This window comes from Mytilus californianus, unplaced genomic scaffold, assembly GCF_021869535.1.
Source record: "Mytilus californianus isolate M0D057914Y unplaced genomic scaffold, xbMytCali1.0.p SCAF_7, whole genome shotgun sequence".
Classification (NCBI taxonomy): domain Eukaryota; kingdom Metazoa; phylum Mollusca; class Bivalvia; order Mytilida; family Mytilidae; genus Mytilus; species Mytilus californianus.
The window spans coordinates 40,004,458-40,065,405 of record NW_026262723.1 but is presented as its reverse complement, the minus strand read 5'-3'; the positions used below and the strand labels follow the sequence as shown (position 1 = coordinate 40,065,405).

The window sequence follows — 60,948 nt, the reverse complement described above, 5'->3', positions numbered from 1 at the left end:
AAGAGTTTTTCGTTTCTGAAAGATTCAGGCCATGATTGATCATGATTCGTTAGTTCACCTTTTGCGAGTCTTGCTTACTTTTTTTGCAGGGCTTGTAATTTGTTGCACAAAGATTTATTTTTCTCTTTTGTAGGCCTACTACAAATTTATAACCTGCATTTTGGTAAACATAATCATTTTCATTCTGTTATGGAGAAGACTTTTTATTATCAGTTCTGAACAGAGACATATATATATATGCTATATATTATACACATATATGTCTCTGTTCTGAACAAGCCCCTTAGATGATATAATTTTAAACGAAAATAAGCATGGTTTTAACATGCATTAAATATTCTAGTGAATTTTGTTTACATTCATAAATCCTTTTAAATTTTAATTGATAATCAAAGTATTTTAAACAAACTCTGACGATCCCATGCGGTTTTGTTGAAAATCACTAATTTTATGATTTGTTTATGTCGTGGCGCGTTTGTGGTAGACGTGATTTGATTGGACGATAACACATGGCGCTATCGAAGCACACGTGGATTGGTCGAGGGCTTACCCTGACCGTCGGATGACTTCTTGCAAATTGTTTGTCAATAAAAATTTTACTATTTTGATATTTGAATCATTATTTCACATGCAATCGAGAGGTAAGTAATACAAATTTTAATAAAAATAATTAGCAGAACTGACACTCTTGAAACTTGCACAAATAACAGGGGATATGTCATCCGCAGTCTATTCCGTGTCCCATTAAACATGTATACATTCCGTGTAAGTAGGCCGAGTAAAACATTTTGTTAGTTTTCAATTTTCAAAGAAGGTGATATTTTCCCTTTTGTTCATCTAATTTACTCATTAAGTGGCTAAATAAAACAGTATTCATTATGCAGTTATGGTGATTTACTGTAATTTGATAAAAGAAAGCTGTGTAATTTTTATTTTACCCAAAAATAAGGGGGGGGGGGGGGGGGGGGGGGTGTGAGTATCTAGGGTAAAATGACTGGAAACATACTTTATCTTTTTAGGCGGTACAACTCCTGATGTGTTAGGATTGTTCCTATCAATAGGAAGTCAAAATAACTCTTTTTCTTAATTTAGTATTGTGTTACATACTTATATGTGAAGTGTTTGAAAAATACTTTATAGTAGAGATGCATTAGAAATAAGAAATAATTCTTAAAATTATGTGTACAATTGTATTATTATATACTACATGTAAAACTTTGAAATGTTGTTTTGTATATTATCATATGATTTGTAATGGAGAACAGAACACTAATGTACTATTAGTTATCTGAATAAAGAATCTGTAATCTGAATCTGTATATTTTGAATTTTACAATATTATTTTTGCCAATTTTTTTTTTAATTCAAATGTATTTTTTAAAATATTTGGGGTTGATACAGGGGAGCATTTCCAAAATCACTCTTATTTTGTATTTTTTCCCCAATTCCCACATTGTCCTTTTCCCCAGATCCCACTTTTGTTTACCCCCTATATATCCAACATCCCAACTTTTTTACCCCCATTATCCCTACTTTTACTATTGAAAAAGGGGGGCCTGACAAGCCAACAAAAAAAAGTTTGCATATATATAACAAAGCTGAGTTTGGAATAAAATAGTCCTATAGATAATATCAGCCTTCGTAGGTCCATATCGTTTGCTTTTAACGTTTTTTATCGGATATTTTTTTTTACTATCAATGTTGAACCACGTAAAACTGCAGAATGTATGCAGTTTCCATTGTTATTTTCTTTGTGGAACTTTGTGCACAGCCAAAAAAAACAAAACAATTTAAGAGAAGCTTATATATAGCTATGACATAATCACACCAAAAATAAAATTGTTTCTTGGGTGCGCACATACTTTCCAATCCAATATATACTGAAAAGTTGATGTAAAACAAGGAAAATCAAGAAATTTTACAAAATATACACATTTCCTCATGGCTTGATGCCACTGTAACTCGTTTAACTTGAAATTTGTTTTTATTTTCTGAACACCTTTTATCTAAGTGTAGTTAGGACAAATTAAAGAATATGTATGGTAACTTTTCAATTTGCACTAATATTTGGGCCAAATAAGGACCCTTTTGTCCCTACTCCTTTAAGAATGTTTCAAAAGTTCAAATGTTCATTTGTTCAAAAAGTCACAAATTGTCACACGGGCATGTGATCCCATAGAGTTATGTTTTCTCTTGACGAGTATGAATTCTGGTGGTGAATGAATCCCTTTGCCTACCAACGAGTGGAGGGGGGGGGGGGGAGGCCTGAGTCCTTGCGGAATCTCATCTTTCTTTTTCTTTCCTAGTATTGTGTTGTACAAGGTTATTAAATGTCCACAGGATACATGTACTAGGTTCCGTAGTTCGGACAAGGTTATTATTTGCCCGCAGGAGAGTCATGTATCAGTTACACTGGAATAATATTCACTTAAGTTTGTCAACGTTCACTTCTGTAATTGTTTTAATAACCATACGACAAATTGTCCAAAGGTAACATATATATTATGATTGTCAAAATAATTGTAACACCACAAGTATAGTCTGTTAATGCATTACACATTTGTCTTTTATGCAATTAGATAATGTTCTAGCCCACATTGTGTTACACATATATCATGTATATACAAATGTATATGTAGCCCCATTAAGGGGGGGTTGCAGCTCCTTAATCACCCTCTGCATCCCAAAATGTGTCATCCCCCTCACGCTTTACTAAGAGATAAGCCTAAATGTATTTTGTTTGTCTGTATTTTTGTTATTTGTTTTTATGGTTTTTGAAGGCCTCATGGAAGATTAGTTAACATGTTATTGTTAAATGAGTTACCTTCGTTAAATAAAGAATTTTATTTTCTTATTATTATTTATAAGCTATTATTGACCTTTATATGATTATTATAGTCTAGATCAGCTGCTGGATTCTAATATTGAAATAACAGCATATTCTTTGGCAGTCTATTTTTTTATTTAGTTATAGAAAATGATATATGTATACAATATCTGAAGGTGCTATACTTATTTGAGTTATGAAAGTATTTGAATGACATTGTTTTCCCTTCTTTTTGTAAGGAAACTATTGCTAAAAAGCAATGCCAGCCAGAGTTCCAGATGATGCCCCTCATATTGGGGAGGAAGAGAATACAAGCTATGCCACCTTCGTTCCTGACATCTCTCAACAGGAAATCACAACAGATGATGTTGTTATTAGTGGTATTTCTTGTCGACTACCAGAATCGAACAACATTGAAGAATTCAGACAACATTTGATAAACAAAGAGGACATGGTGACAGATGATGAAAGAAGATGGCCAAAAGGTTTTTAAAATTGTTTAGTGAAAGTTTGAACTTTATGTTGATCCCACTTGTTTATTTTGTTCTAGAATAAGTGCTGTCCCTTGTTCAGGTTTATAAAATGTCAAAGAGAGGACAGTTAGTGAAATTGTGAAAATGGAATTTCTACCTGAAATTTGCAGCATCTGATTTTAAATGGAAATTGGTTAACCTTAACAGTATAAAGTAGCAATAAGTAATGCTACACAGAAGAGTTACAGGGATGGGGTAACATTAGGATTAGGATACCCCTTTAGATCACAAGCTAGCTAGATAATGTAAAAAATTCGCCTCGGGTCATACATGATAAAATCTGACAGGAACAAAAGTTCATAGAATGTCGAGATCTTCTTGAATTATTCTCTCCGGGCACTCCAACTTCCTCCACCGATAAAAATGACCGCCACAAAATAGCACAGTAGTGCTGAAAGTTGGGTTATAAACACCAATCAATCAATCAGTCTATCTTTTTTAAAATTTTCAATATAAAGCACTTATGAATAAAATATTATAGCCTAAATAAACCATTTTGCAGTAATCAATTAATTTTGATACCAACCAAAAAACGAACCTTTATTATTTCCCCTATTGTAATAGTAATTAAACTCTTATCTGTGGGTGCACAATTATAATTAAGATATTACATACAAGAACAATGTCAACATTTATTGTTACTACTTTTAGGATTGTATGGTTTACCTCCAAGAAATGGGAAGTTAAAAGATATCACCAAGTTTGATGCAGCCTTCTTTGGTGTCCATCCAAAACAGGCCAACAGTATGGACCCCCAGCTGAGATTATTGCTTGAAGTTACTTATGAATCCATAATAGATGCAGGTACTCATCAATTTTGTCATTCACTTTTCTAGTACAAGATTAATTTACTAGATTTTGCTATAGCCTTTGTTAAAGGATATCGAATCAATGGTAGAATGTCATTTTCATTTTGATGTGCAAACATATGAATTAATTTTTGGTTTTTTTTGGGCATGATGTTAAACAATACTACTGTATTAAACATTTACAGTCTTCACGAAAAACTTTTAATTCTACAGGCCCAGAGCTCAATTTTTGGAAAATTTTAGTTAGATTCTGTTGGCCTGTACAGATGATTTTTGACAGGCCAGACAGCAATTTTACAAGCCTGGGCTGCTCCGGGGCCTGTGGTTGAGCATGAAGACTGCATTTATATAATAATTAAGTATGTTTAAACAGCAATATGAAAAGTCTGTGAAATCAACACATTGAGGATCAATAGTTAATGATATATACATTGCAATACATGTCAAGTGTTTGCCATAGAAGGCAGAAGGTTCATGTACTGAATTGATGATCTACCATTCAGAGTCTGTACAAAGTCTATATATAAAGGATATTTGTTCATTTGTTGTATTTCTTACATTTTAAAGAGAATTTTCTATTTTTCATTCCAGGTGTTAACCCAGATTCCATTAGAGGGTCTAAAACAGGTGTTTTTATAGGTTGTAGTGCTTCAGAGGCACATGATGCTTGGTCATGTGACCCAGAGAAAACTGTTGGTTACAGTATGACAGGATGTACAAGATCAATGTTTGCTAACAGGTTGTCTTTCTTTTTTGACTTCAAAGGTTCGTTGAATGTTCATGTGTTACACATGTAAGGGTATATTCATTCTGATGTAGAACATGTAGAATTACAAAAAAAAAAACATAAAAGAACATATAGTGTGGATTCATTTATTTTTGTGGGTACCAATTTTTGCAGATAATGGAAAAATTGTATTTTCGTTGATATTTGATTTTTTTGGTTTTACAAAAGTCTGCATTCAAACCTGTAAAAATTTTTTCTTTGTTTTAAGGATTGAATGCTTCTTTTTGTACATTTATTGGGCTGTAAAAGCGTTGACCGAAGTACAACGCTTTTACAACCCTATAAAATTACTAAAAGAAGCTTTCAATACTTATAATTTTTTTGCTAGGATCATGAAAACATGATTTCTATCAAGTTTTTCTTTTATTTACCTGTGCACTTTATTGTGGAAGCTTGTGTCGTCATGAATGTTACATTTCATTTTGAAATGAAGGTTAATTTCAGAATGACACGAGATTGCTGTTAGCCAATCAAAATAACGTATTATAATGAAACATACATGTAATGTAATTATGAATATTTAAATTTGTGGTTCACCTTTACCCACGAAATCCATGAAAATTGGAATCCCACGAAAAATAATGTATCCACAGTACTGGTAATATAAGGGAGCTACCATTTGATTTTTATGAGGGGGGCTAGGATGAAAAATTTTGTCCTGCATTTTTTTTTAGTTGTAATCTCTGTCCTGCCTTTTTATTTTTCACTCTATTCGGTCCTGCCTTTTTATTTTTCACTCTATTCGGTCCTGCCTTTTTTTTATTAGTTTATCCTGACTTTTTTTACATAAATTGTCATCCTGATTTTTTTTTTACTCAAATTTCATCCTAGCCCCCCCCATAAAAATCAAATGGTAGCTCCCTAAATCAGTACAGGAAAGGCACTTTTAAAAACAAACACTTAAATAATGATAACAAAGAGAGTAAAAAGAACACAAATACAAGCAAAACAATAGTTAACAATGCCTTATCAGAGACTGCTTGCAGTTACTGAAAGCAAGCTCAAAGTTGCTTTATCTGCTGATATGAAATCATGTGCCCAAGTATACTCTAAATTCACATATACATTTAATGTGTACATTGAATTAAAAAGAATTAAACTTTGGTTTTATCAAATTGAATTTAAAGTCATATATAGCATGATATCGAGGAAAATTTAAGTGTTGCCACGAATAATGCAGAGGGAAGAACTAAAATTTTCAACTCAAATTTGCAGATTAAACATTGCTGGGCTAAATTTGAGACAAAGTGTATATAAATTATGGTGTTAGCCCTGTATAACCACAGGTTATCTGATGGTGAACATCTGTTGTAATTATGCAACATGACAGTTTTAACTTGAGTCTTTTTTACAACTTGGGAGGATGCAACATATTGAATTAGTTTTCATAAAATATTTCAGGTCCCAGTTTTGCCATAGACACTGCCTGTTCCTCCAGCTTGTTAGCCATGGACCAAGCATTACACAGCATTAGACAAGGTCACTGTGATTCAGCCATTGTGGGTGGTTGTAATTTGTGTCTAAAACCAACTACATCACTACAATTCCAGAAACTTGGAATGCTGTCAAAAGAAGGAACTTGTAAATCTTTTGATGCTTCAGGTATGTATTCAGGAATGAAAAACATTGTAGAAACGATGTACAGTATACTTTTTAGCTCACCTGGCCCACAGGGCCAAGTGAGCTTTTCTCATCACTTGGTATCTGTCTTCGTCCGTCATCGTTAACTTTTACAAAATTCTTCTCATCTGAAACCACTGAAACAAATATATCCAAACTTGGCCATATTCATCATTGGGGTATCTAGTATATAAAATGTGTCCGATGACCCCCACCTGTCAACCAAGATGGCCGACATTGCTGAAAATAGAACATAGGGGTAAAATGCATGCAAGTTTTGTCTATTATTTTGAAAACCGTAATAAATAGAGAAAATCTGATTGGAGCAGAAATGTTAGGAATGTTGAGCTGTCAGACAACTTCTTCTAGGAGTTATTGCCCTTAAATGACAAATTTTAGTATATTTTTTTCATTTTGGCCTATTATCTTGAAAACTATAATATATACATGTAGAGAGAAACTTTAAATTGCAGGAGTCTGATCATATTTACGAAATACATGGAATCTCTCGATCCATGGGTATAAATGTTCAACTGTTTCGATTGCCTTCTTTTTTGTTAAGTATACAAAATATGTATGTGCAATATATGTACATTGTCTGAAAATATATAATTTTTTCATCACCTTTAGAAAGAGTACTAAAAGTGAGGCTCCCTGAGCATTTATCCTGTTTTGTAGCGAGTTCAAATAAAATTTATATGAATTGGTCATGTTGGATATAAAAAAATGAAAATGTTTTTTTTTATTATTTGTAGGTGATGGATACTGCAGAAGTGAAGGTGTTGTAGCTATTTATTTACAGAAACAAAATGTTGCTAAGAGAATATATTCAACAATTGTAAATTCTAAGACAAACTCTGATGGCAGCAAAGAACAAGGTATCCATTATTACTAAGTATTTTTCATGTTTTTAGGGAGCTACCATTTGATTTTTATTGGGGGAGGGGGGGGGGGGGGGGAGGGGCTAGGATGAAATTTGAAAAAAATAGGCAGGACAGGAGTTTTGAGTAAAAAAAAAGGCAGGATGAGACACTTTGCAAAAAAAAAAAGGCAGGATGACAATTTTTGTAAAAAAAAGTCGGGATAAACTAAGAAAAATAAAAGGCAGGACCTAATAGAGTGAAAAATAAAAATGCAGGACAAAATTTTTCATCCTAGCCCCCCATAAAAATCAAATGGCAGTTCCCTTAGACAGAAAAGTATGAGTATTACTTGATAAATGGTTATTTCATAAAGAAAAATTGCTTCTAAAGATTTTGGTGAGATAAGACATTTTAAAATTTCTGCACAAAAAAAAAGGGTAAAAACCCTTTTTTCCATTTGTTCCATTAGTTGATATAGGCAAGCGTTTGATTTTATGGGCTTCCCCTTTTTACATTTGCCTTGGCATTCAGCATTTCTGTTAATACTTTTTAATATCTGATAAGATTTGCTAAATTTGTCCTTAGTCACAATGCAAGTGGGAAAACACATTTTGGTTGAGGAATCAAGAAATATATCAATTGTTAAAAGATGTACTGTGGCCTTTGTATTTTAACTAGAATCATACTTTGGTAGGCATATTTTTTCAGCCCTTATTGTCTGTTGCACACAAAAAAGCCATAAGCAGCACTCTTCACAAATGAATACAAGGACATAGTTCTTTTATTAATAGCCCATAGGCAGTTATAATGTGTCAACCTTTTTAATAAGTGAATTTAGCTTAAAGCATGATAGAAAAACACAAAAAGTCTTGACTTTGCATAAATATGAAACTAAGATTCTTATTTCCAGGAATTACCTTTCCTTCTGGTTCTGTACAAAAACAGTTATTAAATGAAGTTTACAGTGAAGCCTGTATTGATCCAACCTCTGTAGAGTATGTAGAGGCTCATGGAACTGGTACCAAAGCTGGTGACCCACAAGAGCTTAATGCTATCTGTGATGTGTTTTGTAAAGACAGATCAACACCGCTTTTGATTGGTTCGATCAAATCTAATATGGGCCATCCAGAGCCAGCCTCAGGTGTGTAAAAATATTTATTGATACTAGATCCAGAGTTTGACTATTGAACTTCTTGCTATAAATTCCAATAATGAAAGTGCATAGAACATGTAGAATGAAGAAACACATTTAAATTTAACACTGAAAATTATGAGAGAAAGAAGACAAGACTTGTGTAATGTTTTGAAATTGTAGCGTTTTTAGGGGGAAAGTTACTCAGAAAGAATAAAAACAAATGTTACAGAATAGTTTTTTTCTCACTTTAATATGTCAAATTAAATGTCTCCATTTTTCGAGAAACTAGTTTAAAGAAATACTATTTCTAGCGAGCATGTATTCTTGGAATTCAACTACCACTTAAAATAATAATGCATTATAGGTTTGGCAGCAGTAACAAAACTTATAATTGGTATGGAAGACAAACAAATGCCAGCAAATCTACACTATGAAACACCAAACACTGAAATCCCAGGTCTTACTGATGGCAGATTGGAAGTTGTAACAGAAAGAACACCTCTAAATGGTGGCTTGGTAGCTGTCAATTCTTTTGGATTTGGAGGTTCAAATGTTCATGCAGTATTAAAACCCAATATTGACAGTGACTCTCATGCCTGTGACCTATCTAAAAGACTTTTTCTGTATTCTTCAAGAACTAAACAGGGTTTAGAGAAAGTTCTGTCATCAGCCGAGGATCAAAGCAAGGATATTCATTTTCATTCTCTACTAAATGGATCAAGGAACTGCAATCATTTGTACAGAGGTTTTAGCATCCTTAATGCAGAAAACAAAATTCAGGAAATTCAGGTATGGTGATAGTGACCAGAATCTTTAAAATTAAGGTCTAGATGCCGGGGGGTTCTTGAATTCTGTATTCTTGAATTTTTTAAGCCACTTTTCTCTATTCTTCATATTTTAGCACCTTATTATTCACTTTTCTTTATTTTTTTTGGCCTGTTTTCTCTATTTTTTTTTAAAGATATTTCTTGTCCTTTGTTCTGCACTTTTTACCCATTTTTCTCTATGATGTAAACCCCATCCATGATAAATTTTAATGATATTGTTAGATTTAAAGACCTTTTTCTTTACAGTCAGTACCGCAAGATGAAAAACGTCCAGTTTGGTTTGTTTTTGCCGGAATGGGAACACAATGGTGTGGTATGGGTAAAATGATGATGGTTATTCCTAAATTTAAGAAGTCTATATTGAAGTCTGATGGAGTGCTACGAGTATATGGTGTAGAACTTTACAAATTATTGACAGAAGGAACAGACGATGATTTTAATGATACAATCAATTCTTTTGTTGGGATTGCTGCAATACAGGTATCAAATTAATGTGCTATTAAGTCAACTTTTCCCATGTATAATTGGCTTTGCAAAATTTTCCCAAATAGGAATAGATATTTAATTGGTGCTGATACATGTAGTTCCTGTATCTTATTTTGACTGTTCTCAAATGAAAATAATGTAATGGAAAACTGTAATACATGTAGCTCCTGTATCTTATTTTGACTGTTCTCAAATGATAATAATGTAATGGAAAGCTATAATACATGTAGTTCCTGTTTCTTATTTTGACTGTTCTCAAATGAAAATGATACAATGGAAAATAAAGGATGATTTGGTCATAAAGACTACTGGTAATGTAAATTTGACTCTTTAGAGTGTAGGAGTTTTCAATTTATTTTAAAGGATGACAGCACATAAATATGGCTACTTTGATTTCTTCTGTAAGACCCTTGCTCTGTTTCTTTGCTGTTTTGTTTATGATGAAAATGCACAGCTGTTGTGATTAGGGATTCAAAATCAAAGACGAGTGTAGAGAGAATTCTATACTAAAAAAAATTAAACAAAAAGTTTCTTTGGATGATAGTTGACTTGAAATACAGCAGAAATTTTTGCCCTAATAGAAATAATATATGCTGTTGTTTTGCAGTGTTAATTGTTATTATCTATCTCTTTGTCCACTTTTCAGTTTCTTTTCAACCAATATATTTAATGAAAAACTTTTTTGGTCTCGAGTTAACATTAAATGTTTTCCATTGAATATTAATCAACTAACAATAAATCAGTTCCATTAAAAATATTTTATTTTTTCAGGTGGCATTAGTTGATGTTATCTTGGCCATGGGTATCAACCCAGATGGTATAGTTGGTCATTCAGTAGGAGAGTTGGGATGTGCCTATGCTGATGGCTCTCTTACAGCAGAAGAAGCTGTCCTTGCAGCTTACTGGAGAGGCAGATGTATCAAAGAGGCTAAATTGCCACCAGGTGGCATGGCAGCTGTTGGTATGTTTCAGATTTTTATTTTTAGAAAAAAGATTGAGACATTTCTTTATATAATGACCATCTTTTCAAAAATAACAAACAGTTTACTTGCTATATATTTGTAAAATTTTAATAGGATATTTTTTTTTCTTTTATTGTTGCTAACAAAGGAAGAGATAAATTTTGATTCATGCATCACTTGCTATAATTACACCATATAGGAAATCCATTAACTTAAAAAAATTTCACATTACCGGGTAAGTTCTTTCTAGCTGAATTTGCAGCAACTTGATTTTGCAATTTTTTTACTCTGTTTGTGTATTTATATGACAAGATCCAAGATTGACATATTCACAATTATATATCTACTTGCAAAATTAAATCCCTCTTGAAAATTAGTAATTTTACAGTTTTTTTTATATCCTTATATAGAATTTCATTGTAGCAACTTTTGAATATTATTGTCAGTTGGAACTTGATTTTCATCAAGAAACATATATTTTTGAAATTCATTTCAAATGTTTAGTTTTGTAAATGATAATACTGCTCGTATAGGTTTGTCATGGGAAGAAGCCAGACAGCAATGTCCCCCAGGTGTCGTACCTGCCTGTCACAATTCAGAAGATACAGTAACAGTATCTGGACCTGCAGCTGCAGTATCAGAATTTGTTAAAGAACTCAAGGGGAGACAAATCTTTGCTAAGGAAGTCAATAGTTCTGGTGTAGCCTTCCATTCTTATTACATGGCACAAACAGCACCAACACTGAAGTCTGCTTTATTAAATGTAAGTCAGTGCAAAAAGGGCAAAATAGATATACAATTATGTTGGTTTATTTTCAAGATTTTGTTGCATCATGATGTTTTCTAACTTTTCTGTGTCAAGTTTGAAAATTTTATTTTCTTTTTCTCTCGAGTAAAAATACTATTGAATATAAACATTTTAAAATGATAATTAAGCTTTTATAAGACTTATTAAAATGGATAAGAAATAAATCTTGGTATGAAGAGTGAAGTATTTATAAAGCAAAATGTTATTTGAAGACGATGAGAAATTATTGAAAATATTACTTTTTTTTCTAATCGGTTTCACATTTTTTTTAGATACAGCTGCAGTACTGCTCTTTAAGCATGGCCTTGTTAGCATAATTTTTTGTCCAATTTGTTTTTCTTGCAGAAGATCATTTTGATTATCGCTGTAACTTTCAGTTAACACCAATATTTATCTAAAAATATGACCCATTTTATCTTTCAGATAATTGTCCCTAAACAAAGAAGCAGGAAGTGGATAAGTTCCTCTATCCCAGAATCCAACTGGCACTCAGATCTAGCCAAATATTCGTCTGCTGAGTATCATGTCAACAACTTAGTTAGCCCTGTTCTGTTCCAGGAGGCCCTGAAACATGTACCTCACAATGCTGTTGTTATAGAGATAGCACCTCATTGTTTACTTCAGGCCATTTTGAAGAGATCTCTAGGACCGAAGTGTACATTTGTTGGACTCATGAAAAGAGGTCATCAGGATAATGTGGAATTCTTCCTGACAAGTCTTGGAAAGTATGTAAATTTTTAAATCCTTCTTTCAGATAAAAGAAATTTTGAATATGACATTCATTTAGTGCATGAGGTACGTAATCTCTACAGTATGCTACATACACATAAATAAACAAAACAAAATTTATTTTACAAAATGATGGGCTCATTTTAAGTGAATACTATAAGAATAGTTTTGGTAAAGCTGTGAAATTTCAATTCTTAGATCTTTGGTGAGAAACTTTGCTTTGAGGGTCAGGATGCAGATCAGCAGTAACTTCACCATTCTTTCATTACCATATATTGCTTTATTGTTTATTTCTGTCCTATGCTTTGAAGTTAACATGTCAGCCACACATTAATGTATCCAAATGAAATATTCAAGGTTGTACATTAGTAATCAATAAAGAATAAGATATTTTTCAAGCTAATCAGAATACAAATGTTTAAAAGGACAGGTAGTCTTACAAAAGTTCAACGCAGGATTTGTATCTCTTGAAAGATCTCTAAACAATTTCACATATAAAGTTTGGATTTTTACTTTTCAGATGCTTCCTAAATGGAGTGAACATGGACCCATTAAAGCTCTGTAATTCAGTTCATTTTCCTGTACCAAAAGGAACCCCAATGATTTCTCCTTTAGTAGGATGGGATCATGAAGTATCATGGGATGTACCCGCAGCTGAAGATTTTCCAACAGGGTCATCAGGGTCACATGGTGGTGCCACCTATGAAATTGACATTTCATTGAATTCTCCTGATAATTATCTGATTGGTCACACCATTGAGGGGCGTGTCTTATTCCCTGCCACTGGTTACTTAGTATTAGCTTGGAGATCACTTGCTAAGATGAAAGGTTACGTGTATGATGAGATGCCTGTCAAGTTTGAGAATGTCAACATATACAGAGCTACCATATTGCCATCTGAAGGTAGACTTATATAATGGTTATTTCCTAGGTCTTTTTTTTATGGGATCATACCTCTTATATCCTGTATTTTCTAATACTGTGGATTCATTATTATTTGTGGGACACCAATTTTCATGGATTTTATTGGTATAGGTGCATGTCCACAAAATCGTTTAATGAAATACAAATGATCTATGTGCTTGTATGCAAACTTTTCAAAACCACAAAATCAACTATTCATGAAAGCTTGTATGCAAACTTTTCAAAACCACAAAATCAACTATTCATGAAATTACATTTTTTCTCATTCCATGAAAAGTTTCATCGCATGATGATTTTTAAAACAGCTCTTGAAGAAATTAAAATAGAATTGGCCAGTTGCAAGAAAAAGATTGTAAATTATGAACTTTTATACACTGTTTTTAAAAGTAATTTATTTATTTTCTTATTTTACTAGGTAAAGTTAAGTTTAAAGTGAATGTAATGGAATCATCCGGATCTTTTGAGATCACAGAGAGTGATATGTTAATATGTAGTGGAGTTATATCTGTGTTATCTGCCCCTGTTGACACGGTTGACCGGAGCCATGAAGAAGAATTACCTCTGACATCATCTGATGTGTATAAGGAGTTGAGACTCAGGGGATACGATTATGGACCAGACTTCAGAGGCATTCTACGAACAAATATTGAAGGTATTAGATATTAGACTTTTGATGTGAAGCATGATTTGATTTTAAATGACACTGAAAGGAAAAAAACACTTCAAAAACAAGTTGTTAAAGTTAATAAATGGTATTACTTAAAAGAAAACAGTAGTTAGTTATAATTTCATGGAAAAAAAAAGAAAAATACATAATTTAGATAATGCTGCATTATTGCCTGTTTGGGTTGTAGTTTGCCCCCTTTCATTGCCAAAAAACTAAAAATAGTATGTTTTTCACAATTTATATAAATTTTTAGTATAGAATCATCAAAAAACTGTTTTGCCTTGCTCCGCTCAGTGGTATATATTCAATTACCAATAATTATGACCCTCATTTTCAAAAATCCTGTATCCGCCTCTGATTGCTTAATATTAAGAGTTTTAAAAGCCTTTAGAGTTATGTAATATATCTTAATTACTATAATTACAGGCGACACAGGTGAATTGTTGTGGAATGGTAACTGGGTGTCGTACATAGACACAATGCTACAGATGTCAATATTGGGTGTGTCTGATGGTTGTCTCAGGCTACCCACCAGGATAACTGCCATGTCGGTTGACCCCACCATCCAGGAGAACCATGTGTATCAAACAAATGATGGCCACAGTGGTAGGTCCTTTTTGTTTTAATTTAGAAAATTTTTTGTTTCTAATACTTAATTTGGTCATCAACGATGGTCTGGATGGGGTTTACAGAATAGGGAATAATGGGACAAAACATAAAGAATAGATAAAAATAGGCCAAGAAAAAAAAAGAATAGAAAATAATGGGCAAAAACCTAGTTTGCTTTGTATAATTGTTCTATGAGGCCCAAAATTCTCAGTTCAAAATGTATATTAATGCTGACGATATTCTGTCATGGCTATTCCAAAAAAAAAAAAACAATATGGGGTGGGGGTTAGAAGGCACTTCATTTTATGGCCATCGCCCATACAATTTCATTTTACTTTGTCACCTGCCCCCATCCATACAAAAATAAAATGTATATGTTACCTTAAATACTGTTATTGTAAAAATGGATTAGTCAGTGATACATATTGTATACTGCATTATTTTCTATATTTAACCCCTTGATACCCTTGTTGGGTAGTAGTGTAGTATGTAAAATCCTGACTGAAAAATAAAATAATTCAAGTGCCATCCAACCCCCCCAATTTTTTTTTTCTGGAATAGCCCTCAGATATTTACCTTCTCAAGACAAGACATATCCTTTTATAATGTGTATTTTCTTTCCTCAATTAGTTTTTCTACAAGTGAAACAAATTAATATAACTTTAATGAAAAAATATACATATTTTTCAGTGACATTTGTAAAAATTGACAAAGAACTTAACACTTGCACCTCTGGTGGAGTTGAAATTCTTGGTCTCCATGCAACAGTGGCGCCACGTCGGCATCAACAAGCTGAACCAGTGCTGGAGGAATATTGTTTTGTGCCTTATACATGCAATAACCTTATAGACAATGATCTCCAAAACTATCTAAATAGCTGTTCTGCTTATGCCATCAATAGGCTTATGGTTAGATGCAATAACAAATTGAATCAATCAAAAATTGACCCAGTCAGTATTTTCTTGGAACAGCTGGAGAATGGAAATTTCTTATCTGAAAAGTTCTCTGAATTTGAACAATTAGATGGCGATTTATATTTGAAATTAAGAAGCATATTTGAGGAACTCGATGATAGTGGAATAGAGAATGGACATTTAGATTCCCAAGAAGATGTGAGTTCCTTAATGTCTCGTCCTGAAATACTCAAACCTTGTTTAGACATTGTCATTGAAAATAGTTTGTCTCACTCATTCAGTATTCTAGAAGTTGGTGCCAGCAGAAGATCAATGTATGATAACATTGTCCCATTGGTTAATTCTCAACCAATGATAAACGTAGCTTATTCGGTAGCTGATAAAAAGGGCAGTGGAATAGAGGACTCCAAGCATGAATTAGATCATGTTGAATGGGATATTACTTCAGATCCTCCATCGGACTTGAAAAAAGTTGACATTTTAGTTGCCAGGAATGTTCTTCATAAAGAAAGCAATATTGCAAAAACATTATCAAATCTGTCATCTGCGATAACAGGAAATGGCTTCATTCTGATAGAAGAAACAACAAATAATTTTCCTATAGCATTTTCATCAGACAGACTTTGGCAAGATGTACTGCAGATTGATGATGAACGTAGTTGTTACTGTTACTGTTCTGAGCAGCAATGGTGTAAGATATTTAAAGAAGCTGGATACGAAATCATTTTAAAACGTTCTTGTCATTTGTCCACATTGTTCTTAATCCGTCCAAGTAGAAATGCTATCAGAGATGTGGTAAAAGAAGTACTTGTTGATGATTTGAACGGCTCCTGGTTTAATTCCATGAAACAGGAAGTGATGAATGTGAAAGACAAGAATCTTTGGCTGTTGGTGAACTCTGAACCTATGAATGGGATTATGGGAATGTTTAATTGTCTGAAGCAGGAACCTGGTGGAGAAAAGTTGAGGTAACTAGAATTTTACTACTTGTATTTGTAAATATTGAAAAGTTTTTAAAAAGAGGAAGCAGTATTATTCTTATCTAAAAATGCTGCATTTCATCCTTTACCTTTAGTGTTTCATCAAAGCCAGGGTTAGTAATTTTCTTTGTATTTCAGTGGACATTTGTCCATTCAGATATTTGAATCATACATTATGAAAATTATTTGATTCTGTTTAATTTATTGTGTTATTTCAAAAAATTTTTAAAAAGTTAAAACACTATATAAAAAACTCCAGAGAAATTTGCATTCTTTAAGCTTATAATAACTTGATTTTCCTTCTTTAAGGAAACTTGATATATCACTCAAAATATTTATCTTTGGTTTTTTATAAAGTAAAATTTGTCTAGCTAAACTGCATGTTTACTTCAGCATGTTCAGCAAGAAATCTCATTTATTTTTTGTAGTATTTCATATTTATGTACATTTTAGGTGTATTTTCAACTGTGATAAGGCTATGCTGGATGTTTCAGTAGAAAATGAAACCTTTAAACAACTGATACAGAAAGACCTGATGGTAAATGTTTATAAAAATGGACAATGGGGATCTTTCAGACATCTCCCAATTACAAAAGGTAAGTTTTATGTTAAAAACTTGTGAGTTAATTCTATGTTTCAACAATTGTTTCTTAGGTTTAACTTTTGGTTCTAGTGCTCTTGTAAAGTGTGAACAAGTTTTCAAATTTTTCTGGATGTTATTGGGCAGAAAAAGGGACAACCTCGAAAAATTTCAGATTTTCTTTGGATGCTATTGGGTAGAAAGAGGGACAACCTAAATATTATTATACTTCAAGTCTTCTAAATGTTAAAATTTAAACTAGAACATGCTTTGAAGCTTTTTTTGTAGAGACTTGATTTATTGTCCATGATTCTAGTATTAAACTGTTCATTTGACTTATCTGCCAAAATTTTGGGCCCTGGTGGTAGGTGATGGGGGCATTAGGTTTTACCCTTGTCAGTACGTACGTCCCTAAATTGGTTTCCATTCGCTCACTTTAATTTGCCTCAACCAAATATTGTGAAACTTATACACAATGCTTATTTATACCACCAAACACAGATAAAGTTCGATTTGGGTGGGATTACTTTCACCATTCTCAAGTTATGTCCCTTTATTAATGGAAAAATTGCAGAATTTGCTGTATATTTGCTAGCAGGGGTATCTATGTCCTATGGACATATTCTTGTATTAACTTTACATTTTTTAATTTGTATTTTGTAGGAATATTAAACAATAAAAAGCCATGTCAACATGCATACATCAATGTGCAGACAAAAGGTGATCTATCTAGTCTGACCTGGATTGAATCCCCACTCAAGTATTACAGAGGAGATGAAACCAAACATCTTTGTCATGTCCACTATGCAGCATTGAATTTCAGAGATGTCATGTTAGCTACAGGCAGACTGCCAGCTGATGCTATCCCAGGGGACCTTGCAGCACAAGATTGCATATTGGGAATGGAAGTATCTGGATTAGATGAAAAGGGGAATAGAGTTATGGGACTTGTCCCAGCTAAGGTATTTTGTTTTAGAAATTTAAAATATAAACTGTTGTTCGAACAAATATTTGTGTTAAACATGTGTTATGATGTAGTAACTTGATACTGTAAATTCAGAAATTATTGTGAGGTTTTTTATTAATGCGACTGGATGAGTATTGCAGTAATAAGAACTCACTTTCTGAATCTGATATATATATATATATGGAATATGTCAATATAATGGAATTCTATGCGACTGTCATACAAGTGAGAGGTTTAGCTAGCTATAAAACCAGGTTTAATCCACTGTTTTCTATATAAGAAGGTGCCTGTACCAAGTCAGGAATATAACAGTTATTTTCTATTTGTTTGATGTAATTTAGCTTTTGATTTTTATTTTTGTCGAGCCTGCGACTTTTGAGATCCTAGATTCCGTCGTCATCGTTGGCTGTGGCAGCGTCGGAGTCCACAAATATTCATTTTGTGGTTAAGGTTTCGGAACTTTCTTAAACTATCCTGGATTTCTACCAAACTTGGACAGAAGCTTGTTTATGATCATAAGATAGTATCCAGAAGTAAATTTTGTAAAAAAAAAATCCTGTTTATCCGTATTTTACTTATAAATGGACTTAGTTTTTCTTCCAGTTAACATTACATTCACTCTGTGGTTAAAGTTCTTAAAATTTTAATAACTTTTTTAAAATATCCTGGATTTCTACCAAACTTGGACAGAAGCTTGTTTATGATCATAAGATAGTATCCAGAAGTAAATTTTGTAAAAAAAAAAATCCTGCTTATCCGTATTTTACTTATAAATGGACTTAGTTTTCCTTCCAGTTAACACTACATTCACTCTGTGGTTAAAGTTTTTAAAACATTTATTAGATTCATAAACCATTTCAAACGTTTTATTTCATTAACTGTAAATCTATTATGTGCATTCCCCTATCACACTGAAAACATAGACAACAGCAAAAGTAGGCGAGACACTGGGTTCCGCAGAACCCTTATGAATTTTTGATAAAGGACTTTCAGTTTTGAATTTTCCTTGGAGTTCAGTACTTTTTATATCTCTACGCCAGCTTTTCCTGAAATCGCAATAATAAATATCACATTTTTGTCCATTCTTCAAAAATCGCATTAACAAATGCATGCAATAATTTCTGAATTTACAGTATTATATTTTGTTGTTGAATATAAGTGTCGTGAGATTTATTATGGTTTAATGAAAGATGAAATTCAGTCGGGAAATTGCTGTTTAATTTATAGATATCTTTATATATTTACATTATTACCATGCAACTTAAAAATGGAATAGCTGTTTTCGTTAGATGATTAAAATTTGTCAACTTATATACATAAATCCTCTAGCATCACTAAAGAGACATTAATTGTAGAAATGTGCATCTGGTGCTGTAAAATTTGTACCGTAATTTTTTTTAAGTAAACTGCTTGAAGCCAAAATCTCTCTTATGTACAGTTAAGTAGAGAATCAGGATATCAATTACTGGTAAATACAGATCACAATAAAATGCTTCGCTGGGCGCAGCTTGATACGACCGCAGAGGTCGAACCCTGAACAGTTGGGGCAGGTATGGACACAACATTCAAGCTTGATACAGCTCTGAATTTGGATTGTGATTAAATATTTGACACAGCATAGGTTTCTGACACAGAAAGAATGTGGTCTAAGAACTTCAATTTTTTTAATTTACCTATTATGGTCCAATGTCCAAAATCAAAATACATGTTTAGATTCAGCATATCAAAGTACCCCAAGAATTCAATTTTTGTTGAAATCAAACTAAGTTTAATTTTGGACCCCAACTTGGACAAACTTGAAAACTGGTCCCATAATCAAAAATCTAAACACATGTTTAGATTCAGCATATCAAAGTACCCCAAGAATTCAATTTTTGTTAAAATCAAACTAAGTTTAATTTTGGACCCTTTGGACCTTAATGTAGACCAATTTAAAAATGGGACCCAAAATTAAAAATCTAAAATCACGGTTAGATTTGGCATATCAAAGAACCCCAATAATTCAATTTTTGATGAAATCAAACAAAGTTTAATTTTGGACCCTTTTGAACTCAATATGAACCAATTTGATAGCGGGCCCACAAATAAAAAATCTAAATACATGGTAAGATTCAGCATATCAAAGAACCCCATATGTTCAATTTTTGTTGAAATCAAACAAAGTTTAATTTTGGACCCCAATTTGGACCAACTTGAAAACTGGGCCAAAAATCTAAAATCTAAATACATGTTTAGATTCAGCATATCAAAGAACCCCAAGAATTCAATTTTTGTTAAAATCAAACTAAGTTTAATTTTGGACCCTTTTGACCTCAATGTGGACAAAGTTGATAACGGGGCCCAAAAATCAAAAATCTAAATACATGGTTAGATTCAGCATATCAAAGAACCCCATATATTCAATTTTTGTTGAAATCAAACAAAGTTTAATTTTGGACCCCAATTTGGACCAACTTGAAAACTGGGCCACAAATAAAAAATCTAAATACATGGTTAGATTCAGCATATCAAAGAACCCCATATATTCAATTTTTGTTGAAATCAAACAAAGTTTAATTTTGGACCCCAATTTGGACCAACTTGAAAACTGGGCCACAAATAAAAAATCTAAATACATGGTTAGATTCAGCATATCAAAGAACCCCATATATTCAATTTTTGTTGAAATCAAACAAAGTTTAATTTTGGACCCCAATTTGGACCAACTTGAAAACTGGGCCCATTATCAAAAATCTAAACACATGTTTAGATTCAGCATATCAAAGAACCCCAAGAATTCAATTTTTGTTAAAATCAAACTAAGTTTAATTTTGGACCCTTTTGACCTCAATGTGGACAAAGTTGATAACGGGGCCCTAAAATCAAAAATCTAAATACATGGTTAGATTCAGCATATCAAAGAACCCCATATATTCAATTTTTGTTGAAATCAAACAAAGTTTAATTTTGGACCCTTTTGACCTCAATATGAACCAATTTGATAGCGGGGTCCACAAATAAAAAATCTAAATACATGGTTAGATTCAGCATATCAAAGAACCGCATATATTCAATTTTTGTTGAAATCAAACAAAGTTTAATTTTGGACCCCTACTTGGACCAACTTGAAAACTGGGCCCATTATCAAAAATCTAAACACATGTTTAGATTCAGCATATCAAAGAACCCCAAGAATTCAATTTTTGTTAAAATCAAACTAAGTTTAATTTTGGACCCTTTTGACCTCAATGTGGACAAAGTTGATAACTGGGCCCAAAAATCAAAAATCTAAATACATGGTTAGATTCAGCATATCAAAGAACCCCATATATTCAATTTTTGTTGAAATCAAACAAAGTTTAATTTTGGACCCTTTTGACCTCAATATGAACCAATTTGATAGCAGGGTCCACAAATAAAAAATCTAAATACATGGTTAGATTCAGCATATCAAAGAACCCCATATATTCAATTTTTGTTGAAATCAAACAAAGTTTAATTTTGGACCCCAATTTGGACCAACTTGAAAACTGGGCCACAAATTAAAAATCTAAATACATGGTTAGATTCAGCATATCAAAGAACCCCATATATTCAATTTTTGTTGAAATCAAACAAAGTTTAATTTTGGACCCCAATTTGGACCAACTTGAAAACTGGGCCACAAATAAAAAATCTAAATACATGGTTAGATTCAGCATATCAAAGAACCCCATATATTCAATTTTTGTTGAAATCAAACAAAGTTTAATTTTGGACCCCAATTTGGACCAACTTGAAAACTGGGCCAAAAATCAAAAATCTAAATACATGTTTAGATTCAGCATATCAAAGAACCCCATATATTCAATTTTTGTTAAAATCAAACAAAGTTTAATTTTGGACCCTTTGGACCTTAATGTAGACCAATTTGAAAACTGGACCCAAAATTAAAAATCTAAATACACGGTTAGATTTGGCATAACAAATAAATAAATGTGGTCAAAGATTTTACAAATATAATGCGCCATACTGTCCAATTAAAGATTACGTCTTGAAATTTTTCAATATTTGAAATTTGAAAAAAAAATAATATTTGAAGAATAATTCTTTTTAATTTCTGAAATCTGAAATGAGAAAAAATTGACCCCCCACAATTTCTTTAAACCCCCCCCCCCCCCTTTTTTTTCCCCAAAAAATTCTTTCCCTCAAGATATGGTCATAATCTCAATTCAAATTTCCAATGGAGTTTGCAACCATAATTACCCATTTAAATTTACCATAGTGCTAACTTAATCTATTTTATAATAGAATTTAAAATATAGTGTCAAATCTTTCATATGGATTTTGTTGTAAAAAAAAAAGATGCAACATTTGCAGATATTTTTACTGGTCTTCCTTTATAAATATGCATTTCTTTAAACAAAATTTAAAAGCAGTGTAAGGGAAGTAACCAAAACGTTGTATTTGGATTACCTCCCTTACACTGTTTTAAATTATCTTAATTGTTCATTAACCATTACTTTATACATAATTTAAAAGCAGTGTAAGGGAGATAATTTCAATGATGTATTTGATTTATCTCCCTTACACTGCTTTAAATTATGTTTTGTACTAAAGTATTTGTCCATTAACCAGAACAACCTTGTTTTTCCCCCTTTTTTGCCCCTAATTCTTAAACGGTTTGAGCCATAACCCCCCAAAGCAAATCCTAACCATCCCTTTGTGATATGGAAACTTGTAGTATAATTTCAGAGATATCCATACACCTTTCCACAGTTACTGTCTGGAAACTAGATAATGCTTATTTTTGGCCCCTTTTTGGCCCCTAATTCCTTAACTGTTGGTACCATAACCCCCAAAATCAATCCCCACCTTCCTTTTGTGGTATTGAACCTTATGGTAAAGTTTCATAGAGATCCATTCACTTAAACTAAAGTTAGAGTGCGAAAACTAATGCGTATTCGGACGACGACGCCGACGCCAACGTCATACCAATATACGACCACAAAAATTTTTTTGCGGTCGTATAAAAACCTTACAATTGGAGAAGATAGCTTTTTGATCACAGCAAATTTTACTTCCGAAAACTCCATATTTTTACAATAATTTTTAAGCTTATTGTTATTTTATTTTAGGGTCTTGCAACAACTATAGATGTAAGTAAGAAGTTTCTGTGGTCTATACCAGATACCTGGTCTTTAGACGATGCAGCCACAGTACCTGTAGTCTATACAACAGCATATTATGCCTTGGTTGTAAGGGGCAGGATAAAACCTGGAAATCGAGTTCTTATCCACTCTGGGAGTGGAGGAGTTGGACAAGCTGCAATATCTATAGCCTTGCACCATGGCTGTGAAGTATTTACAAGTGTTGGATCAACAGAAAAGAAGGCATATCTGCAACAACGATTTCCTCAGCTTTCCGATAAGCATTTCACTAATTCAAGGTCAACAGACTTTGCATCACATATAATGAAAGTGACAAAGGGAAAAGGTATGTCTTTTGGTTTCCCCAAATCCCCATTTCTTTTGCATTATAAAAGTGGCATTCCCTGGAAAAATTTGAATTTGTATTGGATTAACATTTTTAAAAGAAGTAGGACTTTATTGAAGGATGTACTTTTGTCTTATTTGATATAAGCTTCAGAAATTGTTCACAGTAAAAGACTATTTTCGTATTACCGACTTTTGGACTTCAGAGTATATGATTTTTTGACAGGTTACCTACTCTATGGTAGAAAATTCTGCAGGATCAAATGAAAAATGTACAAACTGCAGATAATGTTCTGCATCAAGTGATTGCAAAAAAGCAAAAATAACCCTCAGAGAAAATTTTCATGATAACAGTATATGTGAAGCGTTTTCTAATCCAGTGCTCATCCTCCTCTGTTTACTGAATACTTGTAGTCAGATTATCATAAATGATTATTATTCACAGTACATCTTGTTTTATTCTGAAATAGGTAAATTTGAAATAATTCCCAAGACTACTGAGTATTCTTTTTTTTTGCTTTTAGGGGTTGATGTGATCCTGAATTCATTGTCAGAAGAGAAGCTGCAGGCAAGCATAAGAATTCTAGCTCAGCACGGAAGATTCTTAGAAATTGGAAAATTTGATCTATCCAATAATACTCCTTTGGGTATGTATTTTGTAATTCCAGAGATGAATGTGATTTGATTTAAACAGACACAGGGATGAGTTTTAAGAACAAGTGATGGTCATCATAAATTGAATACACCTTATTACTATTTATTCGCCATTTCTGCACATAACAGTTCCTGTAAAATTTTGGATGTCTCAAGAGAAATTATCTGATGCGAAAAGAAGAAAACTGATTGTTGTATGACGTCAGTAGATCAAGTGTTGCAGATTCCAAAAAAGTGATAATGTCTCTCTATTTCTGAATAGATTCAAATAATGATAAAAAAAAAAATATTTGACTCCACTCCTTTAACCAGGTTTAATCCACCATTTTCTACTTAAGGAAATGCCTGTACCAAGTCAGGAATTGGACAGTTGCTTTCCATTCATTTGATGTGTTTGAGCTTTTGATGTTGCCATTTGTTAGAGGTCTCTCCTTCTTGAATGTTCCTTGTGTCAATGTATTTTTGTTCCACCTAACAGAAGTTCCACTGGAAACTTTGTTATAAACAATGTCATAATATCTGTTCCTCATGGAACAAATATTCTATACCATTTATTCCGTTAGGAACATATACTGTAATATTTATTCCAGTGGAAATAATATTCCAGAATCTTTATTCCATTTGGAACTAATATTATGAAGGAACTTCTATTACGTGACACTTGGAGTTTGGTATTTTTGTTATTTTACTTTTTAATCAGATTTTGTTTTGAAATTCTGCAAATGTGTTTGCTGATGCTATATTTTAAAAAAATTTACTGGGCTGAAAAAAAAATCATGAAATGATAATCTACTATAATTTTTCTTATAGGAATGTCTGTTTTCTTGAAGAATATCAGTTTCCATGGTATTTTGTTGGATGCCTTGTTTGAAGATGATAATCAGGATTGGTTAGAGGTGTCTCAGTTATTGACCAAAGGGATACAATCAGGAGCAGTCAGACCTCTTAAGTCAACAGTGTTCAGCAACAGTCAGGTGGAAGAAGCATTCAGATTCATGGCACAAGGAAAACATATAGGAAAAGTTCTTCTAAAGGTATAAAGATATAGATTCAATTATTTTTGTTGGTACCAATTGTTTTCGTTGATTGAGGAAAATTGTTTTTTTAATGGATACTCCTTTTTCATGGTTTTAACAATATTGTTCATAAAAACCTTTATTGTACTTTTTTGAGTTCATACTTGAATTCATGGTTCACCTATATCCCCAAAAATTTATGATTACCTCGTGAATTTTAATGAATCCACAGTATGTCTGTTAACTCATAGAAGAAAAAAAGCAGTAAATTTAAGCTTTGTACTTCTTTCTTGCATTTATTTATGTGATGTGATAAGAAAATGAAAGACTGTTTGACTGCTTTTTAAAACTGTTTTTTGTTAATTAATTGAAATAGCTCACCGTGATATAGCCTTTATGTGCTGATGCTGCATAAAGCAATCACCAATCATTCAATCAATATGATGTGATAATGAAATTGCAGACCCAGACTTGAGGTTACAATTTTCTGTCACAAAATCCTACATGATCCATTGTCAAGCACTGACCCTCCTTACAGCACAAACAAAATCTTTATTCCCGTTAATCCTCAACCTGACCTTAATATGATTCTTTTATTTTTGATAGGTTCAAGATATTTCTACAAATACCACCTATCCTGTGATTCCTGCTCTACCTAGGACTTACTGTGACCAGAATAAGTCCTACATAATAACAGGAGGACTTGGAGGATTCGGTCTAGAATTAGGTCAATGGTTGATTGATAGAGGGGCCAGGAATCTGATCCTCACATCAAGATCAGGAATTAAGACAGGATACCAGGCTAGGAAACTTGAAAAATGGAGACGAAAAGGGATCAATGTTATGATCTCATCACTTGATATTGTGGATAAACAAGCTGCTACTAAACTTATTGAGGAATCAACTAATTTGGGGCCTGTAGGAGGAGTCTTCCATTTAGCTATGGTAAGTAGAGTTCTGATTTATTGTCCCAAGCGTAACGTGTTGCAGGGGACATGGAAATACTGGGCATCTGTCCCTCCGGTCTTGTTAGCGCTCTCACAGGTACAATTCTTGCCAGATTTTTATAAAACTTATACTATAGGTTAATATTAGCAATATCTCGGACAAGTTCTATAATGGTGGCCGATCGACTTTTTTTAAAAGAGTTATGCCCTTGGAAATAATAAATTTATGGAAAATGGCCTCTTTAGCGCTCTCACAGGTAAAATTCTTGCCAGATTTTTATAAAACTTATACTATAGGTTTATATTAGCAATATCTCAGACAAGTTCTATAATGGTGGACGATTGACTTTTTTTGAAAGAGTTTGCCCCTTGGAAATATTAAATTTATGGAAAATGGCCTCGTTAGTGCTCTCACAGGTACAATTCTTGCCAGATTTTTATAAAACTTATACTATAAGTTAATATCAGCAATATCTCTGACAAGTTTTATAATGGTGGACGATCGACTTTTTTAAAAAGAGTCATATGGAAAATGGCCTCGTTAGCACTCTCACGGGTACAATTCTTGCCAGATTTTTATAAAACTTATACTATAGGTTAATATCAGCAATATCTCGGACTAGTTCTATAATGGTGGACGATCGACTATTTTAAAAAGAGTTATGCCCCTTGAAAATATAAAATATGTGCAACTCGGGGGACATTGGAACTCTGTTCTTTAATTTATATATGAATTTCTTTGAAATGATCAACTACCTATTCAGTAGCTTATAGGGGAAACTTAATAAATAAAAAGATTTTTTCCTGTCTTTTTCATTTGTGATAGAAAGAACAAAAAAAACCTATTTTTTTTTATAATTACATATATTACATATAGAAGAATATTTTTGCTTCTTTTCACCTTGCTTCCTATTTTTCAAATTTTATTGAATTGTGTAATAAATAAATGAATGAACTTTTAATCAAAAGTATACAGAAGGTATTTGTTTTTAAAATTTGCAGGTGTTGCAAGATGGATTCTTGGAAAATTTGACAAAAGATAACTTTGATGCAGTTTGCAAACCAAAAGTGTCTGGAACAATCAATTTAGATAAAGCTACTAGACAACTATGCAACAACAGTTTGGATTGGTTTGTTGTTTTCTCATCTGTGAGCTGTGGGCGTGGCAATGCTGGCCAATCAAATTATGGATATGCAAATTCTGTTATGGAAAGGATTTGTGAAGATAGAAAAGAAAATGGATTTCCAGGTAAAATAGTGTGTTATTTAAACCTAATGCCATGATGCAAGTTTGGCATCTTACTTGCAAGTAAAGTTAAAACAACAAGACAGGCTTTACATCTATTATGGTGGCACAAAATATTGTTTTTGACCCAACAATAGAACTTTTCTTGATGCTATACATTGTAGATTCAGAGGGAAGAGTTTCTGGTGAGAGCTATTTCAGCAAAAAAGTAGAGGCTGGGAAAAGGTCTTAGACAACACCTTTTTTAGCTCACCTGGCCCAAAGAGCCAAGTGAGCTTTTCTCATCACTTGGCGTCCGTCGTCCCGTGTCGTCGTCCGGCGTTGGCGTTAACTTTTTACATTTTTGAACTTCTTCTAGAGAACCACTGAATGAATGAAACCAAACATGGCATGAATGTTCCTTATGAGGTGCTGACCAAGTGTTGTTACTTTGTAGCGGATCCATCATCCAAGATGGCCGCCAGCGGGGGACTTAGTTTAACATAGGACCCTATGGGAAAAACATACAAATGTCTTCTTTTAGAGAACCACTGAATGGAATGAAACCAAACATGGCATGAATGTTTCTTATGAGGTGCTGACCGAGTGTTGTTACTTTGAAGCCGATCCATAATCCAAGATGGCCGCCAGCGGGGGACTTAGTTTAACATGGGACCCTATGGGAAATACATACAAATGTCTTCTTTTAGAGAACCACTGAATGGAATGTAACCAAACATGGTATGAATGTTCCTTATGAGGTGCTGACCGAGTGTTGTTACTTTGAAGCCGATCCATAATCCAAGATGGCCGCCAGCAGGGGACTTAGTTTAACATGGGACCCTATGGGAAATACATACAAATGTCTTCTTTTAGAGAACCACTGAATGGAATGAAACCAAACATGGCATGAATGTTCCTTATGAGGTGCTGACCAAGTGTTGTTACTTTGAAGCTGATCCATCATCCAAGATGGCAGCCAGCGGGGGACTTAGTTTAACATAGGACCCTATGGGAAATACATACAAATGTCTTCTTTTAGAGAACCACTGAATGCAATGAAACCAAACATGGCATGAATGTTCCTTATGAGGTGCTGACCAAGTGTTTTTACTATGAAGCCGATCCATAATCTAAGATGGCCGCCAGCGGAGGACTTAGTTTAACATAGGACCCTATGAGAAATACGTACAAATGTTTTCTTTTAGAGAACCATTGAATGGAATGAAACCAAACATGGCATGCATGTTCCTTTTGAGGTGCTGACCAAGTGTTGTTACTTTGAAGCTGATCCTTCATCCATGATGGCTGCCGGATGGGGACAATGTTTAACAAAGGACCCTATGGACAATACATACAAATGTCTTCTTTAAGAGAACCACATACTGAATGGATTGAAACCAAACATTTCATGAATGTTCCTTATGAGGTGCTGACTAAGTTTTGTTACTTTGAAGCTGATCCTTCATCCATGATGGCCGCCAATGGGGGGACTTCCTTTAACATAAGACTCTATGGGAAATACATACAAATGCTTCTTCTAGAGGTGCACTGAATGGAATGAAACCAAAACATGGCATAAATGTTTCTTATGAGGTGCTGATTAAGTGTTGCTACTTTGTTGCCGATTTACTGTTCAAGATGGCCACCAGGATTTTTTATTAAATTACAGGACCAATATTAAACCAAATTTGGCCTCACTCATTATTAGGGTATCTGTTATGATTTTAATCTATTTTTACATGATTTCCAAAACCAAAGTAGAATCAGGTGAGCGACACAGGCTCTTAAGAGCCTCTAGTTTAATTTCATTTGTAACAGAATTGCATTCACCCCTATTACTCACAGAAAAATAATTATGTTGTGTTCAACCCTCCCATGCATTTTTTGCTGCAATAGCCCCGATTTGGAACACAAACTACTTATAAAAATATAAGTTATATTAGGAACCCAAATAGTTGCAAATTGTGTTTAGGAGTATAGAAAGGTTTTTGTTTCTAAGAATATTTAGATTCGTTGGGTATCTAAAAACCCAGGTCCGTTTTTTTAAGGGTGACAGCATTTATGTAGTGTTTTCACAGTGCTACCACACTTTTTTTTATGAAACACACTAATCAGTATTTTGTAAACAATGTAGGCTTCTTGGTCAGTCTCAAATCTTTATAGCTGTAACAGTTACAGAAAGTCTTAATTAATCCAAATTTAAATCTTTTCTAGCTTTAGCTATACAGTGGGGTGCCATTGGAGATGTTGGTGTAGTTTTGGAAACCATGGGAACCAATGATACAGTAATAGGTGGTACTTTACCTCAGAGGATGAACTCATGTTTGAATGTCTTGGACCAGTTTTTGAACCAGTCACAGCCAGTTGTATCTAGTTTTGTGCCAGCAGAGAAACAACTAAGGAATGTATCATCCAGCAATGCTCAAGGCAATCTTGTAGAAGCAGTGTGTCATATATTAGGTGATTAATTTAGTTATCTACTAGAAAAAATTATTGCATTCATTTATTTTTTTAGTACAGATAATTATGCTGAATTAGTACTGCTAACAAAAAAAAATAAATGTAAATGTGAACAAAATTTATGTTAACGTTACCAATTTCAGTTTTAGGGTAATGAAATTTAGTCAAAAATGCATGCTAGACAAGTACAAAAGTAGCAAGGACCACTAAAAAGCATTTAACTAAAGTAGAACGAACAAAACAGGAGATGTTCCATTAAAAAATGAAAAAGAAACCCTTCAGCATAGACACAGACTCTAATAGTAATCATGTATTTGTATGTACTGTTTTAGGTGTTAAAGATCCATCTTCAATAAAAGCTGATACCAGTCTAGGTGATTTAGGACTGGATTCTCTGATGGGAGTAGAAGTCAAACAGACCCTTGAAAGAGACTTTGATATTTCTTTGTCTATGAGAGAAATAAGACAACTGACCATATCAAAATTAAAGGAATTGGCATCCCCAAAAAGTGCATCTGATAAAGGTGGCAAGGAACAGTCACCTGACTTGCAGAGAAATTACATCCATAGATTTAACATGGATTCCTTAATGCCAACAGAAAGTCTTGTCCTGATGAAGAAAGTGGAAGGCAACAACAAAATAATATTTTTAGTCCATCCAATTGAAGGTAAAGATGATTTAATATCTGGTTATAAAAGCTGATATTTTTAAACAGAATATTGAGAATATCCTAAAATGCAATTGCTGTACATAAAATTACAACTGCATGATTTTAAACTGTAAAATTAGAATAACAGTTGAAAGTGAAGTTTTTGAGATCATTTTGACAAAATTCAATCGGAATGAGTGGTATTATAATAACGACTTGGTATTATTACTCAATAATTTATTTATGTAAATGGAATGAAACCTAAAAAAGAAAACTTTTTTTTCAATTTGTCCTGTCAAGAATGTAGCTGCTTTCAAAGGTCTCAGTTTTTGACTTCGAAGGTGTGTTACTTTTCTTGAAGGTTTTATATAGTGACTGTTTTATAAAAGAGCAATAATTAATTTTAGAATAAAAACAGACAGAAAGTAAAAAAACCCTATAAAATTCCTTATTTTCATGCTTTAGGGGACATAACCAGTCTACAGGAAGTAGCTAGTCACATGACATGTACAGTATATGGTCTTCAATGTACAAAAGATGTCCCAGTAGAATCAGTGTCATCAAAGGCTTCTTATTATATTCAGGTAATATTACAAAGGGAATCTACTTTAAAATTCTTGTAAAGTTCAATCTTTAATATCTATAGTGCAACATGTTTGCATGGTGGTACAGTTGCCTCACAAGTGGCAAAAATAAAGAATTACAATAGGACTTATGGAAAAGTCTTAAAATATAGAGGAACTCAATTTTCTATAGTTTTTACATTTCTAAGGGACATTACTCCTGAAAAAAATAATTGATCAGTACTGATTTTTGTCTCGCCTTGACAGAGTCAAAAAGCGAGACAAAGGTATGCTGTTTCCGGCGTCAACAATGTATTAGTTTGTGATTAGGTCTAGTTCATGGTGAACCACTAGTGGTAGGTCAATGATATTTGGTATGCAGTTGTATTAGCATTGGCACATCTCATTACCATGGAGATTATTTGGCCCCACCCCCTCAGTTAAGGTCTATTGACTTTGAAACTTTTCATAGTTTACATGTATTAGTTTGCGATTAGGTCGATTTATGGGGAACCACTAGTGGTAGGTCAATGATATTTGGTATGCAGTTGTATAAGCATTGGCATATCTCATTTCCATGAAGATTATTTGGCTCCGCCCCCTTAGTCATGGTCTATAGACTTTGAAAATTTTGCTAAGTTAACATGTATTAGGTGTGATTAGGTCAGTTCAAGGGGAACCACTAGTGATAGGCCGATGTTAATTGGTGTTCAGTTTTATAAGCATTAGCACATCTCATTTCCATGGAGAATATTTGGCCCCGCCCCCTCAGTCATGGTCTATTTACTTTGAAACGTTTGCTTAGTTTACATGTATTAGTTTGTGATTAGATCAGTTTAAGATGAACTGCTAATGTTAAGTCAATGATATTTGGTATGCAAATTTATTGGCATTTGCAACTATCGTTTCCAGGGAGATTATATAGCCCCACCCCTGATCATGGTTCATTGACTTTGAAACTTTTACATAGTTTACAAGTTAATGTTTGTGTTTAGGTTTGTTTAAAGGGAACGACTTATAATAAGTCAATGGTATTTGGTATGCAGTTGTATTAGCATTGGCACATCTCATTCCATGGAGATTGTTTAGCCATGTACTTTCAGTCATGGTTCATCCACTTTGAATATTTGCATAACTTACATATTAAAGTATTGCTATTTTAATTTCAACATTTGCATTATCAAAATTACAAATAGGTGATAACAGTTTATTTAACTTGTCCCAGACATTGCTGATATAAAGTTCATAACAATCCATCAAGAAATGTAGTGCTTTGGATATTTAGAAATTTTTCTATTTGATGTAACTTTTTTTGTGATGAATCTTGAAATAATACAAGTGCCGAACACACATTGTCATATATTATAACAAATTTGAATTTGGTGACCTAAAAATTGTTACAGCAGTTAATATGATCTATGAATTTTTATCATTTTAGCAATTAAAAGGGGTACAACCCAAAGGCCCTTACTTCATTGGTGGATATTCATTTGGGGCTATGGTTGCCATGGAGATGACTCTTCAAATGGAATCAGAACACAATGTAGCACACCTGTATTTATTGGATGGGTCACACTCGTTTGTATCTACACACACTGGTGCACACAGGAGTGCCAAAACTATTGACAACCAGGAGGCGGCTGAAACTGCAGCCTTGATGGCATTCTTAGAGATGTTTTTACCGGGACAAAATACTGAGGTAAATAAAGCCTGACACACTGTATGGACAATTATCTATTGATCAGATGTAGATATCTTATTTTTTTAAGGCTTTTTGTGTCATTTGGTTACAGTCTAACACACAGCCTTTCTTTTGACTGATCACAACTAATGGTTGACTTTAATATAGAGATATAGAGAAACTATACTTTTAAATGGTTCCCATTTATATGTTCTATGACAAGATTTACTTTCCTTTTTCTAGTTCTTTTAAAAAAAAATCCTACATAATCAAAAAATTCCTACACAATTTAAATTGCTATCAGTTATTAATAAAATGTCTTGGCACATAAAACATATTTGATCATAAAAATACTTTATGTGCTCCAGTTATGAATGGTCAATTCTAAAATTAATGTAATTTATGGCAAAATAAATATGATTTTCTTGTTTCAGAGTTCTAATAGGAAACACATATGATATTGACAAGAAAACTCATCTATAAAGGCATTTACTACTATGAACAATATATTAATGACCTTTTAATGTCTATTCATTTGCTCAGTTGACCTCCCTAATATTTTGAGAATTTTAAGAATTTACAAAAAAGGAAAGATTGGCATATTCATAGTACTGAGTTAAATATTTTTATCAGAAAGTATATGTTTAATTTTCAGGTCTACCAAAACCTTCTAGCACAGCCAGACACCGACAACAGAATGCAGCTAACATCTGAAATACTGATGGCAACAACATTATTTAAGAATCAAGATGATATAAAGATGGCTGCCAGGGGATTTTTGCATAGATTGATAATGTCAGAGGTGTATAGGCTAAATGGATTGATTAAATGTGAAGTAACCTTATTAAAAGCTAGTACTAATTCTGATGATACTGCTACTGAGGATTATGGGATACAGCAGGTACGTAATTTTTTAGATCACAGAGTCAATGAGTTTACTAAATATTAGTTAGGCACGACCAGCTACGTTGAACAGAAAAAAACAAATTCTTACTACACATGTTTAGTTTTAGCTTCAATTGATCATTATGACTCCAAGAATGTGTTAGGATCTGTTATGCTAATGAGAAAAACCTAACTTCAAATCAAAGATTTAATTTTTGTATTGATTACAGCAAGGGCAGGCAAGATGCAAAGTTCCATAGAATTTTACAAATTTTACAAAAATGTCAGAAAATGATGAAATTTAAAAAATATTTGAAAACAAAACAGTCAGTTCATATGATATTTCATTAAATAAAAATGTTAAGCAAAGTATAATTGCATTGCAGAAATTTTACACATTCTTAATTCAAATACAGATATATGTACATTAACATTAAAATTATTTTAATTGCAGGTATGTGAGAAGAAAATAACCATTCATAAAGTTCCAGGAGATCATGAGACATTTGTCAGGGGAGATAATTCCAAAATAACAGCATTGCACATCAAATGAGCTGTGTATCATATTCAAAGATGTTTTTCCAGTATTGGACTATGAAATGGTGTTTGTCATGAAGTAAAAACTATATTTTTTCTGTAATTTTGATAATCAAAACTGGATTGGACTTTTAATTCAAAAATCTTTTCATTTTCAAATAGTTTTTAATGCTTCTTACCAATTTAAGTTAGTTCATAACTTGCTGACTGATAATATTTAAAATAAAAAACTTTATTTACAGATCAAATATGAATCATTGATCACCTTGAGTGATTTATCTTGAAAAAAATCTTAAGATAAATAAACAAATTACTAAATCCTATTTGTCTTTGTTTGAAAGGAAGATGTTGGATGTAAAAAAAATAAAATGGCTGCAAAATGCAGTGGAATTAGTAATTCTAGAATTATTTGTTCATACCAGATTTTCGTGAACTTTTAAGAAGTATTTATTCCTATGGATGGTGCAGTGAAATATTCATTCTAAAATCCTAAAATTATGAGAATTGACATATATATGAATTATTTACATATTGTAGAAAAAATTATTTACATATTGAAATCCACTAAATTGAACTTTATTTAATTTTGTAGTGCTATTTTTGATGCACAATATAGAAGTGCGACATATTATTATTTTATTTATTTAGTCATTCATTATTGGTGCATTATTTATGTAACATTGAAATGGGACCTCATGCCAGTATTTTCCAAATTGTGATTCATACAATTATTTTGCTGAGTTCAGATGAATGTAATGATTTTTACAGAGCATCATTTGTAATTAAACTGTTGGGTTTGTATTTGTGAACAAATTGCATGTAAAAAAAAAATTTTCATGCAGTAATTTTTTGAGCATTTAAAATAGTTGACGAAAAAAAATGTTGACATATTTATGAGTTTACAATTCTGTATACATGTAATACTTTATGCAATGACAAAGCATATTTATTTCTGGAGATATTAGATATTACTTTTGCCAAGGGTAATTTTTGAATATTTTTTTGAATATTTTGTTAATTTTATTTTGTATTTGTTAAATAAAAACTAAATTAAATTTTCTTGTCAAGTCTTCATTATGTTTGGTACATCCATGACAAGCCGATTATAAATGAAGTGGATTTCACCTTAATAAAACATCTAAATAAAGTGGATATTACCATAAATTAGAGGCGAAGGATACCAATGGGATACTCATAAGTTGAAAAGAAACTGACCAACTGGCAAAAAACTACAAAAAGACAAAGAGATCCTAGAAACACTACAGAGAAAACTAAAGACAGAGCAACACTAACCCCACCAAAAACCAGAGTTGATCTTATGTGCTGAGAAAGGGCTATTAAATCATTCATAAATAAATACTTGTACTGAATACAGAAAAGTAAATTACCCAAAGAAAAAGGAGATGTTGTATGACTGCTAATTAGACAACTATCCATTAGAAACCCAAGGATGTGGATGTAAGCAACTATAGATCACAGTATGGCCTTCAACAATGAGCAAAACCCATACATCATATGATAAGCAATAAAAGACCCTGAGAATTGCAGAATGAGAAACAGTTCAAACAAGAAAATCAATGGCCCAATTTATTTAAAAACAAAAAACAAATATGGCAGACAGCATCCAATGACAGCCACTAAATTACAGGCTTCTGGTTTGGGACAGGAAACCAAAGAATGACATATTACCCTTGAAAAATGCAAAGTGAACCACCCAAATCACCAATGCAACATTGGCTAAAAATTCAAGGGTGATTTTAACAGTATCACATTGTATGTTCTGCATGGTTTCTAGGAAAAAATACAAGGTATTGTTTAATCCTCCAGATGTGGTATTGTTGCCACTTGAACAAATATCAACAAGCATTCTGAGAGTATTGCATGGCAATACATAGTCCCCTACCGGGTAAAAATTCATTATACTGGAACAAAATGCTAACTTGTTATATAACTTGCCATGGTGTAAACAAAAAGTAAATATCATGTCAATATCTTCAAGCATGACTAAAAACAGTGTGGAAAACTGATTATATGAGTGAATTTTTCAAGTCCAAGGACCATAACTCTGCACAAAATTATTAGACCGAAAAAAAAATTTGAATTTGATCTGTAACTTGTCATGATAAAACTATATACCAATTATTAATCAATATCGTATAAGCATGATGAAAAAAACATTAGATATGATTAATAGTTCTCTAAAATTAGATATGATGTAATACAGTGTATATCTATTTTCAAATTATAATCAAATATAATTAATAGTTCCAAATATTTTTTCTTTCATTTGTCACAAACTAATTTAGATTTGTAACTTATCTATAAAATGTCAACAACTTTTATCTACACAATGTAATGTATTGAAATATATACAGATTTCTCTTCATATTTTTTTTTAATATATATAGCAGTCAGAAGATTAGTTTATACTAAATAACTAACAAACCTGCCAAAAAATTCTTCAAATAATTGAACAAAGAATGTCTTTTAAAAAATTAGTTATCTCCCTTTGTACAGAAATATGGTTTAACATAGTACTCTAATTTTAGATATGGTCCAGAGTTATGGTCCATAACTCTGGATTTAATCATCAGACCTGAACAAAATTTGTACTTGATCTATAACTTGTCATGATAAAACTATATACCAAATATCAAATCAATATCTTCAAGAACGAAGAAAAAAAGTGTGGAAATCTGATTTGCCGGACTGACAGAAGGACAGACAGACGGACAGACACACAGACGGACGAAGTGCAAACCTAAAGTCCCCTTTAACTTCGTCGGTAGGGGACTAATAAAGACCACAAAATAAAAAGATGTAAGCAATTACAGGTCACATAATGGCCTTCAACAATAACAAAACCCACACCATACAGTAATCACATGAAATTTATACAACATGTAAAAGTAAGGATACTGCAATATCCAGTCAATTAATAGAGTTCCAGGGAATGAAAAGGCGGGGGTGAGGGTTTTGCTTAGTTGATTTAGAGCTGGTGGTAAATTATGAAAGATGGAATCAATTGTTCCAGAGTCATAGTCATCAAGCACCTTGTAATTTTTTTGAGAAATTAATTATTAACAACCACTCATCAAAATACATGTAAATGCTAGCAGGGCTCAAACTAAGGAAAGAAATGGATAAACATGTGTCCAAAGTCAGTAGCCTGTAATTCAGTGGTGGTCATTTGTTGATGTATATCATATTATAAAATTATAAAACTTTATAAAAATTAAAGAACCTTTGTGAGCACGCTCGCATACCCCACACCCCCACATTGTATTGGGAAAACAAAATCTCACCAGATTCCTAAGTTCAAAGACTCATATAAACTCCTACAACAGTAAACTGATAAAAATTTCTGTCGATATGCACATCTACATAGTATGTCCTTATTATCTACAAAGTTTCATAAAATTCTGTGGTGTGGTTTCAGAGGAGTTGCGATGACAAGAACAAGACTGACAGGTCAAAAACATAATACCCTACAGAGCTTTGTTCCGTGGAAGTGGCGGATCCAGAGGGGGGTGTAGAGGGCGTACGCCCCCCCTTTGCTTGCACTTTTTTTTTTTTTTTGTAAAATGATTAATCAGACTAGACTTCGTGAAATTTGCCATTTTCCGCGTATTTAATTTTTATGCGGCAATTCTTTACTTATAAAGATATGTTTCGCTCGTATTTACTGTAATATATTATATTGATTATATCAAAATCTGTGGAGTTGACCAGTGCGTCAAAAACGTCACTCAGTCATTTTGAAATTCAAATTATAGTATCACATTGCTTAGGCTTAGGATGACAAGCATGACACCTTCAAAGCGACAAAGGATTGAGCAAGAACGTTTTATTGACTTCTATTTCACAATTCCACCGAACAGAAAGTAATACTCTTTTACACTTTAATGAAAAAAAAAATCCACAGCAATATTATTTACCTACGAAAACATGTTTAACCCAACACGCCCCAGCCTATTAATAACATAGCTGAATAATGATCCCCAGTCAATAAGCTCTAGATAGATTTGAAGTCTAAGGTACGGACCATTTGATTTGAGGGGGCAGTCTGAGATGTTTGAGATAAAAAATTCTGACCCTGATTTTTGCCTTAAACAAAAATTCTGGCCGTATCTGGATTGAAAACAATAATCTTGTCCACTTTTTTTGCTATTAGAAACAAAAATTTCCAACAGAATTATTTAGCATTAAATGAACATGATGAATAAAAAAACGGGCGTAATTTTTTTGGGGCTGGGGGTTTGCATGTAAATCCCATATCTGACCGGAATGTCAGTTTCGTCGAACTGATAAAATGAATACTTTTTCAAGGCCCGACTGCAACCTGCCTGCTGGGTGTGGCCTTTATGTCTCCATTTGTCGACCGTCATTCATATATTCGTTGTCATTTCAGACTCATCCGTAGCCTTTGGTTGATTTGAAATCCCTCACTTCCCTTGTTGGTTGAAACATTTCAACCAAACATATGGATAAAAATTGCTTGTTTGTCGGTCGTATTGTAAATTTCATTGAATAGCCCAGCGTATATCTTGTTTACAATAAGAAATCCATGACGTTATGCTAACTAAACATACAACAAACAAGAATTTTCCATGTCAATATTTTACTGACAAGTCCCACATCAAATATATTAGTACATAGCTTTGGATCCATCCAATCATTTTATAATAGACAATTAATGGGGAGAATACGGCATCAAAAATGTCCAACCCTTACACTTTAACTATAAAATATACATGCCTTACGTCAGGAACCGTTAAAAAAGTGCATTTTACACTTATTTTATGTTTTTAGCCAAAAAAAGGTCCAAAAAAATTTTCGCCTTGCTCTGCTCGGCAATCTTTACATACTTCACCCCCCCTTTCCAAAATCCTGGATCTGCCACTGTGTGGGGTATAATAAGAAGATGTAGTATGATTGCTAATTGGACAACTTCCATCAAAGCCCAAATGACGTAGATGTTAGTAACTATAGGTCACCATAAAGCCTTCAACAATGAGCAAAACTCACAATGCATAGCAAGCTATAAAAGGCCTTGACATGACAAAATGGGTAAAACTGTTCAAGTGAGGAAAACCAAGGACTTGCTTTACAGGCTCCTGACTTGGGACAGGCACACACAGACATTGGAAATCATACCTCATATTCTTTTTTTCATATGACCAAATAGTCTACCATATTGAAAATGATCAAATCAATTATGACACTAAACAGTTACTATAACCGTGAGTCTTTTCCAGTAGTACTTCGATCCTCTTGAAGTAAATAACTAGTGTAAAAATTCTATACTTTTTTTACTGAGAATGTGGAAGAAATATATTAGGACATTTCATATATGCGAAATTATACACACCAAAATGAAGATAAGCATTCAGTACGACTATTGTGATTTTTTTAGCTATCATTTTGTATTTTTTGGCTTTTGAAAATTATTTATAGTGATCAAGATTAAAAACATTTTGTTCAAATAATATTGTGCAATCAAACTTCCTTTTTACATACAAGCTTTTAAGATGGGCAACACAACAGATGTTATAAAGGTAGGAACAGCTTTCCCTTCAGCATATCAAAGAACCCAATATATTCAATTTTTTCTAAATCAAGGTTTAATTTGGACCCTGATTTGGATGAACTTGAAAACTGGGCCTACAATCCAAAATCTAAACACAGGTTTAGATTCAGCATATCAGAAAACCCTTAGAATGCAATTTTTGTTAAAATCAAACTAACTTTAATTTTGGACCATTTGGACCTCAAAGTGGACCAATTTGAAAACAGGGTTCAAAATCTAATAATGCGGTTAGATTAAGCATATCAAAGAATCCCAATATTTCAATTTTTGTTGAAAACAAAGTTTTATTTTGGCCCCTTTGGACCTTAATGTAAACCAATTTGAAAACTGGGCCAAAAATTAAAAATCTAAATATAGTTAGTTTCGGCATATCAAAGAACCCCAATTATGCAATTTTTGATGATATCAAACAAAGTTTAATTTTGGACCCTTTGGACCTCAATGTGGACCAATCTAAAAACAGGGCACAAAATCCAAAATCTACCGTAAATACGAGGTTAGATCCAGCTTATTAAAGAACCCCAAGAATTCAGGACTGAATTAAACCTGATTGAAATTGGTCAAGAAATAAGCAATTTATACAAAGTATAAGAAAAGTATTGTTTTTGACCCCTTTTTCCTAAACAGTTCGGGCCATAACCCCCAAAAACAATCCCAACATTCCTTTTTGGGTCTGAAAACCAGAAAATCCCTTGTTTTTGGCTTCTAAATCCTAAACAGTTTGGGCCATAAACCCCAAAATTAATCTTAACCTTCCTTTTGAGGTATGGAACCTTGTGGTACAGTTGGTCGAGATCCATACACTTAAGGATGTACTTAGGTGAGATTTAGGAATTTTTGTCAAATGTTCGGACTCCTTTATTTTTTTCCTACAATACAGGGTAAAATATTTTGCCCCATAACACCCATTTTTCTTTTCATATAAGACTTCAATAGCTCATAAAAGTTATTTACCAAAATTTAAGCAGATTCTAGATTTCTTTTCTTTCAATTTGAGACTCAAATAATACCAATGCAAATATAAGGTAAAACTCTGAGTCAGCCTTTTCCCGCCATTTAGAAAAAATTAAATATCTCGAAAAGGAGCTCCATAACCTATCAATATTTTTAGCTTATTTTGTTCCTTATCTGATGCTCTTCTGACTTATAGTATCAATTTTAAGTTCTAGATTTTTTTAATTTCACCTAAGCACATCCTTAAACACAAGTTATTGTCCTGAAACATGAAAAATGCTTGTTTTTGGCCCTTTATTCCTAAACAGTTAAGACAATAACCCCCAAAATCAATCCCAACTTTCCTTTTGTGGTATGGAACCTTGTGATACAATTTCATAGAGATCCATACTCTTATACTCAATAGAAAAACAAAGGATATGGGGTATCCATCCATGACACAAAATCAGTAAATGCACAGCAAAAAATACACAAACAAGAGGCTGTCAGAGTGACAGCAAACCGGATTTTCCTGCAGAGGTCAAACCCTGAACAGTTGAGCAAGTATGGACACTTCATTTAAGCTTAATTAAAACTGCTCTGAATTTGGATTGTGGTTGAATATTTGACACAGCATAGGTTTGTGAAACAAAATGAATGTGGTCAAAGAACTGAAATATTTGAAATTGGACATTTATTTAATTACCTACTATGGTCCAATATCCAAAATCTAAGTACATTGTCACAATCAGCATATCAAAGAACTCCAAAAATTCATTTTTCAATGAAATCAAACAAAAGTTTAATTTAGGACCCTTTGGACCACAATGTAGACCAATTTGATAAAGGAGCTCACAATCCAAAATCTCTCAATACATGGTAAGATTCAGCATTTCAAGGAACCACATAAATTCAATTTTTGTGAATCAAACAAAGTTTAATTTTGGACCCTGATTTGGACCAACTTGAAAACTGGGCCCAAAAATCTAATATTTAAATACAGGTTTAGATTCGGCATTTGAAAGAAACCCTATATATATTTAATTTAAGTTGAAATGAAACACAATTTAATTTTATCCATATATTTTCTGGGAAATAACTCAAACTTGATAAATAGATATGATTATAATGAATAAAGTGATGACTAAGTTCTATAAAATTAGATATGATGTAATTTTTCAAATTATAATCAATAGTATAATAACAACAACCAGTGATGACTAAGTTCTCTTAAATTAGATATGATTTAACACTCAAACATTGTTAAAATCAGCATATCAAAGAACCCAAGAATTCAATTGTTAATTAAACAAAAGTTTAATTTAGGACCCTTAGTACCTCCATGTGGTATTATCTAACTAATAATGAAAATAAATACAGGTTTAGATTCAGCATTTCAAAGAACCCTATATATATTCAATTTCTGTTGAAATCAAACACAGTTGAATTTTGGACCAACTTGAAAACTGGGCCCAAAATCAGAAATCTAAATATATGTTTATTAATAGACAATCTAAGCTAAGTTTTAAAAGGAGTTCACCTAATCCAAAAAATATATATAGCATTCAGAAAATTAGTTTTTACAGAATAACAAACAATTTACAATTTACCAAAGTAAAGAAAAAAAATCAAAAATTTTATTTATCATTAATACAATGTCTTTTAAAAATCTATAAAACTTATCTGTAATTATCTTCAAAATGTCTAATAATGAACAGCAAATTTCTAACTATATTTACTACTATATAGCTTTCAATCATCAACACTTAGAAAACAGAAATTTTTCAAATAAATCTGTCACTCAAGATAAGACATTAACCATATGTTTAGTAAACTGATTACAGGACTTATAAACAGGTGAAAATTATCTATAAAGGCTTAGCGTAATCAAACTTAATGCATATAATTAACAATTTCTGTTCAAAGGAAAATATCACAATATTTCATTTGATTTGTTTTATTGTCCCATACAAGAATATATATGGTTTAGGAGTAGGAATCTCGACCGTTTACAAGATAAAAGCACATTATCAAATTGAAGGGGGTAGGGGTAGGAATATATATGATTAACGGACACTTAATTATCTACAAAATGTCTAAAAAAGAAACAGTAAATTCCAAACTTCATTTATACAGTAATACTAGTAAGTTTCAAACTGTATATATACAGTCCTACAGATCTTATCAGAAAACAGAAAATTTTCAAATAAATCTGTCACTCCAATGATTATCATATGCTAAAATATTTCAAAGATCTAATTAATAATGAAAATAAATCATTATCATATGCTGAAATATTTATAATATCTAATTGAACAGAACTATGGTTGTTTAACATAGTACTCTAACATAATTAATAATGTAACAAGGGTAAAACTAAATGCCCCCTCAACTACAGCACAGGCATAAAAGTGTGGCAAACTGATTTGCCAAACTGAAGGACAAACAGACAGAGAGACTGACAGACAGACAGACCACAGCCTACCAAAAAACTTTCAAACAATTTACCAATGATATTTCGCCAATAACTCAAATTCATTTCCATGAACCAGTAACAAAACACCAAAATAATTCTCTAAAATTAGATATGACTTAACCACTCATAAATCTCTAAAATTAGATATGATTTTATATCTATCAATTAAACACATCAATTTTCAAAACAAATAACTCAAACTTATTTACATAAACCAATAAAAAACCAGAAAATACTTCTCTAAAAATCAGATATCATGTTATATCTATTTCCATATTATAATCAAATTTAATTAATAGTTGCTAATATTGTTTCTTTCATGTGTCAAAAAATTATACAGATCTGCAACTTATCTATCAATGTCAAAAACTTTATCTCATATTAAAAATTATTATTAACTTATTAAAAACAAGTTTAGATTCAGCACTTAAAGAACCCTATATATATTTAATTTATGTTCAAATATAACACACACAAACTGATTAATTTTCCCAGGGGACCTGCCCTTTATTTCATGATTTGTTTTTTTGACCCATACAAGGATATATATGGTTTAGGGGCGGGGATCTCAACCATTGACTAGTTCTTAAACAAGAAGAAGGTGGGAATGACCCCAAGGAACTCACCTTTTATTTCATTTCATTTGTTTTATTGTAACATACAAGAATATATATGGTTTCGCCGTGGGGATCTTGACCATTTACAAGTTTTCAAAAAAAGGAGAGTAGGGGTTACCCCAGGGGACTTCCCCTAAATTTAATTTGCTTTAATTTATTGTCCCATACAAGTACATATATGGTTTAGGGGTGGGGATCTCAACCGTTTACAAGTTTTCAAAAAGAAGGGGGTAGGGTTTACCCCCGTGGACTTCCCCTATATTTCATTTGATTTGATATATTGTCCCATACAAGAATATATATGGTTTCTGGGTAGGAATCTTGATCGTTTACAAGTTATTAAAAAAAAGGGGGGTAGGGGTTACCCCAATGGACTTCTCCTATATTTCAATCAGAAAACAGTAAATTTTCAAATAAATCTGTCACTCCAATGATTATCACATGCTAAAATATTTCAAAGATCTAATTAATAATGAAAATAAATCATTAGCATATGCTGAAATATTTATTATATCTAATTGAACAGAACTATGGTTGTTTAACATAGTACTCTAACATAATTAATCATGTAATAATCTTCAAAATGTCTAATGATATAGCTTATAATCATTACCACTTAGGAAATAGATAATTTTCAAATAAATCTGTCACTCCAATTTTTATTCTGAGATAAGACAAATCATAAAAAGATAACAACAGTAAAATATTTTAAAATTCTACTTTTGGATATTAAAAATGAAGATAACTCACAAAGGAGATACACTAAAATCTTGAAAATTAATAGAGACCTTCATTAAGTCCCAGGAAACAACATATTTAAATTTGAAAAAAATTTGTTAAAGCGTTTTCATGTTATTGTGCGGACGCTGTTTGGCAGCCGCCAGAGCCGCCCACCGTATATTACCATTTTAATAACTGATATTTCCTTCGAAAATCCGGTTAAAAAGCAAAGGAACTGTGCTTTTATTGCTGTTCTTCATTCAAAGGTATTGTCTAGAAACAAAATGTTTTTGGACAACGACAACAGCCATTATTCGGCTGCAAAAATTTTGCAGTCGTTAATAGATGACTGCTGATTAGTGAAAAAAAATATAATAAGCCTCAAAAGTTAAACAAGATGGACAACGTCTAACCATTATAATTCTTTTGCTATAGCTTTTTTGCAAATAATAATTTTTTTCACTATAATTTTTATTAATTTTCACAAAATGCAGTAACAGCAACTGCCAGCAGAAACCCATGTGTGAACAAGCATGTTGAAAATCCAGCTCTGCACGTCAGTCTAGTACAAAACAGGGTTCATATATTCCTGTAACATTAGTACATGTATGTTCATGTCATGATATGCATGGAATATTTACCACATGAAGTTATACACCAACCCATCAATCCAGTCATCCAGCAGACAGAGATATGTACATCTTACAATCATTCCCTAAATCAACAAGTGAAACTGCGAGCTACTGCTCACTGATGATACCCCCGCCCAAATACTTGACGGTGAACAGGAAGTTGTTGAGTGATGAATCTGAAAACGCATCACACAGTATAGCTGACTTATATAAACCCTGAAACCAAATTTCAGAAATCCTTATGACGCAGTTCCTGAGAAAAATGTGACGAAAAATATTCATGGGACGAACAGACGGATGGAGACAGAGGTAAAACAGTATACCCCCACTTCTTTAATGCGGGGGTATAAATAGTTGACCTATCACTGATAGTATCTAAGAACTGACCTAGTCATTCAAACTGAACACTGACCAATGAACTGTGAAAATAAGGTAATGGTAAGATAAACCCTGTTAGATGGACATGATCTCCTTTAATCATTCTTTAGACAACATATTAGTGATTTATTATTTAGAGTAGCAGAGAAACTAATTTGACCATGAAAACTTAACGTTGATCAACGAACAGTGTAAATGAGGTCAATATGAATTGTGTCAGACAAAAATGTGCAAATCATGCCAGAGGGACATGTACACCTACCAATCATTCAATAGATCAAATACTGTTGAATATTTAATTAAAGTCTCTGAGAAAATGACCTAATCAAGAAGACTTAAGGTTGAGCAATGAACCACGAAAAGAGGTCAAAGTCAGATGAACCCTGCCAGACAGACATGTACCTCTAAATGTCATTCCATATACTAAATATAGTTGACTTATTATTTATAGTATCAGAGAAAATGACCTAATCACAAAAACTTAAAGTTGAACCATAAACTGAGGTCTAGGTCAAACAAAACCTTGTCTGTTGGACATCTATTAGAAAACCAAACGTACTGTAAATTCAGAAATTATTGCGATTTTGTAATTTTAGACTAAAATGCGATTTTAATGTTTGCGATATTGAGAAAAAATTCGGTTTAATTTATATAAAAAATTTCAAAATGCGAGTTTAAATTATTGCGATTGTAACCCAGTCGCATTTTTCGCAATAATAAAAACATCGCAATAATTTCTGAATTTACAGTATTTGTTTTCCTTTCTTAAAACTATTGAAAATCATGACATTTGCCGTGTTTTTTTATGCTGTCTTGGAACCACGAAAATAAGGCCAAGCTACTGCAGGAAATTAACATTCCTGTATCTAAAATTCTGTGACATTCATTGGAGGCAAAAAAAAAAAAAAAAAAACCAAGATAACTTCTGAAACATCTTTAGACATAAAATCAAAAGCTTATACATAGCTTGGTAAACGTTTTATTTTGAATTAAATTCAAAGAACGTCATAGTTTTTATCACAATCTTAGAATACCACAGGATAACAGTTTAACTGCCATCCATGATATATGGAAAGTAATGCCAATCCTATCACAATACTGTGTCAGAACAACTGCCATTTTCCGAGAATAGTGTCTTTTATAGCATCAACATACTGGGCAGGGACCCAGTAAATCCAGTAATTTGAGGCTTCTGTCGGACCCAACTGTATACCCTAAGAAAAATAAAAATAAAGAATCTTAATCTGTGAATTAAAACCAAACTAATATTCCAATAGGGAACACATAAACTAATATTATTGTTATATACACATACATATGCACATTCACGGTTCTACAATCTGTCGATACCTGTAATTTGGCATTGCACAAGGTTGATCATGTTTTTCTCTGACTGTTAATGACGTCTTTACACTAAATCCATTGGATGTTGGATGTGTACTGATTGATACTTTAGTCTTAGATACATGATTTTTTTATTAGTTGTTATTGGCTTTGAACTAGCTGTCAGTAACTGGGAGTACTCTCAGATCTGTACTTTATAAAGTCTTTTTTTTTGTAGAGATGTACACATACCCTGCCACATCCAGTCTATGTCTTTATGTCATTTGGTCTCTGGTGGAGAGTTGTCTCATTGGCAATTATACCACATCTTCTTATTTTATTAAACATTATTAACTGATTTTTATATTATTCAGCTTAAGAGATTGATTCAGTAAAACTTCATTTTATATCACCTCACAATGAACAGTTGAATGATAAGGTTAGAAATTGAGATGAAATATAAAAGGTTGCTGATTGAATCATAAGTATCTTAAGTCAATCAAATGTTGATTTTTTTTTCCACAGATGCCATTTAAACAGTCCTAAATGCATTACATATTTTTCAAATCTATTATCTCTCCTTGAAATAGCATAATCTTGATTGCTATTGGTAAATTTTTTTCCAGAAATATATGATAGGGTATGTGTGTTTGCTATTCCAAAATACATAAAAAGTGTGGAGTACTGGATGTCTCAGCTGCTCCTCCCTACCATAAAAGGATTGAAGTGCCACATTGCTGTCTCATTTATACCACTTTTCTCTTCTTATTCATAATCTTATTAATTATGGTGACAGACAAGTTCTTTAAGTTAATTTACATAAAAAAATCTGGAATAAGATTTCATCTGGCTTCTACCAAATGACAAATTTGTGGCAAATGAAGTTACAAAAACTTATTTTGTACTTTTTTAACTCAGTCATAACAAACATTGGCCCATCTCTGGACCAAATTTGCTAAAAGATATATCTACTGGACCTGAAATAGTTATAGAATAACTAATTGAAGAATTCAAATAAAGAAAAATATTCAACAAGCTACCAAACAACACATTAATTCATGAAGTTAATGATTAGCTTTGTTCGGTCAGGAGTTGAATATTTTTCGATATTTGAATTGATTAGTTATTCTTTTTATTGCATTGACATTGGCATTTTTAATGGAAATAAAATAGAAAATGCAAGGAACTATATCTTTTTCTACGCATTCACAATTTGCTTTGATGCAACTTCATCAACAACATCCTGACAACACGTCAGAGGAGTGAAATTATCGAGTTTATTTCACCAGTGAAATTATTGGTTTTTATTTCACTTGGAAATCACAGTAATTCATTGCAATCAATGTAATAATATCAGTTAATTACCCATTCTACACAGAAAACATGTAAAAATTGTAAAGGTCCTGTGAAAGTCTGGAAGTCAAATCTTTTACTATGTTTCTAGTATTTTTATGTTAGACTAAGGTTGTTTTAGTCACTATAATCATCTTTTACAAAATATTTAACTTTAATCAATAAAACTTTATTTTAAGACATCAATTTCTTACTCTTACCAATATATGATATCCTTCATGACCAACAATGGCTTCGCTGTGGACAGCTTTTATGGAATTCATTGGAAGTTTTTCTGTTCTTTCTATAAGATAAAAACCACATAAAATTGTACATATACGTACATGAACAAACATTTCTTTTAACATAAACAAGATGATTTTATTTTGATTTTATTAAATTTATTAGTGTCATTGTTAAAGCAATGAAAAGCCATAACTCCTGAACCTCAATAGTAAAAATTCAGCAAAATGCAACCTCCATTTTGTCATCAGTAACAACAAATTTAAAGAAAAGCATTTGTTGTATAGTTCTCAAGTTTTTGCACTGAAATGACTTAAAGGGTCATTTTCCAATTGATATAAACGACAAAAGTGAAAGTTGTCAAAATGGACTTTGCCCTCCATTTTGTGATCAGTAACAACATATTGAAATTGAAAAAGCATCAGTTGAATGGTTCCTAAGTTAAAGCACAGAAACTGCTGACGCCATCCCAAACTACCAACCCATTTGCCCACAATTTGTTCAACGCAAAGTCAATAACTGGATTTCCCTTGGAAAACTGTGTTAAAAACTTTCTATATATGATGCATTGAAAAAATATTTCAATATTTTTTTTCCTTCTATACTTTTCACATTTCAACCAGTCCTTTAGATATTTCACTTGCAGTTAAATTATTGAGTGTATAGTTATATCAGTAAAAAAAATTCAAATTAACCTTGTGTGAACAGAAAACCTGTCTAAACCACAACTTCTGTGAACATGGTGCACAGAAAACCTGTCTAAACCTAAACTTATGTGAACATGTTGAACAAAAAATGTCTAAACCACAACTTCTGTGAACATGGTGAACAAAAAACCTGTCTAAACCACAATGGTGTGAAGATAATCAGAAAACCTATCTAAACCGTGACTTGTGTGAACAACCTGTCTAAACCACAACTTCTGTGAACATGGTGAATAGAAAACCTGTCTAAACCACAATGGTGTGAAGATGGTGAACAGAAAACCTGTCTAAACCACAACTTCTGTGAACATGGTGAATAGAAAACCTGTCTAAACCACAATGGTGTGAACATGGTGAAGAGAAAACCTGTCTAAACCACAATAGCGTTAACATGGTGAAGAGAAAAACTGTCTAAACCACAATGGTGTGAACATGGTGAAGAGAAAACCTGTCTTTACCACAATCTGTGTGAACATGGTGAGGAGAAAACCTGTCTAAACCACAATCTGTGTGAACATGGTGAAGAGAAAAACCTGTCTAAACCACAATCTGTGTGAACATGGTGAACAGAAAACCTGTCTAAACCGTGACTTGTGTGAACAACATGTCTGAACCAAAACTTATGAGAACAGAAAAAGAATTCGTTATCTAATATCTACAATAATGGAGAAAAAAAAAGTTTGAAATATATTCCTAGAGAATTCTTTGTTATCTGTCAATGCTTTGGTTGTCCAATGATGAAAACTATTACTCTTTCAATAAAGGTATTTAATGTTGATTTCATTATCCATATCAAACAGACTTCATTTTCCTTATCAAATGGATATGTTTCAACTTCTAGATTAGTTTCAAAATAAATATAAGATAATAATAATAAACTAGAGGCTCCAAAGAGTCTGTGTTGCTCACCTGGACATATGTGCATCTTCAAACTATGGCCACTCTCAAACACTGTAGTCAAGAATATAACTCATGACTAAAATCTCTTTCTTATTGATCTTGTCTTGCTAATAATTTTTTTTAGTAAATTTTCATTAAAAGGCAATAACTTATATGAAGAGTTGACTGACAATTTTGGCCATATACATAATGTAGATATTTTCCTACTCTTAATTTTTTGCTATTTAAAAAGTTTCTATCTATCGATTACATTTTTCAAGATAATAGGCAAAAATGCAAGAAATTCGTAAGGGTTCCGCAGAACCCAGTGTCTCGCCTACTTTTGCTGTTAATCGCAGGCTCAACAAAAATGAGGAAAAAAATCAATAAAAATATTCCTTTAGATACTATCTTTTGATTGTATGAAGCTTCTGTCAAAGTTTGGTATAAATCCAGGATAGTTTATGAATCTAATAAATGTTGCATTGAAGACCCGTTGGTGGTCTTCAGCTGTTGTCTGCTCTATGGTCGGGTTGTTGTCTCTTTGACACATTCCCCATTTCCATTCTCAATTTTATTTAACAACTTTAACTGCAGACTGTATTTAATGTTAACTGGACGAAAAACTAAGTCCATTTATAAGTAAAATACAGATAACCAGGTACAAAATTTTAACAAAATTTCCTTCTAGATACTAGCTTTTGATCATAAACAAGCTTCTGTCCAAGTTTGGTACAAATCCAGGATAGTATAAGAAAGTTATTAAAATTTTAAAAACTTTAACCACAGAGTGAATGTATTGTTTCCTGGCAGAAAAACTAAGTCTATTTATAAGTAAAATACAGAAAAAATGAAAATTTTTTTTTAACAAATTTACTTCTAGATACTATCTTATGATCATAAACAAGCTTCTGTCCAAGTTTGGTACAAATCCAGGTTAGTTTAAGAAAGTTATCAAAATTTTAAAAACTTAAACCACAGAGTGAATGTAATGTTTCCCGGCAGAAAAACTAAGTCCATTTACAAGTAAAATACGGAAAAACAGGAATTTTATTTTTACAAAATTTACTTCTGGATACTATCTTATGATCATAAACAAGCTTCTGTCCAAGTTTGATACAAATCCAGGTTAGTTTAAGAAAGTTCTTAAAATTTCAAAAACTTTAACCACAGAGTGAATGTAATGTTAACTGGCAGAAAAACTAAGTCCATTTATAAGTAAAATACGGAAAAAATGGATTCTTTTTTTACAAAATTTACTTTTGAATATTATCTTATGAACATAAACAAGCTTCTGTCCAAGTTTGGTAGAAATCCAGGATAGTTTAAGAAAGTTATTAAAATTTCAAAAACTTTAACCACAGAGTGAATATTTGTGGACGCCTCCGACGACGCCGACGGAATGTAGGATCCCTATGTCTCGCTTTTTTGACAAAAGTCGAAGGCTCGACAAAAATGGAAATAATCATCATTAGAGGGCAAAAATTCCAATAAGGTGTTGAGTGATGATTTTTGCCATGTTGACTTATTTGTAGATCTTGTCTTATTTATCATTTTTGTCGAGCCTTCTACTTTTGTCGAAAAAGGGAGACATAGCGATCCTACATTCCGTCGGCATTGTTGGTGTCGTCGGCGGCGGCGTCCACAAATATTCACTCTGTGGTTAAAGTTTTTGAAATTTTAATAACTTTCTTAAACTATCCTGGATTTCTCCCAAACTTGGACAGAAGCTTGTTTATGATCATAAGATAATATTCAAAAGTAAATTTTGTAAAAAAAAAAATCCATTTTTTCCGTATTTTACTTATTAATGGACTTAGTTTTTCTTCCAGTTAACATTACATTCAGTCTGTGGTTAAAGTTTTTAAAATTTTAACAACTGTCTTAAACTATCCTGGATTTGTACCAAACTTGGACAGAAGCTTGTTTATGATCATAAGATAGTATCCAGAAGTAAATTTTGTAAAAAAAATCCAGTTTATCCGTATTTAACTTATAAATGGACTTAGTTTTTCTGCCAGTTTACATTACATTCACTCTGTGGTTAAAGTTTTTTTAAATTTTAACAACTTAAACTATCCTGGATTTGTACCAAACTTGGACAGTAGCTTGTTTATGATTAAAAACTAGTATCTAGAAGGAAATTTTGTTAAAATTTTGTTCCATTTTTTCCATATTTTACTTATAAATGGACTTAGTTTTTCTTCCAGTTAACATTATATACAGTCTGCAGTTTAAGTTTTTAAAACATTTATTAGATTCATAAACTATCCTGGATTTTTACCATACTTGGACAGAAGCTACTTACAATCAAAAGATAGATGGGGAAATTCGCCTAATTGCGGACACTTTTTCAAATCCGGAAGTTTGGATACCGTCGAGGCCAATTGCGGACATACTGGTGGTTGCATTTGACAGGAGAAGATAGAGGGGTATCAAATGGACTATTTCCCGCGTTTTCAGGTCTCCTCTCTTGATTGGTAGATTGCAAACTCTTTAAACCCGCGGAAATGCCGAGTCGCGTAAATGCGGACAGGGGGAGTTAAAATACGGACACCTTGTCGTCAAATTGCGGACACTTATTTTTAAACAGTTCTTGCTATTCAAAACGCAGGTATTATGCATATATAACATTAGCTCTCAGGAATACCCGTTCAGTGCATCTTAAAGCATGTTTGAGAATGGTTTTCTCGCATGAACTTGCAAAAACTTTTTTGTACTGACAACTTCCATCGAGATATTGTCTTTCAAGATGCATGCATGCTTATATACGAGATAAAGTTGTGATAACTTTCAATTTCAAATTGTATGGCATTCATTGCAATGTGTTTTAATGTCGTAATCACTTAAATATCCGTAGCCCTCACTCAAGAGCATAAGATGCCTTGAGGCGAGATTTTTTTTTTTTTTTTTGCACTTTCTTACTTTTTGATACTTATAAGATAATTTTATTTATCCTCGGGTTTCTATGTACTCTTTGACAAACATGATTTTTTGCGGCCCACCCAACACCATGAACATCTGAAAACAGTTTATGGAATGGATAAAAAGGCTTAATTTTTAAGAATTGGGAAATCAAAAATGGAAAAAAACGCAAGGTGTGAGGGAACATGCATATTTTGTAAATTGGAATTATAAAAAAAAAATAAGAATATGGAAAAATGGACACCTAAAATTTTAGGGAATTATGGAAAAGTCAGTATTATGTTTAGTTTTATATGTATTGTCTATCATTTGTTGTTTCTAATGTATTGGACTTTTGTTGGGCAATGTATGACAAATATATGTTGAAAACCCTAGCCCGTAGTTATAAATTATGTAATTCATTGACCGCTCCCGACATGTGTAACTTCAAAGTATATTTTAACAGCGATCAATTAATGTCTTTCAAAATTACTGCTCTTTTCTTTTATCCCTGGTGCTTTTGACTGGAGAACCGTCGTACACAAGCATCGCACAAGTTGGCACTCCGAGGCGGGTAGGGAGCAAGAAGGTGAACTTTGGTTTATTTTTATCAATAGTACCGCTTAAGTCGACGATAGGGGCCGTCTTGACCTTGTAGGATATGAATGATTCGTTCATTGTTGAAGACCCTACATCAACTGTCAAGATGAAGAACAGAAATAAAAGCCCTGTTCATTGATATTTTTTTATTTTTTCTATGTATTGTGTGCGATTTTGTCCCATGTACATTTACTCATATCCTTTTATTTTCTCCCATGAATACTGACCCATGTCACTCCTCAATGAAGGGTCTTGTTGGCCTAAGTCCATTACCTCGAAAATGAAAAGTAAAAAAAAATGAAAGGGAGATTCCCCTAATGTTACTACACGTTGTGCTAAAATTTCTTTTAAAATCTGTCGGAGTAAATTTGAGTTATCCTACGACATAGAAAGTGTAGACGGATGGATGAATAGACGGGCAGAGTGATTACTATAATAGGGCATCTGCCAAAAGTCGACAGGCCATAATGAAGACGTAGTGCTGGAGATTGTGGTCACGCATGATGATACGCTATTGGCGTTCTTTGCATTTCGTCACAAATATACTTTTTTCTGTATAATGCCCGTTCACTGACCAATAATGGCATCGGATTTTATCCGACTGGCGAAAGGATACCAGCGTGTGCAGAACATGCATACCTAGTTCTGTGCCTTAGATGAAATGTCTAAAACACAACAGGTAAACGATAGGGGCAAAGGATGATTAATTACTAACATTGATTCGTCCATGCAGGTAAAAAAAAAAACAAAAAAAATAAAATGCTTCGCTGGGCGCAGCTTGATACGACCGCAGAGGTCGAACCCTGAACAGTTGGGGCAAGTATGGACACAACATTCAAGCTTGATACAGCTCTGAATTTGGATTGTGATTAAATATTTGACACAGCATAGGTTTCTGACACAGAAAGAATGTGGTCTAAGAACTTCAATTTTTTTAATTTACCTATTATGGTCCAATGTCCAAAATCAAAATACATGGTTAGATTCAGCATATCAAAGAACCCCATATATTCAATTTTTGTTGAAATCAAACAAAGTTTAATTTTGGACCCCAACTTGGACAAACTTGAAAACTGGTCCCATAATCAAAAATCTAAACACATGTTTAGATTCAGCATATCAAAGTACCCGAAGAATTCAATTTTTGTTAAAATCAAACTAAGTTTAATTTTGGACCCTTTGGACCTTAATGTAGACAAATTTAAAAAACGGGACCCTAAATTAAAAATCTAAAAACACAGTTAGATTTGGCATATCAAAGAACCCCAATAATTCAATTTTTGATGAAATCAAACAAAGTTTAATTTTGGACCCTTTTGACCTCAATATGAACCAATTTGATAGCGGGCCCACAAATAAAAAATCTAAATACATGGTAAGATTCAGCATATCAAAGAACCCCATATATTCAATTTTTGTTGAAATCAAACAAAGTTTAATTTTGGACCCCAATTTGGACCATCTTGAAAACTGGGCCAAAAATCTAAAATCTAAATACATGTTTAGATTCAGCATATCAAAGAACCCCATATATTCAATTTTTGTTGAAATCAAACAAAGTTTAATTTTGGACCCCAACTTGGACAAACTTGAAAACTGGTCCCATAATCAAAAATCTAAACACATGTTTAGATTCAGCATATCAAAGAACCCCAAAAATTCAATTTTTGTTAAAATCAAACTAAGTTTAATTTTGGACCCTTTGGACCTTAATGTAGACCAATTTAAAAAACAGGACCCAAAATTAAAAATCTAAATACACGGTTAGATTTGGCATATCAAAGAACCCCAAAAATTCAATTTTTGATGAAATCAAACAAAGTTTAATTTTGGACCCTTTTGACCTCAATATGAACCAATTTGATAGCGGGCCCACAAATAAAAAATCTAAATACATGGTAAGATTCAGCATATCAAAGAACCCCATATATTCAATTTTTGTTGAAATCAAACAAAGTTTAATTTTGGACCCCAATTTGGACCAACTTGAAAACTGGGCCAAAAATCTAAAATCTAAATACATGTTTAGATTCAGCATATCAAAGAACCCCATATATTCAATTTTTGTTGAAATCAAACAAAGTTTAATTTTGGACCCCAACTTGGACCAACTTGAAAACTGGGCCCATAATCAAAAATCTAAACACATGTTTAGATTCAGCATATCAAAGAACCCTAAGAATTCAATTTTTGTTAAAATCAAACTAAGTTTAATTTTGGACCCTTTGGACCTTAATGTAGACCAATTTAAAAAACAGGACCCAAAATTAAAAATCTAAATACACGGTTAGATTCGGCATATCAAAGAACCCCAATAATTCAATTTTTGATGAAATCAAACAAAGTTTAATTTTGGACCCTTTGGACCTCAATGTGGACCAATTTAAAAACGGGCCCAAAATCCAAAAACTTAATACACGGTTATAACGATTCAGCATATTAAAGAACCCCAAGAATTCAAGAATAAAACCCCATTGAAATTGATCAAGAAATAAGCAATTTATACGAAGTATCTTCTTTTGCACAATACTGTGCAATTGAATATTTCTTGCTATTGCGCAATACTGTACAATTGACAATTTCTTGCTATTGCGCAATATTGTGCTATTGGATATTTCTTGCTATTGCGCAATACTGTTAAATTGAAGATTTCTTGCTATTGCGCAATACTGTGCAATTGAAGATTTCTTGCTATTGTGCAATACTGTGCAATTGAAAATTTCTTGCTATTGCACAATACTTATTATATAATAATTTACACATCCTGTTTGGTGTGTATCTCCTACCATATCATTATTATTTGCTTTTAAATATAAATCAGAAATAACCAACTTAAAATGGAAAATTTAAAAAGAAAAAAAAAAGGAAAAAAAGAAAAAAAAAAAAATCCCCCCCCCCAAATTTTTTGAACCCCCTTATGATTCATCACCCCCAAACTCAATCCCAGCCTTCCCTTTGTGGTATGGTACCTTGCAGTACAATTTCAGAGAGATCCATACACTTGAACACAAGTTATTGTCTGGAAACTAGAAAAATGCTTATTTTTGGCCCCTTTTTGGCCCCCAATTCCTAAACGTTTCGGGCAATTACCCCCAAACTCAATTCCAGCTTTCCCTTTGTGATATGGAACCTTGTAGTACAATTTCAGAAATATCCAAACACTTACACACAAGTTATTGTCATGAAACTAGAAAAATGCTTGTTTTTTGCCCCTTTTTTGGCCCCTAATTCCTAAAATTTTGAGGCAATTACCCCCAAAATCAATTACAGCCTTCCCTTTGTGATATGGAAGCTTGTGGTACAATGTCAGAGAGATCCATACACTTACACACAAGTTATTGTCTGAAAGTTACAAAAATGCTTATTTTTGGCCCCTTTTTGGCCCCTAATTCCTTAACTGTTGGTACCATAACCCCCAAAATCAATCCCAACCTTCCTTTTGTGGTATTGAACCTTATGGTGAAATTTCATGGAGATCCATTCACTTAAACTAAAGTTAGAGTGCGAAAACCAATGTGTCTTCGGACGACGCCGGACGACGACGACGACGACGACGACGACGACGACGCCAACGTCATACCAATATACGACCAAAAAATTTTTAATTTTTGCGGTCGTATAAAAACGTGAGGCATACGTCGTTCACATGAGAAAATTACCGAACCGAATATGGAAGATGCAGGTGATACAGTTTCACCCGAGGAGAAGGATGAGGACGAGGAAGAGCTTATTAAAAACTTTTTAGTTATTAAATAGTTTAAATTTGAATTGTTATATGATTACAAAGGTTTTAGTTTATGATTATTTGATAACTAAATAAAATAAGTTTTTGAATACCAAAGCAAATATTTAATGATTATGTGATTATGTTGGGAAAAATTTGGTGATTATGCTATTACTGGTACCTCCCCGTCAGCCATGAGGGGCCTCGTTTGTTTTTCGATTTGTCACAGACGGATGGACAAACAGACAGACGACTGGATGCACAAAGTCGTTACTGTTGGATGCTCACAAAAGTCTAAAGAGGTCTTTAAAACCAATGTATTGGTTACATTATTTCTATCATGTTTTGAAAAATTTATAAAAACATTTCTTTCAAAAGAATATTCGTGATATCAATAAGTTCATCTGCCTCTTAAGCAGGAAGAATGTCCAACTCTTTACCTCTTCTACTTGATCTTCTAGCAATAAACACAATGCTGCTGAATTCATTTCCTTTATTACTTTCAATAATTTCGCATAGTAGTGTTGATACAACTTCATGTTTTGATAAACGTATTAATTTCATATATAAAAAGCCACGCAATAACATCATTGTCAAATAGCCACTCGTCTACGAGATATTGTTGCAATTTCATTCGGGCGATTGTTTTCTGTACATTTTATTTCATTCCATTTGCTTTCGCAAAAAGTCCTAAACATGTAGACATTCTGTAAAGAAAGAGAAATATATTGGCTTGCCATACCGGGGATGACGTTTTCAGTTTTTGACCTATTGAAGATGTGTGCATGTTGCCAACTGGAGTAGAAATCAGACTTGTAAACGCATTATGTTCGTAATATGCAAAATGAAAGCAAAACAAATAAACCCAAATCAACACTTTATTGATATAAATGTATCGGATTGAAACAAATAATGATAGATTATAGGAGGGATTTGTTTATTTCCGTCATCATGGTATTGACATATGCACCACTGCACTTGTTAGTTGTTCAAAATATTTTGTGTCCGCATTTCGGCTATCATATTATTTTCGGTCGTGAAAATGCGGACACTTGCTTATTCCTATTTTGTAATCAAAATTTAGACAAATCAGTAAAAATAATTTAAAGTAATGTTTCCTTGCATAAAATACGCAATGCCTATTGCTTTTCAACACATAAACTGCCATTCTTACATGAACAACTGTGTATTGAATGTGACACGCTGACTTTGGACCTTTTTCAAAATTTCCCGGTTTTCAAACTTGTTGACAAAAGCTATTTATAGCATGCAATTTCAATCAGATGACACAAAAGTAAATCGTAAGCAATAGACATGATAACCTTATTGCAACAAAATAGAGATTTAATAGTAAACAAAAAACCTTATTTCTTATATCTATTTTATTTCAATTTTTCATAATTTTATTGAAAAGTGAGATATTCGTTTTCCGTCCGCATATCGGCGCTGTCCGCAATTAGGCGATTTTCCCCTATAGAGAGGAATATTTTTATTAATTTTTTTCCTCATTTTTGTTGAGCCTGCGATTAACAGCAAAAGTAGGCGAGACACTGGGTTCCGCGGAACCCTTACAAATTTTTACTATTAAAAGTTTCTCTCTATCTATTATACTTTTCAAGATAATAAGCAATAGTGGAAAAAAATGGTATCATTTAAGGTCAATTTCTCCCATAAGAAGTCGTCTGACAGTTTTGAAGTAAATAGATAGTAAATAGATCTCAACATTATCAACATTTCTACGTCATCAAATTTCCTCTATCAATAGCTGTTTCAAGATAATTTTTGAGATGAAGAACAGCAATAAAAGCACTGTTCCTTTGCTTTTTGTTTTTGTCTTTTTTTTGCTGTGCATGTACTGATTTTGTGTCATGGATGGATACCCCATATCCTTTGTTTTTCTATAAAACTTGCATTTTACCCTCATGTTCTATTTTTAGCCATGTCAGCCAACTACATACCCCAATGATGACTGTATGACTGGCCAAATTGGTTTCAATTGGCCCAGTAGTTTCAGAGGAGAAGATTTTTGTAAAAGATAATGGACTACAGACACCACATGATGAGAATAGCTCAACTGACCCTTCTGGTCAGGTGACCTAAAAAGACTTTTTTATTGTCCATAATGTTACATCACTCATTTAATAGCATCACATTAGTCTTTTTGTGTTGTTGAGTTTCTGTCTCATTTATGTATAAACCAATAATTTTATTAATATTATGCTGACAAAAACCATAAACATTCCAAGATTACAATAAGATCATGATATTCTACAGGAAGAAGTCGCTATATATTGGTCAGCAAGTTATTTTGATCATCTTATCTGCCAGTGGTTTAAATATCACTATCTATACCAGGTTTTTAATGAGAACCTTTACTTTTTGATCTAAAGAATGATCAAAATATACTCTATGGAGGAAATAAGTAAGTTTATTTTGTTTTTCTATCCCTACCTTTTGTACCAATCCATACTTGGTCTAATTCTAATTTAAATGTGAGTCGAACTTTTCCTCCAGATTTATTGCACATTCCAGCTACGGGTGTTGGTGGAAGTGGTTCTTTTATATTTTTCACTCCTGGCAATGCATCATCGGGCTTCCCATATTTGTCTAATACTTTCTTATGTTCCTGAAATGTTTGACAGATTCACACTTGTATTAATTTTTTTTAAAAAAGTGCTTGTTTGCAAACATCATGAGGCCATTCAGCAAAAAATAGAGGTGGGTCCTATTAAAGACTTTGAATAAGGGATAAGTGTATTGTTGTTGTGCACATTGTTTGATGTAAAGACTTTCATTTTCTTACTATTGAAGGTCAATTCTCATGATTTTTTCTTAACTTTAATAGATGCGGGTCTTAAGGAAGACATATGTTGCCTGCAAAGCCTGGGGAAAAAAATCTGCATATCGGATATTCTGTAAAATCAACTGCCCCAAATTTTCTGATCTCTACATTTTGATATCATCTGTGAAATCGTTATTCCATAACTGTCAACCAACTCATGATGGCGTCCGTAAAATTTACGAAGGGATGATTTCAACTTCACCATTTGGAACTCTTGGTTTAATAGCTTCCTTGTGAGCAGCAATCCTCTATCAAAGAAATCATGATAGGAAATACAAGCCCAGGAATATCGTATCAATTGAGAGATATATACTCCGTAAGTTCACAATTGGGAAGCTGATATCATCTCTTTTGTTGTAAAGTTTTGTTTCAACCGACCCTCATTGTCAATTTCTAGATGTAAGTCAAGATATGAGGCAGACTGTATCTGTAGTATCCTTTATCTCTAGTTCGATGGGATAGATTCGTTCAACATAGTGACCAAATTTTGTATTATTTAGTGAGAGAACATCATCTATATAGCGGAACGTAAAGTTAAAGGATATTGCTAACTGCATTTCTCTCTCCCCTTAATATGAACTACATATTTGGACAGAGAAAGAGAATCACAAAGGAGATTGAACAGTTCTCTATAACCAATAGAACATGCATCTACAGAAAAACATTTTATTATTAAATATGACATTTTCAAATCCAGTGACCTATATCTATTTGTGAGTCTGGAAACAATATATTTGTAACAGTATTGGATAATTAATAATCAGTAAACCATTACCATGAGAAATAAATAGAGAATGTGTCCATGGGACACAGATGATGCCCCTGCTTGCATATAAAGTTATAAAGGGACATAACTCCAAAACGGTAAAAAAGACGCCACCCAAATTCGAACTTGATTTGTTTTTTTTTAAATTGTGGTAACAAGCAATGTGTATAAATTTCATAACATT

At 32.6% G+C, this 60,948-nt stretch overlaps 2 protein-coding genes across 2 annotated transcripts in view; one reads left to right on the top strand and one right to left on the bottom strand.

Moving 5' to 3' along the window:
- The first annotated feature begins 523 nt into the window (after window positions 1–523).
- Window positions 524–35,156, top strand: LOC127709394 (fatty acid synthase-like). The gene is made up of 29 exons (XM_052214900.1): window positions 524–641; window positions 3,067–3,312; window positions 4,012–4,164; window positions 4,761–4,934; window positions 6,358–6,558; window positions 7,332–7,454; window positions 8,350–8,580; window positions 8,939–9,363; window positions 9,648–9,881; window positions 10,659–10,848; window positions 11,383–11,612; window positions 12,081–12,382; window positions 12,907–13,289; window positions 13,726–13,962; window positions 14,404–14,583; window positions 15,277–16,468; window positions 16,934–17,076; window positions 17,724–18,022; window positions 23,124–23,481; window positions 24,005–24,127; window positions 24,945–25,168; window positions 25,757–26,095; window positions 27,100–27,346; window positions 29,540–29,785; window positions 30,118–30,453; window positions 30,901–31,019; window positions 32,437–32,697; window positions 33,335–33,580; window positions 34,019–35,156. Exons 2-29 carry the CDS (start codon window positions 3,087–3,089, stop codon window positions 34,115–34,117), a joined length of 7,521 nt encoding a protein of 2,506 aa, XP_052070860.1. The 5' UTR covers window positions 524–641; window positions 3,067–3,086; the 3' UTR covers window positions 34,118–35,156.
- An 11,254-nt stretch (window positions 35,157–46,410) lies between these two features.
- Window positions 46,411–60,948, bottom strand: part of LOC127707775 (ubiquitin domain-containing protein UBFD1-like) — a 23,031-nt gene continuing 8,493 nt past the window's right edge. Inside the window, exons 6-8 of the mRNA XM_052212536.1 lie at window positions 59,608–59,782; window positions 48,324–48,406; window positions 46,411–46,661 (exon numbers count right to left, since the gene is read on the bottom strand). Coding sequence (XP_052068496.1) covers window positions 46,551–46,661; window positions 48,324–48,406; window positions 59,608–59,782 — 369 coding nt within the window. The 3' untranslated portion in view covers window positions 46,411–46,550. The remainder of the gene's footprint in view (window positions 46,662–48,323; window positions 48,407–59,607; window positions 59,783–60,948) is intronic.

What these genes read in the sequence shown, in the direction of transcription:
- LOC127709394 (XM_052214900.1), top strand. Translation starts at nt 3,087, where the DNA reads ATGCCAGCCAGAGTTCCAGATGATGCCCCTCATATTGGGGAGGAAGAG. An exon ending in TGAATCCATAATAGATGCAG is followed by an intron (nt 4,165 to 4,760) that starts GTACTCATCAAT and finishes TTTTCATTCCAG; the next exon opens with GTGTTAACCCAGATTCCATT. An exon ending in ACAAAATTCAGGAAATTCAG is followed by an intron (nt 9,364 to 9,647) that starts GTATGGTGATAG and finishes TTTTCTTTACAG; the next exon opens with TCAGTACCGCAAGATGAAAA.